Genomic DNA, 72089 nt, shown 5'->3' on the forward strand with positions numbered 1-72089 from the left:
CAGCACTTTGTAAAAACTGGCCAAACACTTAAGCAGAAAAAAAAAACAAAACACCTGTGTATAAATCAAACATTTTTTCTGGGCACAGTTTTAAATTCAGAACAGCAAGAAATCAAATTCAATGCTGTTGCTGAACAGTAATACTCTGAAATGTCACAGACTGAAGAGTATATTAGTCACAATGTGAATATCACACAATTGTTAGATATGCAAAATATTCCCTGGTCATGATGTATCATTGCAGCCATAATCAGAAAAATGTTCTAGAGTGCATCCAACTACTCTTGCAGTCCTCTTCACACAGGGTATATTTATCACCTCCATCTGAAAATGGGGGAAACCACAGATATTGTCAGTGAATAATAAAGAGGCAGGAATTTTTCCAGGTGATGGAGACACTGAGTATTGTGTGTTAAGTTTGGCTTAAGTCAGCTATAATAACCTAAAAGTCCTTATATTCAAAGACAGACAACGTCATAGTTTGATGTAACAATACTAACTCCGAGTTAAAGACAGCATCAGTGACGCTAAAAGTAAGCAACAAGCATATAATATCAACACTACATATACATGAAGATAAAAGCATAAAGTGACACAACAACAGTCACAACAGTTTTTTAACAACAGTTAAAAAAGCACTTGGGCTTAGCCGTTTATTGACTCTAACACTGAATGCTGAATGTGGCTGTAGATGTCATTGTTGCTTCTTGCTGCTCTAGAAGAGTCATTTGAAGCAGCAACATCGTGACATCATGTCCTTATGGAAATGTCTCCCGGTGAGGCCCCTCCCTGTCCGGGTGACATCAGCCGGAGCTCGGCTGCTTTCCTCCAGGAGTCCTCGGTGTAACCGCACATACACATCCAGCGCCGCCACCGGGAGAGCTCGACGGAAAGGGCGCCTGCTCGGCTTTTCTAACCGCTTTTCTTCATGGGACAAAACCATATTAATACTCCCCCGCCAGGTAAGCTTCCATCTTTCTTTCGTCTTCGTTTGCCTCCGCGTCAGTTAGAAATGATTTTTTAAGAGACAATTATACTCTACCTGAGGGCGGCAGTTTAAAAGCAGCAACTTTTTCTTCTTTTTTTATGAACCTCAGCGTGGAGAGTGGTGCTTACATTTAGGCTGTTAGGGGAGAAAACGGCACTTTCTAGCTGGGTTTTAATTCCAAAATGTTCTCACTTAAAACAGTTACACGGCTTTATTTGGCTTGTTCTCCCCGTCTCGCTGTTTCCTCTCTGTGGGTGCAACTCTATCATACCTGCCTAATAACTACAGTAACGGGTCTTTCCGCCTTTCATGTAGCGGTTCTTTTGCCTCGTTTGCGCTGCTAAAAGTCATGTGTGACTCTTCTTCAAGTGTAAAATCCGTCTGCAACACAGCTAAAGCCTCGGTAAGCTGTAATAACTGTCGGATAGTGAGCTGTAGCAGTGTTACAACCTGATAGTCTCACTGTATGCTAATGTTTAGTTCCTAGCTCAAATAGGGCTGTGGGTGCGTGTACTGTGGGTGGTGGTGGTGGGGGGGTCACACTGGTTTCCATGACAACACATTAACCACAACACTGATTGCGACTGAAGATTTGACACCAGCACCTCCACCACAATCATCATCCTCACAATAACTACAAGCTGCAGTTTTCTGGGTCAGAGCTTTCACACAATGCACACTGGGTCATCACCCTTGCTCCTGCATTGGCGTCCCTGACCTCCAGGACCCTAAACCGGTGCCCCACGTATCATTCCTCCACCTACTCACCACCTGGACCAGTAGATCAGAGCTTTACTGGCCCCCTTAATTTTCACTGGCCCAAGGGGAGAAAAATCCACCCCATCACTACAGAACACATTTGACTGTAATGCAGTCCTAGCACTAGCCCCACTCTAGAACTCCCATGGGTCATTAGAAACTCTTTTGTTTGTATAATTTTGTTGTATAAAATGTAAAAATGCTGCGTTTAAGAAAAGCTCATCACCAGTAGGATTCATTTGTACAGGTTTTAAAGCTGTGGCAGTTTCTAGATACTTGCTCGATGTTGTCACCCTTTTGTTATCTGCATCTAGTGAAGCTAGTAGGTTCTAGGACACATACAGGCAAAATATGTCCTGTGCAAATCTCAGTCTGATGTCCAATGGAACAAAAAGGAACAACCCACAAAAACATTAGTTGAAAAGCAGAGTTATGTTATCTGAATTCCAACAGAATTTAGATAACATAGCGCTGAATTCCCCACTTGTGTGTTTCATAAAGTACTTTATTTATACAGTAATGCAAGTCTATCCTGCAGTGGAACCTACACAAGTAAAAACAGTTTGACTGAAGTATTACAGCAGTAATAACAAAACAGAAAATAACTGGAGTTCATTCATATATGTACAGTATAAAGGATGGGTGTAGTTTCTGGGTATTAAAAGTAAAAACAATATGAAAATGCCTTTTTTAATTGCCGGCCGGGCCATGGGCTGTGGTTGTTTTAGTTCTCTATGCGTCTCTATGATGGTCCTCAGCCCTGACTAGCGTAAACTCATTTTTTGTGGTCATCATTATTTCCGATCATCTTAAATAAAAATGTGTCGACACTTGTTGAGCATCACTTCGAAGCTGTTTGGGAGTCATCTTGTTCTTTCAAAAATGCACTTCAAATAAAATGCTTCTCGGGGACTCCAGGGTTAGCTTAAGTTATTTAGCATCACAGGTGACTTTGTGATCATAACTGGTAGAATAATTGCTAACTTTACACATATTTTATGATCTCTTTGCTACATTGGGGCATTTGTTATCTGGAACCCAGCCCTTACCACCCCAGGTAAAAGTAGCCTAATCTTAATCTTGAGAAATATGTAAAGAATCTTGAGATAATTTAATATGCCAACAAAAACAGCATGCTAGCTTTTTCTGATCTCGAATCTGTATAGTATTAGTGAAAGTTGATAGGGACACATCAGGCACACAGCTTTGGCTGTAAGCACATAAGCCCCACCCAACCGCTGTTCAAACTTTCGATTCATGAAGGGCAGCCAATCAGAAGAGAGTTGGGTTTAAGGAAATTTGAAGAAAGCTATAACAAACTGTTTCAGACAGACATGAATCTTAACTGCAGATTTAAGAGTTGTTTACTCCCAATAATAATTAAAATAAATGACTGGCAAATGTCAGCTGACAGTGAACACGTATTTGCAAGCCAGACTGATCATCACTCACTCAAGACAGCTAAACAGACTTAATTGTCACAAAAATAAGAGATCTGTTTCTGACAGCTTAGACAATTACATGAAAAATTGATTCAGCGCTAAAAAATATGCAACTACAGTTTACTAGCTCATACTTTAATAGTTAATAAAATAATTAAACTTATTTATTTTTGTTTTTGTCATTTTCTCCGTGTATACACAGTATATGAGAGCATATAAGGTGGCATGGTGTGTGATGTGCACATATATAAATGCACTGAGTGTGTAAATATTGAGCTCTCTGAGCTGATTGTTTAAGCACATCTGCCGTGTAATGGGTTGATGTGACACAGTGTGCTATTTACTTCTCTGTGCTGAGAGTCCGATCAGCTATTTACATTTCCAGAGTCACTTTGTCTGTGTGGTGTACTGGTGGTGGCTCCTTGACGTTCTTAACAAATGCCACTTTGTAGAATCACTCTCTTTTTTTGCATCTTTAGTGCTTTTTCCTTTTTGTCAATAGGAAGGCTGTTTTTTTTTGTCAGTGAGTCATGTTTCAAATGAAATCAGATGATTCTTTTACTGGGCTGAAAAACCGTTACAAATGAATTAACGCCCACTTTGGATTTAAATAACACTTCAGAGCAGTCTTTCTAATGTTCTTTTGTAATCACTTGTACGTCACGTCTCAAAGCGCAAACGGTGTTTTACTCTGAGTGTGATTTCCTTGTCATCTGTTGACATCATGAAAATATAGTCAAATTTCATTCACAGCTCTGTTGCTTTGAGCGTCATACCTGCTGATAAGTTGATATAAAAATAGAGGATGAAAAGATCAACAGATTAAAAGAAGTCCACAGAATAGCTCTGTTACGAAAGCTTGTTTTCTTTCTTACATATTTGGTTAATCGGTGAGCTTTAGAGCTGCTGGTACATGGATTTTAAAGCCAGTTGCCTCCTGTCTCCTGCTGTAGTGTTCTCTGTGTAAGGAAGGGAAGAGGGTAAGTTTATTTACAAGTAGGGCTGCCACCATTAGTTGACTAGTCACGATTACGTCGACGACTAATTTAATAGTCAACGCGTTGTTTGAAGCTTTGTAAGATACCAAAAGACGCAGGAATAAGTAGTAGGATTTAAGAGTGTAATAACGGACTGAAACAGAAGATGGCAGCATTGCATGTACAAGGATGCCAGCTGCCGTTAAACCCCGAAGAAGAAGAAGCTGTGTCTGGTGTCGTAGCTGTGTCCAAATTCAGGAACCGCATCCTCCTGTGCCCGCATTTGTAGGCTGATTACGTTACAGCAACACGACGAAGACTGTCCAAATTCGAAGACTCCAACAAATGCGCCCTTCATTTCCTGTGTCCTTGGTGGCCCAACCTATCCCAGAATTCATAGCGTGGCCCAGCTCAGTTTCTAACAATGGCGGCAGATAGTTAGTTTTAATGTTACTCTTCTTATTCTTTCTGGGCCACAAAATAAACGTTTAACATATTTTCAGGCGAGAATGTAACTGTGTAAACTTCAAATATCTGCTCGGTTTATCAAGACACCACATATTTTCAAAAGCACTCCGATGTTTTCGGAGACGTCTGTTACCCACCAGCTTGATAGCTAGACGGGATTCAAGGTTCACTAGAGCTGGTGAGAACACTGGACTCCGGAATCGTTTTCAAACCCACCGCGGTCTGTCCCTACTCAGGTTAAACATGATATATAAGTAATACTAATAATAATGGATTGCATTTATATAGCGCTTTTCGGGGCCCTCAAAGCGCTTTACAATTCCACTATTCATTCACTCTCACATTCACACACTGCCCTGGGGCAGACTGACAGAAGCGAGGCTGCCATATCGTGCCATCGGCCCCTCTGGCCATCACCAGTAGGCGGTAGGTGAAGTGTCTTGCCCAAGGACACAAGACCGAGACTGTCTGAGCTGGGGCTCGAACCGGCAACCTTCCGATTACAAGATGACCTGCCAACTCTTGAACCACGATCGCCCCAAGTCACTTAGATAACTTAAAAATGTTATTGTTTGTCTTTTTTCAGTATTTTATTTGTTCCTGAGTAAATTGGTTTGGCTGAGATTAAAGTTATAGTTTTTACACAGCTGAATAAACGTCAAGAATATACACCGGTGTCCCATTATATTTTAGATAGCATGGAGCAGACGGCTGAGTTTATTAAACTCCACCGAAACAATCTGCAAATTTCATTAAAATTTAATAAACTATCATCTTGTCTTTATTTTTAGTTAGCACATACCTTAAACACTTAAAGCTGTAAGCTAATGATAGTTATATAAGAGCAGGCGCATGCTGGTGCAATAAGCTGTACGTTTTACGTCCAATGGATGATGATCTGATTAGTCGACTAATCGCAGAAGTAATCGGTGACTAGTCAACTATCAAAATAATCGTTTGTGGCAGCCCTATTTACAAGTGCATTACATATTGCATTAAAACAAAAATTGCCCAAAAAATATGGACTTTTTTTAGGACTGCTGTTAGTTTACAAGACAGTGTTCATTGGGGCAGATGGGTGCCCCTCCCTGAGCTGGGATCTGCTGGAGGTTTCTTCCTGCTAAAAGGTTTTTTTTCTTTCCCACGGTCGCCAAAGTGGTTGCTCACAGTGGATTGTTTCATTGTTATGGGTTTCTCTGTATTATTGTAGGCTCTTTATGTTACAAAATAAAGTGCTTTGAGGCAGCTGTTGTTGTGATTTGGTGCTATATAAATAAAATTGAATTGAATTGTTCAGACTGCTACAAGGTTTGAAGTTTTCTTTTTTTTTCTCCATAGTTAACAAGTACAATGAAAGCACAGAATCCAACAGCGTATCAGTCCATCTTTAAATAGTCACTGACTACACTGCCCTGTCTGTAACTTTCCACTCCAAGCTTACCACCTACCCCTTATACACATTTCTCAGAGCACAATATAAAGCCTTTATAAATATATAAAGCCAAATGATCTTTGTTGCTCTGATGAGAATATCTACCATTTTACTGGGGACTATTTTGAGTGAGGGATTAATGCATCTTTGTGACAACACGATGGGGTATGTGTGATTAAGTCAGAATAACTACTCTGTGTGTGTGTGTGTGTTTATCGTAATTAATGAACTTGTCACCCAGTGCAACATTATGGCTCACTAATGTATTTTTAATAGTTTTTGGATGATAGTGGAGGTCTGTTACACAGAGAAATAAGATATGCATGCACAATATTTAAGTATAAAAAGAGACATTTAGAATATTACCAGAAGTTTGAGAGATGGAAAACAAATCTATGAATTAAAAAGGACATTACTGAAAAACTCAAAATATTTCTGTAATGTATTTGAAGTGTGCGGCTTACACAAAACTAAGTAAACCGTATCCTCTACAGCAGCTTCTGAATCCGAAACGACCATACCACGTGTGTTATTATTTCATTCCAGGCTACCCTTCCTTGTCTCAGACATTTCTGTGAGCCACACACTGCAGATACACCAACAGTCATATGGCTGATTGCAGTGTAAATTTGATTTGTGGTGCGTGACTGAGGTTAACGTGGCTCAATGTCGTTTATAGGTCTGTATGTTTGTTCTGGACATTTCACCCGGAGCAAAACTTACTTCAGCTTTCTGTCACTTGGAGGCCCGGTCTTGTGTTTCAGCTGGACTTGAACGGACTTCATTGTGTGAATGAATACATGTGATTCCAGATAAGCGTCACCCCCACCCCTCCCCTCCTTCCCTCTCCCCTCCAGGGGTGAACGTGCGCGTCCTGGTGTCGCTCTAGCTCAGTTCCAGCTGATTACAGCATGAGTTATGACAGCATGGGCACTGCTGCTGCTGGCATCAGACAGGCAGCTGGTCCTCACCTCCATCCCCCACCCAGCAGCACAGGGCCACCATCATCAGCTTTACTTGTCAGGGACTGAAGCCAGCCTTTATATCAGGGGTGAGTCATGCTGGAGCTCGGTCTTTTCCTAACTACCTCCCCTCTTTTCACGCTCAGCATCAGCTGGCGCTTAGAGTGAGTGTTCCACAGCTGCACGCGAGTCATCGCCACCTGTTATCAAGAAGGAAACACAGTGTTTATCAGATTGATTTGCTTCAAGGTAAACTGTGCTGTATGACAGTCTGTGTGAACATCAGTGTCCCTGCAACATTGTTTGGTATTCAGAACTGCAGCACATTAGAGGTGACTCCAAGGATGGCAGTGTCTGATGGTCAGACATTTGTGTTAGTTCTGAGCGGAGTGTAACATTTCTGACAGGAATTCAACAACATGTGAGGTACATGGCGAGTGTACAGAGATCTAAAACACCCTGTAAATCTGTTTAGATTACACAGTACTTTGTCTGATGAGATGCTAATTGGGCCTCATTAGAGTGACAAATTCTGTGTGGCTTGTTGATTTTCTAGCCTTCCTGAGTGGTTATTAAGACTGTAAAAGTTTTGGAAACTGTTCTTTTTTGTAGGAGATAACATGAACAAATGTTTTTCACAATAAACATTTGCTGTTGGCTTAATGGGACTTCACACAAGAATTGACTAGCAGCGATTTAGTGACCAGAGACCTGTGGCCCCATGGCAGAGCTTCCCTAGTATGTCCCTCACCTGGTCCTCTTTTCTTCCCGATATACACTTGCAGACCAGCAGGGACACTTGTGAGGTGGGCTTGATGGTCAGAAACACCTCTTAATGAGGGCACGCCACTGTCCCTCATCATGACCACCTATTGTTTTCATTTATATGTGTATATATTGTATTTACACATATATATCTTTTAATATCAAATGACCATATATACATTTAGTATTTATACTGTTTGTATTTATAGTACAAATACTGTAAAAAATAGAAATTACCATACAGTATTTGCAATATTTTGGTTGAATTCCTTTTTAGTTAAAGGAAATTCTAATAGCCACCCATTTTGCAGAGTTTACAAGTTGACCCGCTGCTACAGCTAAGCAGCACTTTTTATTTAACATGCACTTTTACAACTATTTTTAAGCTACATCCATAACATTAGTTATTGTATTACCTTAGCCTGCTGTTTTACACAGTCTGGCCAGTTAACAGAGTTAGAAAATAGCAAGTTTCCTTGTCATTGTTTTCTAGCTGAAATTCTTAAAGTATCACCTCTCCAGGGACCATGGAATAAGTGGGAAATCTACACTTTAGCTCCATCATAACCACAACCCCCTATGAAACCCTACAACACAACCTACAGTGTAGAATGTAACTGTCGCAGCCTGCAAGTATTGTGATCGATCTGTTCAGTATCATCAATTAATACTGTGAGTGGGAAACACGACCAAACTACTAAACAATCAGGGTGGACTGGTGGACTGATGGACTGTTTGACGTGTCCATCAGTGTAATTTTTAGGATGTGTAATATAGATTCAAGCTTCACAGCTTACATATCATTGGCTTCAGTCTGTGGACTTGTTAAAGAAAGCAAAAGGGAATGAAGTGTGTGTGTGTGGGGGTGTGTGTTGGGGCTAGGGTATATGGGTTTGTGTCTGTGTGTGTGCTGCCATTGTATTCAGGATCGTGACAAGACTGGTAACACTGAAAACAGCCCAGTGAATTTGCTGGTAAAGGCAGAGAGTGACAGTTAAAGCGTGATCTCTAACCTCATCTTTGTCGTCAGAAGAATACGTTTTCCTCTTTTTCTCCCTCCTCCTTCACTAGAATAGTGCATGATTTCATTTGAAGCTTGGCATTCCTCGCATTCCTCCATACTTTTCTTTCCTGCAGCTCCATTCCACCTTGGTGTGTTTATATAGTGAAGTGAAAGACTGGATGATGGAGGCATCTGCTGCAGCAGTGACACATCACACAGAATACTTTTGTGGTGTCAGAAGAAAACTGAACTGGTATCTACAACTAATCTTTATCCGTAAATATGTACTTAAGAGAATGCACCCGGGACTGCCAGAGACAGAGGAGTTTGGAGTCAAAATATTCAAACATGCACGGTTTATTGCCCCTGGTCATCATCGCAGTACTCTAAGGAGAGTCTGTGAGCCAGCACAGTCTGTGTCTGAGTGTAAAAGAATAAGTGCACTGAAATTTTGTCCTCGGCTTTCATGTGGGTTTTTCTAAAATCAGACACGTGGACTTCAGGCCCTAAGGCAATCAGAACCTGATTGCCTTAGTGAGTTCTGGCTTGGAGAGTTCTGTTAGTCAAAAAACAGAAATAACTAATAGAGTTCATAAAACAAGAGTAATGACGGTATGAGACACCTAACTCAGTGCAGGCTGAGCAGATTCCTTCTTTGGTTTTTAGGTGATAGCTAAAACTGTTTCCAGACAAGCGCTTTACTGCAGTTTGTCTGTTAATCAGCAAGATTGAAAGAAAACTACCAGGCTGAATTTCTTTCAACCTGGTGGAGTGGTGGAGTGGTGGAGCATCGGCAAGATGAGAAGTCTGAACCAGGGTTGGTTCTAAAGTCTGAGTGCTGATTAGATCATTAAGCCGTTAGTTAACAGGAAATCCATTAACAGCTATTTATTTACTAGTAATTTGGTCATCTTCTTGGTTCCAGGAATTGCATATACAAATTTAAACTAAAACAAGTGAATGTCAGGTATTTCCATTTCTGTTTCCATTTCTGCTCCACCTGAAAATCCGTAGGCAAATTAGATACCAGCAATTTTCACATCAGGAGCCAGAATCATCATGGTTTTTCCTCTGTGGTGTCTGATGCCTTTGAATAATGAATAAAACAAAAGCAGACTGTTTACTGTTGGCTTGTGCAGTATCTGCTAATGAACATTACTGCAATGGAACATAACTTATTTCCTCTTTTCAATGCTTTAACTTCACCCCTTCTTTTTCCTTGTTGCTCATGCTTTCCTTTTTCTCCTTTTCAGCATACATTAATTTTTTTCTATAACTATTGCTATAGATAGCAGTACGGCTGTTCGATACAACAATATATATCAGATGACGATATGAAAAAAGTCTATTGCTTCATATTATGCTATCATTTGTTTCGTGGTGTTGTAAAATAAACTGTTTCTGGCAATATTTTTTCATCGTTTTGATGGTCACTGTAGAATTTCTTAAAGTTCTCTCTTTCTTTTATTTTATATAACCACACTACGGACTGACAAGCCACTGTTTTTATGCATTGTCGTTAGCAGCAGCGACGGTAAAACCATCGTGTGGCTCCACCGTCCGCTTGTTTATTTTCCACATAAACCTTTCACAATAAAGCTGAAGAGCCTGTTGAGATTTTTCAAAATAAACGGAATCACGTGAAATAGTATGCAGAGTGTTTACGGACGAGAAGCTAAAAAGAACCGTCAGGTGCTAAAAAATAAACCTTAGAACAGGCTTTTCCCCACTTCACGCCATGTAATAAATACTCACAAAGAAATTTGCGGCCATTTCAACTTATGTAACACTCGACTCTAGGTACACACGCCCAGCTTAAAACACTTCACGCAAGTTGAGTTGCCTGAGATTCACAGAATTTACCAAAAATGTAAAATTTTTGTGATATATATCGTTGTGGGGAAATGTCTTATATCGGGATATTAGATTTTGGTCATATCGCACAGCCCTATATATAGGGATGGCGTATCGTTTAGGCTTTATCCATTACCGGTGCGAAACTGGTACTTTTGAAACGGTGCTGGTGCTTAAACGGTGCTCGAACCGGTGCTTAAAGAATGGAAAACACAAACTTTGTCCAAAAACCTCTCATGTTTAGCTGTTTTTTTGCAAAAAGATAACAATGTTAGCCTTTTCTGCAGCTATAGGGCATATAAGGTATCACTCTTGGCTGGAAGCAGTGCTTAAACAATGGAATAAACACAAACTTTGTCCAAAAACCTCTCATGTTTAGCTGTTTTCCACTTTTTCTTTGGTCATTTTAGCCTTTTTGGCCAGGGTGAAGGGAGTATCTGCCATCAAACAAGAAGACAGCTGCATGTAACTACGACGGTGTTTGCTAGTTCACCTTACATGCATTAATTTAATAACGTGGTTAGCCTACCTACTCAACGTAAATTACACATGAACAACATTGAGCTACTCACGCAGAGAAGAACGGCTGCTGCTGCCATCATCATCCGTCATCATTTCTGCTACACTGGCAGGGCTAGGGGCCAGGACTCTATTCTTCGGGTTCTTGGGGGATGTTGCTAACTCCGGGTCGATAACAGGCACCACACCCGCAGTAGATGTGCTCGGTGTGAGGTCTTGCAGCAAGCTATCAAATACGGTGCATTTCTCGGCTTTTTTAAAAACGCTGTGCATTGCCAGGTGTTTCATCAGATTCGAGGTGTTACCTCCTTTGCACAGTATCACCTTGGTTGCCTGGACATTTTATCACCTTGTGGCTACTATCTATTGCCACTTGTGAACAATATATATATATATACATGGATATTCTGGAGAAAATCTCAGAGAAACAAACTCAGCGATTTCTTTGCCTCCTGTTTCGATGAGTCATGCATGCCTTCAAATGCCAGCATAAATGGGCTATAGTGATGTCATGAGTGTCTTGAGAAACAACCAATGCAATCGCCACAAATTAGGGTTGAGTTGTTGTTTAACTCTCTGCTTTTTATTGTTGTGTGTGTATGACGATCCATGGTGGCAAACACTGGCGTTAACTCCATACCAGAGCATCCCATGTCCTCCACTATATTTATCGCTTTTCAGCCCCCCCCCCCTTTTTTTTTGGCAATTGTTTTCCAGTACCTAGTTTGAATATTTTTAAGGTGTAGTTGTGACAGCGAAGCATAACTCTCCAAATGCACAGAAACAGGTCTCCCTGGCAGTTGTGTATACCCTGCGCCAGAGCTCTGCCTCGCTGCGGGACATGAAATACCGGAGCTTTGTTTCCGCACACTCAAGGCCTCGGCAGTGTTGACTCAGTATGAGAGTGTTTGTGTTCTTGCATCTCTCGCAGGGCTGCTGCCTGCAAACACAGCAGCTGGGTTTCTCTCATTATCTCATGAATTCACAAGTTAATTCAAGGTCTGAGAGCTTGTTTAACAGCCAGCGCTCGTCAGCCGCCTCATCCTCCCTTGCTGGAGACACACTCAGATGGCTGTGTGTGTTAGTGGGTTTAAATGTGACGCAATGGTGGAGTCACTGTTGTTTCTGTTCAGTCCGTCTTTAGTCAGAAAGTAACTTATACAAGAATGTTTTGTTAACATTTCGAAATAAGAAAAAGCTTTGTGTTAGGAAAACCATAATATGATGCCCTTTTTTCTGCCATCTTCTTTGTTGGTGTGTCCTGAGGATCTATGATTGCAAGTGAGCAGATGCTATCAATGTATTGAAGGCGGCTCTTTGAAGGAAATGCAACAGGCAGGGAGAGTAAGCAGAGATCTGGCCGCCTCTCATCACAAAGGCATTTCCTCCTCAGCCACTTCCTGCTAAGGAGCAGTCGCCCTTAAAATCACAGCAGAGGCCCAGGCTACGCTGACGGTCAATATGAGGCCTGTCATTTGGTCATCGGGCTCCTTTTATTGCTGTGAGGAAAACATCTTTAACCTTGTACAGTAGGTGGTTTTATAGCCCAAAGCATCATTAGTGGCTATCCACTGCAGTCCTGTTCTTTACAAATGGTGTACTCTCCTTTTTAAAGTAACAGCATAAAAGGGAAAAAAAATGATGAGCAAGCAGGAAGGCAGGGTCTGTTTCAAGCCACAATCTGTGATCCAAGTATATTCAAAATGCTAAATCCAATCTCACTGTTAGTAACAGCAAAACCGGATTTGATTTGTTTTATGAAGCTGGAATTAAAGAGTCACAGAGTAGTACACAATACAGACATTTCACCAGTCCAATGGGACATTTCATCTGTAATATGAATTGATTGGCAACTGTTCAAATCCACCCAAAAACTTGGGGCCAGAAAAATAATTTCCTACGGTTTTGTACTTGAAAAATAAAATAAATGTGTCATTAATGTAAAATCACAATCTGTCATATGTTTAATTTATTAGCAGGCTTTGTGCCCAAGGCGAAGTCGTGTTTAATTAGCTCACCGCGCACAGGCTGGTGTTGGGATTTTAAAACCCAACACAGAAGATCCTGTTACCGGTGGTACTTGTAAATATGTGCACCCAGACGTTCTGAAATATTCATGTTTTGTGACAGTAAACATCAAAGCAATAATCAGCCCTGTCTCTTTAGCCTTGGGTCTGCTTAACATTTAGTGCTAATTAACAAACATCAGCCTACTTAAGGCTGAGTCCACTCATAAAGTCACTCACGCACTCGTTGTCATGGTTTTGAAACAGATATTTTGTTGCTAGTGAACGTGAAGGTGCCTTTGGAACCAACTTATATGTTTCCAAGTAAAACAGGCAGTGTTGGAGTTGATATTAGTTAATGTACCTGTCCTCTTATCTAGTGGTTGATTCGACTGTTATCATTAACACTTGCTGCATTTCTTTGTCATTTCTGACAGCTCTACTAATCTAGGAAACTAATTTAAAATTACACATGCATAATTAGCATACTGGCATGGTCATTTATAAAGGCAAACTGTACCGGGATTGAAATTAGTTTATGTTGCAGTACAGATGCTTGCTTAACAGCATATGATAACTCCACCCCAACTGCTGTGCAGGAAATGGATGCTGACACTAAAAAAGTTGTTGTGTTGTTTTTTTTTATAGGTTTAATAACATTTCTGTAAGCTACAAACCTCATACAGACATTAAAGTTAGAGAGTCTGGGAAAAACAAAACATTTCATAACTAAGAGTCACAGGGAGAGCACATTATTTCTAAACTGTGGGCTTTTCTATAATGAAGATGCCCACTGTGCCTTATAAGCTGTTCAAAGGCTCTTTGTGATTTCCCTGTGAATCTGTAATAAAAACCAGTTGGCACCAGCATTTTCCTGAGGGACATCCACCCTACAGGAAGTGAACGGCTGAATAAAAGGAGTGGCACGGTTGACAGCTTTGCAGAGCACTTCCTCTGCAGGGACCGTGAAGGAAAGGCTGAGTGACTTGACTTTTTCTTCAAGCTGAGATGTTCTCCCACGGCCGCTGCAGTGAACTGAAGTGTGGAAATCGGCTTAAGGCGCCTCAGCAGGGTCAACTATCTGCCGTTCCCGCTGCATGCCTAAATTGACCACCTCACTGCCCTGACAGGAAATGAGAGCAGAGGTTGGAGAATGACGGATGTGATTATAATTCTATATTCATGGCCTCGGTTTGCATCGGAAGAAATCGTCTCACGCTGCAACGCAGTTAACACTTCCTCCTCCCACTCCCCCTTCTCCTCCTCTTATCCCTCCTTCTGCAGACAGTTTAAAAGACAGAGCAGCAGACAGCCTGAGGGCGGCTGGGCTTTAACTGGGCTGACAGTGGATCAGTACCATTAAACAAGTACGCAGAGAAAGACAGCAAAACAAAAGATATGACCAAATTATCTCTCCTCGCTGCCTGCAGTACAGTCCACTGCACCAGAGTTTATTGGACGATTTTGAACCTGTTAAATGGGATGTGTAAATAATTTAGAGTTTATTGCTTGTTGCTCTGTAAAGATGTATTTTAAGGATGTACATTTTAAAGCTAGAAGCCAAACAGTAGTTAAAGGCGACAAGAAGTCTCCTTTTGGACATTTACACTGGGGGAAATAATTAGTTGCTGAGTTTGTAAGTCTGCTCACTTTCAAAAAAACGAATAGTCTCTTATTTTTATGGTAGCTTCATTCTAATGGAGAGAGACAGAATAATATAATATTCAGAATATCAGTCAATTTAAAGCTTCAGTTCCCTCAACAGACTTTCTGTAAAACTGAAGTGTGTAGACTGGCTAGGCCACTCATAAAGTATTTTTTTGCGTTAGCCACTCTTTTGTTTCCTCGGAAATATATTTTGGGTCATTGTCATACTGGAAGATCCCCAATGACCTATCTTAAGTGTTCTAGCAGAATGAAGGAGGTTCTTCAACTCCAAACTGGAGTTGCTACTAAAGTTTCATTGTATTCCTGATAAACTTTTCTTTTGGTCATTTGGTCTGTGCAATCACAATTTCTTAAATTCCAAAAAGCTAAAGTTTTTTTTAAACCCTTGCAGGGCCCTTCTGTGTGTGGAGTATGGGTTTTTAGCATGTTTTTTCTCAGGGAGCGCCGGTTTCTTTCACCTTTAAAAACATGGTAAGTTAATGCTGTCTGTCTTGTCCCAGGACACAATCTGAAGTTCATGTCAGGAGTTTAAACTTTTCAGGTAAATGAAAGTTAAAAAAGGTTCCAGAAACTAGAAAATACATTGAGAGACTGAATGTTCGCACATGTATTTCATAGATGATGTAATGCTTACTGTAACTTTAGACAATAATAGAAAATGTATTTTTAAATGTCAATTAGATGAACAAAGCTGCCAAATTTGTTGAAAGTCAAGAACAGCCTGAGACTGTATACCCCCACCAAGGCTGGAAATAACCTCCACTCTAACACTAAGCATGAATTAGTCCCTGGATCCAGATACACTTGATATTTTCTTGGAAACTGTCTCCCACCTTTTCCTATTTCGGTTCTACTAACTCTATTACCTTGCACTCATGCAGCTTTCTGCTCATATACTGTACATCTTCATCAAGTCTTTATTTGCTCAAGTATTTCTGTCCACACACTTGGTTTGTGTGCATTACTCTTTTCAGAGAGCCTTATTTAGCTGAATTGCCTCCACAGTCAGGCTTTAGGTCTTTACATAAAATTATTCACAATCGATGAAAATAAAAGACTGTTACTGTGTGTTCTCTGGTCACTTGTTCTGCATGTATCTGTGTCTGTTCTACTGTGGCTTAGAGGAGAATACCAGCCACAGCTTTCCTTTTTGACACAATCCTCCCAATGAGAAACATGAAATTGTGTGAAACTGTTATGGAAGTCAGTTAAAGCAGTTACACTTTGCAGAAATGTTATTAGAAAAAGTCTGGAGGGAGAGTTTTTGACATGTTGTTAGCAAAGAAGCCAGCTGAGCCTCATTATGGCCTCTCCAAACGCCTTATTACCAGGCAGCATGTTGTGATTTGCATGAATAGAGTCTTCTTGTTGCGCTTTCTCAGATATACATGCCAGAAGGACCTCGCCCACCATTGTTTTACAGTGTTAAACAGTGCAGGGTGGTCAGGCTGAGGTTTGGATAGCTGCTGCAGCAGACCACCCAAAGTTTACATCTGACCTCACCTCACCCAGGTCTTCCCACTCGTTTCAGATGAGATCCAGACAATATGCCATTGAGCAGAGCATGCTAACATTGGTTTTGAGTTAATAGTGAGAAAACTGTCTTTAGGGCTGGACTAATGTGGATTATAGTGATATTTTTGGATTATAGCTAATTTTTTTCTTCATGAACCTGTTTGTGCAGCAGTTTATATTCAGAAAGGAGCTTTAAGGATGGCTGGAAATCCAATAAGACATCAGATAAAACAATAAATGGGGACACAAGTTAAAAAAAAATAAAATTAATGGTCAAAAACATGAAGCTGTACTAAAAGAGTGGATTTAAAATCTGTATAAAGCTGTCACTACACTCTGCTCCTCTCAGAGCCTCATCAGGCTGTTTCAGCAGCTCAGAGCTGCCAAGCAAAAATGTGCCCCACCAGAGGATTTTGGCCTGAACGTTGGAAAACCTAAAAACGGCTCGTGCAGATGACCCAAGGGACCCACTTGCTTCATCCAGCAAAAAACTCAGACATGGACTATATTTTGGCACATGAGCATGTAGTCTTATGTAAAGTCATAAGAGGCATTCTTATAACTGATACAATTACAACCAGTGCTACAGCTTTAATATTGGTGTAATGTACATGAGTAATCGTCTTAATTAAAATTGCCTCAGAGCTGTTGTTTTGGCCACTTGTGGGCAGCAGAAGTGAATTATGATACAATCATCATACAATGCAATATTATATCACCTTTACTGGTGGCAAAAATGCTCATGAATGGGAATCTGATACTCACTTCATTTCATTGCACTTGGTTACCTCCAACACCGGAGAAAATACTGAAGCGTTTAGCTGGTCTACTGGCAGTTCACCTGAAAAATGCCTTTTAAAAAATTCTGGCCAGCAGAGGCCAAAAATGAATGTGCTAGACCTGCGTAAGGCTCCATTCACACAAGTCTAGAGACTGGCTGGCGTGTACCTGGTAGGGTCGTAAGTATTCCTCAACTGCTTGCTGGCAGCTGCAGTGAAATCGGGTGTTAAGTTCCAGTCACACAGCATTAGAAACTAGTCAATCCCCCAGTAACCACCATTCATTAGTGAAAAATGTGTATTCCTCGGCAAATGTTTGTGGGATGTTGCTTGCTGTCATTTGGTGAAGTGGTGACCAGTAGGGCTGCAGCAGTTCGTTGCCATAATCGATGATGTCGACTATGAAAATTAGACGACGTGAAATTTTACTGTCGACACGTCATATACTATTACCGCGTAAATGTATTAGTATATATTAGTTAATATTTTTATTTATTTATTTTTCTCTGATGATCCTATTGAGTATTGTTAAAAACACATTTGATTATTTTCAAATTCATATGTTTCCTAAGTCATTACTTTAATTTGCTGTGAGACGAGACAACAGGGTGATATTCACAGGTGGGCAGACCTGAACATGTGAGGCACTGGAGCCTAGAACAGGAGGTTTGCCCACAGGATGAGAGTTATTGAAATGATCATTGACTAATTGACTAATTGAAGAAAAATTGGCAGATTAGTCGACTACCAAAATAATCTTTAGTTGGTGGCCATTTCTTTAGATGGAAGATATCTCCAAACACTCCATTTTGTGCTGTCCCTCTCTGAATCATGAAGTGAACATGCATGTATAAGCTGCAGTACCAGCAGGGGAGATCATATATTTAAAGCCAAGAAGCTCCTAGCGACCAAAGATAGTATGAAGTACAGTCCTTCTATGCTAGTAACGATTAAGCTAGGCAGCTAATGTGTATTTATATGTAAATGTGTTAATAATGTCTGTTTAAGCGCTTCCCCTTGATAATTTTCATTTTGGTTTGAAATGAAATATTTCCCTCTGCTGTTACTGAGCTTACTCAGCTTCTGCATGTGTGACTGTGTTATAAATAGGCACAGTGGACCAATGTGTCTATTATATGCTTGACCTTAATACTGGTTTGAACAGAGACCGTTCATTAAAAGTTGCACATTTAAAATGTATCTGCTGCACCAGTGAAGTGAGTCTCTGTTTCTAGTTTGTGTCACACTTTTTCGAGTTTCACTTAGGTTAGGTATGTAGCGAGTGTTTGCAAACAAGTCAATATCTTCCATGCAGTCTGCTAGTGACTTAAACAATCTCAGGGAGGGTTTTGGTGCAGCATTTTAATTCTGATTGTGACTCAGCGATGACCAACAGCTTCTAGCAACCACTCACCAACTGGTTGGAGAATGCACATTTTTTCCAGAGACTGCTAGGGAGTTTCCAACCATTGTAAATGAGGCCTAAGCTAACAAAGAATATAACATTTGTGGGCAAGACAACTAAAAGAGGTTAAAAAGTCTAGTTTTTTTTAAAAAAGTTAAAAAATCTATCCTAAATTAACTTACAGTCAGTAGATATGCTTACCTGTATTTGCAGCTCTATATGCACAGAATTTCCATGTACAACCTTCCCACAGCAAACTGGCCATATTCTTTGACAAGTAATTTATCTTGTTGAAAACACTAACTAAACAGTAGCCCCACAAGAACGTGTCAGTGTTTAAACTAAAGACAATAAAGTCATTTTTATGACAGTAGTGATAATGGCCTTTGTTGCTAATGTACCTTAAATTCCATTGCCCAGCCTGTGCTAATACTGAGAACATGGCACACAGATACAGTTTTAAGGGTTATTGCACAAAACAAAACCATATTTAATGTGCTAGAGAATAATGAAGGTTAATCACGCACACCTTTATGCATTGCTACAGCTATAAAGTGAATCTTTGTCTCCCAGCAGGATAGAGATTAATCATAAGCTGGTATTTGTTGTGCCTGTTAGGACTCAGAAACCCTGCATGTGGTTTTATGGGGATACTATAAAGTAGCTGATGCTGCAGCTTTTATATACCAAATTAATAATTTTGCTTCAATGAATGGGCTGTTAATAGTTTCCAAAGCATAAGACAGTAATTTCCCCTGATGTTCTAAATGTCAACAGCTGACAGTGGGAAGCTGTAAAGCTGTGACTTCTTGTTTTGGAGCTAAAATCAAACTTTAAAAGCAGAACCTAAAGCAGAACAGCTGTTTGTTTGAACCTCTTCCTATCCCCTTTGTGTCTGAAACAGTCTGTATATCTATGTTTTATGTGAAGCAACAGAATGAACTGAACTTGAATCTTTAAATGCTTCAATGAGTGTGATGTAAAGCAAAGAACATACATGTCCTGATTGAACAAATTTAAACTGGAACGCTCAAACTTTAGAGTTCCAGTTTAATTAAGCAGTAACACACGTGGTGCACATAAGATTCAAAGAAGCCTGTAAAACTTTGGCTGCAGTGTTTTTGATCTAATGTTTGGTGTATGTGTGTGAGCTAGAAGCACACCAGGGTTGCATGCAGCTGTCTAAGAGGATCTCCTGCTGTTATGTGATGAAATACCCTCAGTCACCTTTTTCATTGCACATTGTATAGGTTTCCATAAACTGTATTTGTTTTCCATTAAAAATTCTGATTTCATTCAGTAGATCAATGAAAATAGTTCAAACTAAGATAACTGTTAACAAAGCAGAGAACAGGAAATTGGCTTTACCAGATTTTATGAAGGTGGCATTCAAAGCCATGAATATTAACATCGTATTGATGTTAATGATAGACAAAGTGTGTCTGACATCTGCCAAAGTTAGCTGAAGCCAGAATACTGAAATGGTTCATGTATGGTGCTTTTGTACTTGAGCAATCGAAGCACTTTACACAAGCTACACCTAAGTGCTTTCTATTTAACATTCTCAGAGCAAGTTCAGTATCAGGATTCTTTGGCATACAGACTGGAGCAGCCATGGATTGAACCACTAACCTTCAGATTAGTAGATGACCTGCTATAACTCCTGAGCTACAGCCCAGTGAAAGACTGGATGTTTGCTTGTATAGTGCAGTACAGCTGCAAGTCTTCCTCGGCCTCTTCCTCCTTGCACTTTATGCCATCTTTGAGCTGACTGTGTTATAAATTATGGATTACAGTGAAATGCCTGGTGTCTCTCAAACTGCTATGTTCCACTGACCCATATCTGCTGTTTGCATTTCTTCACGCTCCTGTTCTTTAAGCCTTGTGTTTATATTGACTGCAGTGGGTTTAAAGTCTTGTCTGATGCCTGGCAAGGACTGCAAGAGCAGACAGAAAGTTATACTAAACTATTATTACAATGTGTGGAAATATGTGCCACGTGTAACTCAAAAAGAGAAAATAAAAGTCCAATTATTCTATCCTAAAACTATATCAAGAGACATTTCATTCAATATTTGGTATTGCACTAAAGGATGTTGAACACAAGCTATGTTGTATCGTTCACATTTTCCTGTGTGAAAATATAAACTGCTTCACAGACAGACACACAGTTACTACAGCAACTGAGCTCTTAAAACGTTTTTTTTTTTCGAAGCACCACAGACATGTTGGAGCATCAAAGGTGAATGAATCAGTTGCTGTTGTTTCCACCTGTATAGAAATGCTATTTACAGAATAGTTTCAGTTTTAAGATGAAACTATATTTGTAACAACTTTTTAAAGATTCGTGTGTTCAGCAGGAACCAGACAGCCTGGGGCTGAGAAACTAACATTTATTTGTTTTGGTATTTTTGGAGGATTTATTAATAGAAGGAAAAAATACAGACTACTAACCTTAACCTTTATCAGTGTGATAGTAATCACTTTGGAGGAAACACTGATCCTGTGTTATATTTATGTGTTTTAGTTAATTTGAATCCAACAGCTAAGAGTGAACAGCAGTGTGAGTTTGCCTTCTGTTGACCAAAGATGAGGGAATATTTTGTGTTTTAACTTGGTCATATCTGGCAGCTGACTTGTCCCCTGAATATAACCCTTCTGCGTTTTAGATTTTAGAAGCTCAAAAACAAGATAATCTCTTTTTTCTTTCGAGTATGTTAATTATTACAGAAATAGTCTTATCACTAAGGAGAAGATTAGTCTGAATAAATAAGCTAACATTTATGAAGATTAATTGCTATCATCGCCCAGGCAGCCAAAACTCATGTGTGTGCTTAATTTTGTATTCTACTGATGTTTCTTTTTTGGGCTGAATCTGTACATGAATATCCTGAACTCCTGAAGGAGCATCAAAGAGTTTTAGGAGACTTTAATCATCCAAATAATTTTGAACATCCACTATATCTATACACACTGGTGTTTAGTTTGTCTTAAAGAAGACAGAAAACCAAAAACATTCAGATTAAAAGATGGTTGAAAATCTTACTTTGAGAGGACGCGTTGGTATATTCTAAATAATAATTAATAACTGCTGACTCAATATATTCTCTGTCTTACAGTGATCATGGGAGGCTGTTGACATCTGATCTCCCCGTTAGCTCAGAGGACGCTAGAGTAGCTCGAAAACACCGCCGGGTGTGCAGTCACTGGTCCAAACATGGCTGCCCATCGAATCAGAGCCACGACGAACAACAACGCTTCCCTGCCTCGCTGCAAATCAGAGGGAACGCTCATCGATCTCACCGAAGGAGTGTCAGAAGCCAGTCTCACCGATGTCAAAGGTCAGCAGACCTGAAAAGCGTATTGAAATTAATGACACAAGAGTCATTTATTTCTTTTTTTCTCTGCTTTTCTCTCAGGTTTGAAGAACTTTACTTTAAATAAGCTGATTACAATTTTTCAGAGATAAACTTTGATAAATAATACTTTTAAGTGCTTTTTAGGGTAAATTTTTCAGTATTGTTAAAACTAGGAATAAAGTTTAAATAAACCCCAGACTCAGCAGTGAACTTCTTTAGATGCAGACTCTGTTTTGTAGTTGTGTTTATGGGGATTATAGATACTATCTTTGATAATTGTAGAGCTCTCTGTAAAATCTTGTGTAAACAACTCCACAAAGAACATTCTAACTCATTCCGCATTGAGCCATCATTCTGCCATACATATTGTTGTTAAGTGTAGGTAAGATACACAGAAACCAAATCCCCTCCCCCCCCCCCAAAAAAAACAAAAAACAACAAAAAAACAAAACAGGGGCATGAAATAGTGAGAGACCTTTCCTTCCATGTCTGCACATCTGGTAGTGACACTCCATAGCTGAATATAAATGGCCCAGGTTCTGCATATGTAGACAAAAAATATTTAGTTCTTGAAATAATTTGTAATAAATAAAAATTTGTTAAAGCCCTATTTCTAGGATTTTAGAAGTTAACCCTACTTCTCTATAGAAACACTGAAAAGTTGATGACTAGCACTTGCCTTATATACATAATGATGTATTTCACCACAAAAATATCACACTTTCATGTTTTTTTTTTTTTTTTTTTTTTCCAGTGCCTTCTCCCAGTGCCTTACGACTGGACACAACTGCCTCCTTTGGCACTGCCAGGGAGGTCGTTGCCATTAAGGACTACTGCCCGTCTAGCTTCACCACCCTGAAGTTCTCTAAAGGAGATCGCCTCTATGTTCTGGACTCGTCAGGAGGAGAGTGGTGGTATGCCCACAATAACAAAGAGATGGGTTACATTCCTGCAGCATATGTGGAGCCCATTAACTACAGAGACTCATCCTTCAGCGACAGTGGGATGATTGACACTGTGGGAGACTGTAATGAGGAGGCAGCCAAAGAAATGGACCTTCTAGGCGAGTGGGCAGGAGTGATTCTTAAACCAACCACCTTCCAAAATGGAAATCCTTTTGCAACTAACCATACCTCTACAAATCCCTTTCTAAACGGGGGTCCCCAGAGCTCACTTGATCAAAACAGTAATGAAAAATCAGTTGATCTTCTTCTGTTTGATACCGTCACTCCATCGTTGCCCAAGTCCACCAGCAGCACTGCTGACATTAATGGTTTTGGCAGCGGTGTTATCAGTTTGAACCCTGTAAGTCCTGTGGGGGTCGGTCAGGTTATGCGCAGAGACAACCCGTTTTTTAGAAGCAAACGTTCCTACAGTCTGTCTGAGTTATCCATCCTGCAGGCACAGTCCGATGCTCCTCAGGCCTCTGCTAGTTTCTTTGGAGGCCTTAAAGCACCAGCACCAGAGCAGTTCCAGAGCAGGGAGGATTTCCGGACTGCATGGCTCACACACCGCAAGTTGGCCAGGTCCTGCCATGATTTGGATTCCCTTGGCCAGAACCCAGGCTGGGGCCAAACACAGCCGGTGGAGACTAACATCGTATGTCGACTAGACAGCTCAGGCGGAGCTGTCCAGCTTCCGGACACCAGCATCAGCATCCATGTACCAGAGGGCCATGTCGCCCCTGGGGATACACAGCAGATCTCAATTAAAGCTCTGCTAGACCCACCGCTAGAGCTCAACAGTGACCGCTGTACCACTGTCAGCCCTGTGGTGGAGATTAAACTCAGCAACATGGAAACCAAAACCACTGTTACCCTGGAGATGAAAGTGTCTGTTGTGGTAAAAATGGAGAGCAGGCAGACTACTGAAGTCTTGTGTGTACGAAGTGATTGTAAAGAGGGACCTTACACTCCTGTTCCTCAGGCATACATGTATGGAGACACAGTCCAGGTGTGCCTGGATAACCTTGAGCCATGTATGTACGTGTGTGTCGTGGCTCAGGCTCAATCCTTATCTCCAAATTCCACAGTTTGGGAGCATGTGGTTAAGAAGATCACTTTAGGAGTGTATGGTCCCAAACACATCCATCCATCCTTCAAAACAGTGGTGGCTATGTTCGGCCATGATTGTGCACCAAAGACACTGTTGGTGAGTGAGGTTGGCAAGCAGGCCCAGTCTGCACCACCAGTTGCTCTCCAGCTCTGGGGCAAACACCAGTTTATCCTGTCCCGACCGCAGGACCTTCGTGTTGGAGTTTATTCCAACATGGCCAATTATGAGGTAAAGGCTAGTGAGCAGGCCAGGGTAGTTCGAGGATTCCAAGTTAAGCTAGGCAAAGTCAGCAGGCTTGTCTATGTCATTGCATCACGCGCAGACGATGTGTCGGATTTCACCCTAAGAATCCAGGTCAAAGATGACCAAGATTGTATACTGGCCCAGTTTTGTGTCCAGACACCAACACCGCCACCCAAAGCAGGCCCAAAGACATCAGCGCAACGGCGATTCCTGAAGAAGAAGGAAGTTGGTAAGATTGTCTTGTCTCCTCTTGCCATTGCCACTAAGTATCCTGTTTTTCAGGACAGGAGAATAAACAACCTGAAGTTTGGAAAGTTAATCAAAACTGTCATACGACAAACAAAAAATCAGTACTTGCTTGAATATAGGAAAGGAGATTTTGTAGCTCTGTTAAGTGAGGAGAAGATCAAGCTGAAGGGCCAGTTGTGGACAAAAGAATGGTACATTGGATATTATCAGGGCAGAATGGGACTTGTTCATTGTAAGAATGTGCTAGTGGTCGGCAAGGTTAAGCCAATTTACTTCACTGGGCCTGACCTCACAACCTCATTGTTACTTGAGCAGATACTGAAGCCCTGCAAGTTCCTCACATATATTTACGCCTCTGTAAGAACTATATTGATGGAGAACATTGGCAACTGGCGAGCATTCGCAGATGCCCTTGGATATGTCAACCTACCCTTAACGCATTTTTGCCGCGCTGAGCTGGACAGCGAACCAGAGAGGGTTGCATCAGTGTTGGAGAGGCTGAAGGAAGACTGCAACAATGCCGAGAGCAAAGAGAGGAAGTCCTTCCAGAAAGAACTCCTGACAGTAAGTTACTACCTTGGCATCCTCCTCTGTAGCAGTGACATAGCGTTTTCTTTGAGCAACCGATTTGAAGAAATGAAAATTGTTCTTTTCTGTTTTAACTTTTCAGTTTCATTTCGATACATTATGGCCTTCATTGGTCCAATTAGAGGCATTATTTGTTCTTTATCCCCTTGGTTGGACACTTGTTTCTTAAAGCAAAATTATCCCTCTGCTGTGTTATCTTCCCACAGCTGCCATAGGATTTAGGCTGTGGTCCAGTCTACTGATTCTGCTGGGAGTGCAGTCAATAACTGCTGTGTAGGCATCGCGGTCTAATCAAGACCGAGGAGCTATGCAGAGCAGCAGAATACTTTGTCCCCATGAGTATGCTGATCCTACAAATCCAATAGATAGCATAGACTGCACTTATAATTTTTTTTACTTTATGTGCAAATAAATCAAACACCAGGAAAGAAAAAAAAGTGTTGAGAGCTTAATGAAACTGGCTCTTACTCTGGTATGTACACTAAGACATTTCAGGAATGGAAACAATAATACTGAATTAATTAATTCTGTGAGGCTACCGTGTGATTGATGATGAGAAGTAACCCAAACTCTATTTTTTGGTGAAAAATGTATGTTTTTCATTTGTGTCAGTTCCAATTACTATGATTTTGACCAGTGGTTGTGACAACTTGGGAAACAAATCCCGTATTCTTAGGTTATCATTAGGGGTTAGGGTTAGCGATACAGCTCAGCCAGTTAGAAAGAAACACAGGTGCTTGTCAGCTCATAACAAAAACCCTTTTCTTTACGTCTCTTTTTTCAGTTGGGCTTTAAGTAGAATATCAAATGTGGAACGCTTTAGCAAAGTTTAACATTTTTAAGGATTTTACTGGGGCTTTTCTTCTAAAGTGAACAGATGTGTCTGAAGCCTGGTCATTATGCTTATGTATTGTGCTTTTTTCTTTTCAGTGCATTCAGCCTTTTTTTTTTTCTCGGAGGGGGAAAGGCCAAAATGCTGAGCTGTGTTCACTGTAAATGTGCAAACCAGCTCTGTCTGGCACTCGGTTATACATCTTCTGTCATGGAAATGTGGATTTTCGCCTCAGCGCCTCAGGCTGTCTGGATATCGAGCTTCATCCTTACATGCCTAAACACACTGTTTGTGGAACTGTGCTCCGTAAAATTTGGCATTTTTCATTTTACGACTTACATTTTACACGTCTATGTGCCCCTGAAATATTACCGCCTTTTTAGTGGGCTGTGTCCCCTTTTGACTTGAGGCACTGTTTCTACGTCTTGTTTCTGTATCAGTACATTATCCTCCTGAGAGTTTCTCGGAGGTCACAGACATCTTACAGCTGAAGTAACGCCGAGCAGAAACACTGTAATTTACACAGGGTTGTAAACACTAGTTAGAAACATTTATAGACAGAGAAACTGCAGTATGGAAAAGAACATAATAAAAGGTGGTGACTGAAAATATGCCCTGCTGGGTACTTTGAACATAGGCCTGTTTTTATGTTATTCCTGTCTGGATTACACGTAAACTACTGGTTACTCTCAGGACAATCAAAGCACGCAATGATCACTCAGATTCGGTATCACGAACGGTTGTTTTACCAGCGTACATATTCTTGTTTGACCGATGTGCAAACACTGCTCCCCCCCCCGAAAGCAGAATCATTCGCGTGATCAAATCTTCACTCCTCTGGAAATTGAGCTATTTTCTGTGTCGGGGGGACATTCTCCAACGATTCGCCTGTGTGCCATTTGACGTGCCATTTTGAAGTCTATTTTTAGACGAAAGAGAACCAAATCAAAAGCACTGTGGCTGCACCAAAGAGCAGCCTTTGTGTTAAAATGTATGATGCTTTTTTAGTGTGCTTTGATTATTAGTAGAGAAAAGGAACATTGTGTGTATATATGCACACATCCAGTCCTGCAATACATCTTCCTTCGCAACGATTATGAGCTTCAGTTTAAGCTACACCTGTATTGCAGAGGCACAAAAGGTATTATGTTATGAGATGATTATGTTATGTGCTTATATTGTAACTTGGCCACTGATGTATGCTGTGTTCCAGAGTTTGTGCTTAAGGTGACATCTTTATAAGCCATGTTTTGGTCCACCAACAGTCCAGAACTAATTTTCTGTAATTTAGAACAGAAACTGAGCAAATCTTCACACTGGAGAGGCAGAAACAAGACAACGACTTGAGACTTACTTTTGCCATGTGAGTAACTTGCAGATCTTTTATAAACCGTAACAGGAAGGCAGAACAGCAGGGAAGTCTGTCACTCAGACTAATTCCCCATACATCTGCATGATGTTTTATTCAGGAGTAAAATCAGTAGGGCTGTACTGCTGTGCTCATATTCATATAAATCCATCAATTCTTTTCTTACATTTTTTAATTTCCACAACATGTTGGATTATCTGAGTGTTTATTACACTTCAAACCAATTAGCTGGTTTCAATTTAAAATATTATTTTTAATATTACGACAACCGCGGGTATTTTCTGGCGCCACCATCAGGTCAGGGTGTTCTTACACTAACTAACTTAGTGTAGCTAAGTTTTTTGTTGTTGTTGTTTTTTTAACAGTAGTCAGAATACTAAACTAGGATTAAAGTGAATTTTTTTTGGTTTGCTGAGAGTGATTTTCAGAGAGCAATATAGTGCATTCTAGTGTTTTTTTCCATAAGGTTTGTTTATATCAACAGGCAGGGACAAGCTTGACGTCTCTGTCGATACCTTGGGAGTACAGCTGGAGATTTATTTCAGCTGTCTCTGTGTGACTAACTGGAGTCTGTGATTTTTTTCAGTCATTATGAAAAAAAAAAATCTGTGTTATAATGCTGTAAAAATGTCTCATCTAAACAAAATAAGCATTTTCTTTCTCATAATAACACAGCCATAGATGGTAGATGTTTTAAAGGAAGTAAAGGGGAGACATGCTGTGGACTACATGAACATTTAGCACCCTAAACAGTGTAATAAATGGGGAGTGATTTCAGATTTATGGACAGCTCAGTTGGCAACAGAAAAATAAAGTGGCATTATGTTAAAAAAAAAGAAAAGCATTTACACCATCAATGTACTTTCCCTTTACTTTGTCTACAAACCATTTATTTGTGGAGCAGTTTATACTCCACCAGTGGACGGTAAAAACACCATCATGAGGCAAACTCACAGGTTAACCCTTTAGAGCCGGTCGGAGCGGGCACGCTCTGTTTTGCGTAACTATTTTTAAATCCCGGTAGCTCTGCAACCACGTAAGCTAACGCAATAATTTTTTTTGCATATGAAACAGGAGGAGTTGTACTTACATCTTATGCCATCAGCTTGTCCTAGGTCACAGTTTCCTTCCACATATAGCTTTGCAAAAACTGCATAAAAAGCACTTGCAGCAACAAAAACATAATATTCCAGAAACACGCTTTGCCGATCCGATCAGCTGTTCATAACACTTCCTACGTTGGAATAGACGTCAGCGTGAACTTTTGCATGTCCGCCATTACCTGCCCGAAACCGGAAGTGACGTCATTTTTGCGGAAATGTAGTTTTTTTTTTATCATCAGGGCCTCAGGGCCTATACTGGTGTTTTTATAAGTTATCTTTGACTTTATGACTTTCTGTGTCGTTTCTGGGATGCTTAGGACTCATATTGCACTGCTGGAAATAGTTTATTTTGATGCATATGCTGCTTTTTTGCAAATTTGCAGTATAATATTTATTTTCGTTTTTCCTGCAGTGTATAAAAATTGGTGTATTTCAAAAATAAAACTATGAAGACACTCAAAATAAATTTCCTGTGGTAGGAAACTATTTTGTGCAACTTTTTTGTATTTACAGTTTTGAGGGATAAGCCTCTTAAATTTCTCTAACTAGAAATATATGTTAAAAAAGCAAAAACGATTTTCAATTTTTTTGTAGTTTATTGCACTTTTTTGCAATTTATGTAATTACTATGCACTTAATGAATACATATTATTAAAATCTGGGCTATAATGGTTGTATTGATGTATAGCAACTTGAAATGCTCCCAAAAATGGCACCACACCATGTAAACATATAATATAAGCTCTGGCGGACTTGGTTCTATGGTAGGTCTTAAAGGGTTAAATCTCACCACACTTAAACTTGATGTTAATGGGGTGTGTTTATTATTATGCTCAATTTCACCCTTTCAGATGCTGCTTTGAGCTTTAGGGAAGTTTTAAATTCTAAAAAGTGCTAGACTGTTATTTCATTTAATACATCTTTTGTGGAATTGTTTCAGTGCGTAAATACAAATAGTGGTGTGAATATAGCTTCCATCGCACACGTAATAGTTTGGCCCTGCAGGACAGTCAGATGTGAGTTTTGTTGGTATGTAAAGAGAGTTTTGTTGTTGTTGTGGATAATGGAAATGATCCAAGTTATGTCTGTTGGATCTCAAACCTGCAGATGTTTCCTGCCTCATTGTTCCCAAACTAAACAGAAGATGCAGTTGTGGACTAGTAGGCGCCTGCAATCCATACGACCCCATTGTCTTCCTTGACCCAGACCCAGCACATAGGACCAATTTGAACTTGTCTGAGGCAGGTGGATGATGTCTATGAACAGATTGATATTTTAACAGTAAAAATGAGCAACTATGAGAAATCACTCATCTTTGGAAAAGAGAGTTTATTACAGAGAAATGTCTCTTTCCAAAATAAAAGCTATACTATACTCTTCTTCTGGGGTATATTCTCAGCAGCATATTAAACATATCAGGTCCCCATAAGGAGAATCATGTGCTAACGGCTGTCTAAATGACTCGGGTAAAGTTTGTAGCACGTGTGCTTGTTGTTTTTGTCTGCTTCCACTTGTCTTTGCACTAGGATGATGTCGGCATAAATGTGCAGTCATATTCATTGTGTTCCCACTAGTGCTGTCAGCGTTAATCTGAATTGATGTTAACGCCACAACACGGCAAATCTACGTTAACGAGCTACCGCGGATCGCCCCGTGCGTGAGGCTGGACGGCCAACACGTTAACGAGCAAACTGCGCTAACGCAGTAGTTCCCACCATGTAATTGAGCATTGCGTGGCACATCCAACATACTGTTTTACTTTTGTCCATGACGCGCTTACCTTCAGGGTCATGCTTCACATGAAGACCAAAATAGTTCCAAAGGCCAGATCTGAATGAGGGTGGGGGAGGTTCAATTTGCCATGTTGCAACGAGCTTAACTTCTGTCTTGCTAGCTTGCGCTGCGCTCAGTGGATCTGCGCTCGACAGTGCAGCCTAGGCGGAGTAGTCGAACGCAGATCCACTGAGCTCTCAACACAGACAGCATCGTCAGAAGAAAAGTTGATAAAATAAATTAAAAATTTTGTATTGTTCGATACATATGCGTACCGAACCAAAAGCACTGTATCGAACGGTTCAATGTCGATACGAGTATCGTTGCACCCCTAATATATATATATATATATATATATGTATATATATATATATATATACACATATACACATATACACATATACATATATATATATATATATATATATATATATATATATATATATATATGGTTCTGTAATGTTGAGGTCCAGGCTCTGGGAAGGCCAATCAATTGTTGATAACGTTTGTGTGGTTGATTTGCGTATATTCAGGTGTGCTTTTTACTTCATATTTGGGAACATTGTAATCCAGGAAAAATGAAAGCATTACCAGTCAGATGCTTTCCAGCTGAAGCAAAATCTGACTGTACTTTCTTTTCTGTGCTCAGAATTACTTAAATTCTGACAAAACCCAGACATTACTGGCTGAAATGGGCTGGAGGTGACGGGTTTTAACAAACACATGGAAAGTAGGGAGAATTTCATGGACCTTGTGAGTTTAAGACTATTGGCATGATTTATTAGTCTTTCAATAACAAAATAAAACAGGGTCCGATAATATGGGAGCCATCTTCCTAGTCAGTTTTGAGTGGAATGTCTCTAGTAGAGAGCCAAACTTTGTGACCTGCCACATAGTTGGGAGAGGAGGGTCCTCCTGTGGTCTGCCAGTTGTTTGTTCTGCTCTGCTGTCTAAAGAAGCGCTGCCTTAATCTGATTCCAAATCCTATAGCAGTGATGTAGGTGGTGGTGGACTGATGGCCCTGCCAACTCTTGCTCCTTGGTTTGAAACGACGATGCTTCAAAGACTGTCATTCCTGTTGCTGATGACGTGAGTGTATTGTATGTGCACTCAATCCAAAGCAACTGTGAGCTGGTAGACCAACTGGTAGACTGGTTGGAGAAGGCTGTACAGTGCACAGAGCTACACCGCTTTGTCTGGCCATTTCTTTGGGGTGAAACCAAGAGGAAAGGCTAACCTAAGCACCCAGCATTTTACAAAAATCCTTGCACACCTTAAATGACTGACACTCGCAGTCTGAACCGGTGTCATTAGGAATGCTGGGAAGGTGAAAAACGTGGTGGATCAATAAATTAGCTATCTCTAAGATGGTGAGCAATTTAGATGGTGCTTTGAAGTGGAAATATTTAGAAAATCTTAGACTTCAAGGATTACTGCATTCCCTTCAGAAGGACAGTAACAAAACCTATGCCAATGCCAGGGTCTGTTGGTAGGGAGTAGGGCTGGGCCATAACATACTGTTCACGGTAATACTGGTATAATGTTGGGCAATGATAAGAAAATGAAATATTGCGATAGAATATGGGTAAAACGTGCATGCGCAGTGCCTTTGTTTTCATGCGCAAATGGCGGAAAAAGCATGGCGGAGACGGAGAATGAAAAGGGCGAAAGCGGATCGTTGAATGAAAAAGATGAACCAGAATTGGTTTGTAAAAATGCTGCAACTTCAGTGGTGTGGAAGTGGTTTAGCTTTCGTCTGTCAGATACAGAACAAAGCACTATTTTTGGTAGAGTATGCTAGCGGGCCGTTGTTATTACCGTGTTTTTTGGAAAATACGGCACACTTAAAATCAATCTTTAGATTTTTCTGAAAATTGACAGTGCCCCTTATAATCCCGTGTGCCTTATGTATGAATTCTGGTTGTGTTTACTGACCTCGAAACTATTTTATGTGGTACATGGTGCTCGAAAGTCTATCGTAGGCAGGAGCCTCGCGGAGTGATACGTACTGTGCTTCAACATAATATTACCGTATTTTTAAGTTTTGTGAATATTATACATAGTTATGCTGAGGATATGTCGGCCAATTTCCACTGGAAATGCCTTTTGGTTAAACTGTTAGCAAGGAATTTGCATTTGCACTGTTAAATTTTTATATAACTTTAATGCACATAAAAAAAAAAAAGCTGCTTGTTTAAGTGAAAATACAGTGATGTTTTTTTTGCACTGATAAAGTTGTGGAGTTGTAAAGTATTTTGTCTAGTGTCAATTATATCGTCAGTTATATCGTTATCGCAAATTTTCAAATGTATATCGTAATAAATATTTTTGGTCATATTGCCCTGCTCTAGTAGGGTCCAGAGGTTATAATAGATCTGATGGGGGTTGTAGGAAAGATTTATTTAAGGCATAGACCGAGCAGGCTGACACATAAGAATAAACCTCCCTTTCCAGAGCAGACCATCAGAATGTTTGTTTAATAAAGTTTCTGGTTCAACTCACTCGAGGATGGCATGCAAATCTCCCAGCATTGAGCCCATTGGATTACTTGAGAGTGTATGGAGGAGGGAACATAAAGGCAGTTGGAAGGGCCTCTTCCTATGTCTGGATCATGTTGTCTGGTCTTGGTTGACTGTGGCTTCATGTCAGTCTCTCCATGTTAGTTCACCCATATTTATGGGAGGAGCATCAGGACATTCTTTGGGAATCTGTGTCTGGTATTATATCCCTGGATTTTGAGCAATAGGTAAAAGGAAATTTAGAACACCCACAAACAGTCCCTACCCAACATGACAAGGACTCGACCTCTTAGAGCTGGGGTGTCAAGCGCCAGTCCTCGAAGGCCAGCATCCTGCTTGTTTTTGAGATATCCCTGCCCTACCTGCTGCTGGTTACCTGGATCAGGTGTGCTTTGCCAATAAGAAGGAACCAATGTTTCCACTCCCTCTGGGGCTAGCTTAATGGCAACATCGTCGTTCTTTTCAGATGAAGATAGACAGGATGTAGCTTACCATCTGAGCCAATGTTCTGGGAGATTGATTGAGTAAGGGAGGCATCTACATCAATAATCTAAAAACCTGGGGGAATAGTCAGGTTTGGAAGTCTGTATCGGCTTCTGGAGACCAGAGAAAGGAGAGAGTTGGTGTGGTGAGCATAGCTAGAGGAGCCAGAGTTCTGCTGTTCTGCTGCAGGAAAGCAGGGTAACTAACTGATAAGCAGGCAGGTAGGTTGATAATCAAAGTCCAATTCCAGTTTAGCTTGGAAGTCAGTTGTGAATTCTTCTTGGGGGCCACATGGGTATGAAGCACACACTAAGAGTTTCCTAAAGATGAAAACAGCGGGTATGTATTTGTGAAAAAACCAAAGCATGAAAAGAAGAGTCTAACGTTACAGCTACTGAAGCTGAACTTGCTGGGGAAGGTGGATGGGAGAAGCCTGCCTTTAAAAGCACAGAAGTGTGATAAAGAATGGCCATGAGGTGTGTGCATCCAGCTGCTTCACAATCTTATTAACTTCCATGCACCAGGGCGGCAACCTGCACACACATGAGAACACTCTCCAGAGCACGAGAGCGTGACACTAAGGGTTTTGTGACAAAGATATGTCGGGGGAAAAAATTGAAATGTAGAATGAAAAATGTCTGACACAGTGTAAAATCACAGATTTCTAACTTTTCTGATTTTGTTTCATGAAATCTGCAATTAGGTCCAAGTATAATCAAGTTTCTGTTAAAGGTTCTATAAGTGAGAATTAGAAGCCTAATATAATGTAGCAGCAGATAGTTTTTTCCTATGAAAATATATACAGGAGCAGAGAATGAAGTCACTCTCCCTCTGTGTGTGTGTTGTAATCTGAGATTTTTTTATTATATGTTTTGGTAGCTAATCTGTGTGTGCATGTCGGTGCATGTGAGACCCTCCCTGTGAAACTGTTATGGAAAAGCAAAGAGAGAAAATGATGTGACGTGGTTTCATTTTCAGCTCAGTGTTGATTCTGCTGGTGTTTTCCTGTGCTTCACCCACAGCAGCAGGAAAACCTCAGCAGACGCTTTCATAGTGTCGGGCTGGACACCAAATTCATTCAGTGTCATTTGGTTGCATTCTGTTCACCAAGAAATTAGATTAAAAAGGAATTTCAGCAGCTTGAGAGTTTCAAAGTCTTGTCATAAACTGTAGTTGTTTCTATTAATTTTTCATGCTTTGTTTCAAATTGTACAAAGCTATTATCAAGCAGCAAATGCTGTAGATGCCATGCAAGCATTCAGATTTAATGTTTTGGGAGATACTACTGCAGTGAGCCTAAGAAAAAGAGCAGAAAAGTTGAATTTTAACATATAACCTAAATCATTTTATTTTTTAAAGTTGCAATTCTACTTTTCTAGGGCGTCGCAATGGATTCACATACTTCAGACACATTAAGGTTTCCTGATAACAGTACACTTATATCAAAGAGCGAGACATCTCCCTCAGGGGTTAGTAGAGACCCACCCATATCAAAAAATTGAACAATATTTATTGATGTTATAAGAAAATTACATGATTTCAACACTATGTTGCCCTAAACTGAGTGCTGTGTGATTGAGAAATTCTGGACAAGTTTTAACAGGCTCTCTCGGTCCTGCACTCCCCCTTAAGTTTCTTTTTAACTCACTCCATTCCTCTCCCCTTATCTGCTCATGGCCTGTTGTAACCTCAACATGATGTTTGGGCACGTTCAGGTTTTTACACTAAACTGTAAACCTGCCTGCTAGATGCTTACTCAGACACCACTCGTTTGCCAACATTGATTTGCCTCTGCAGTAATAGTGTGCATTTTAATGGAAAATGGCTAAAGCAGTAGAAATGTTAGGAAAATCTCTCTGCAGCTAAATCATAAAAATCTGAGGGAATAAACTTGTAAATATTTAATGTTTTTCTGACAAGTCAGTGTCATAACCTTTCTGTCTTTCTCTTCCACACAGAGGTGGAAACTGATTAAATCCAATTTTTATGATAATTTGCCAGCATTTGTGTTAGAAATATGAATGACAATGACAAAACATGTATTATTACAACTATTAAAATTCTTTTGCAAATGCAGTCATTTTATGTTATGACAAAGATTGGATGGTTAAAGGGAAATGTATAGACACCTAAGTCTATTACTTAAACACATTAACCTTACGTCTGAAAGACCCCTGGCTCGATTCCGAGGGGTACAAACAAACCCAGCCTGACTGGGTCTCACATTGCTGTAGTCCTAGTGCCTCTCCCAAGCCTGAGTAAAATGTGAGGAAGAGCAAAAACATGTGGCAAGTCAACATGTGGATACATCCACTGTGGTGGCCTCTTGGGAAATAGGGGATCAGCTGAAAGTACCTTCTGTTGATGGTCATTTGCAGTAGTAATGCAACAGTAAATGTAACAGTGTGATCACTTTGAAGAAAGTAGTGGAGTGTGATGGACCGCCTGTGGTGCTCTTAAAATGGGTCTTTAAATGACTGAAAAGACCAACTCCACAGACCTTTTCAGTGTGGACACTGATGTGAGTGTGTTGTAGCTTTTCTGTGGCAGCTTGTTCATTTTCATTGCAAGAGTGAAAAAAAAAGAATCTCCTTGCAACTTTGTGAGGTATTCCCAGTATGATGTGTAACATTTTTTGAGGTTTCTCCAGATATCCTCTGAGCATCATTTAAGTCTGATTAGGCTTTTGTGTTTCGATCTGTGTGGTTCCATCTCGATGGTGGCAGGTCAGTGCTGGCTTCCTCAGTAACACTGATGTTAGTTTGCTTTTCTTGTCAGTGGATATGCAGGACTTTGAAATGCATCTCTGATATTAGGATTCAGGGTTGCTCTGTGCCTGCTCAAAGTAATTGAGGTCTCTGGACCATATCAGTCTGGTCAAGATAAATGCCTCATAGATGAGTAGGGTACTTCCATACAAACTCAGGCAAATCTAAAAATGGAAAGAGTACAAAACTATTCAGAATCAGTTATAGTGAAGTGGCTTCAGTATATTTAATGAAGCCATGCAAAATGTTATTCTTAATACTGTAAAATTATAATGGCTGAAAAACATATTAAAGCTGTACAACCAAATAAGTTTTGAATTCAAGTAAAAAATTGAAGTATTGAAAAAAATTCAAGTATCACAATATGGTGATATTATCGGTAATCTAGAGATTTTTTTCAGGTCTTTTTTTTTCTACATCCATTCACAGCAACATTGTCAAGAGATATATCATAGTTTCAATAACAAAAACATGACACTGGTTTCTATTACTGTTTGACATAGAGTAACAGAAACCAACGTCCGTACTGTGGTGTGAGAAATGATCAAAAAGTCGAAAATTTAAGTATTCTGATTCTGAATTTCATGGCTTATGAGAGCATGTGGGATAGGTGGCTGCTCAAAACAATTTATGGTATGCAAAAGGTCTTTGATGCCACACACATCTTCTAGCTTTCATTCCTTTCACACCGTACACAAAAATACTGAATTCCCACCACGATCAGTCCTTTATGATTTCATGTCACTCATAATATTAATATTCTAAACATCCATCAGTCTCTATTGTTAACTAGTCCAGTGGGGATGAAGCCTATCCCACCTGACTCTTGGTAAAAGGCCAGGTACAGCTTAGGTAAGTCCCCAAAAAGTCAAAGGACTAGATCAGGGGTCCCCAAGTCCAGGCCTCGAGGGCCGGTGTCCTGCAGGTTTTAGATCTCACCCTGGGTCTACACACCTGAATCAAATGATTAGTTCATTACTAGGCCTCTGGAGAACTGCAAGACATGTTGAGGAGGTAACGTAGCCATTTGAATCAGCTGTGTTAGATCACAGACACATCTAATAACTGCAGGACACCTGCCCTCAAGGCCTGGAGTTGGGAACCCCTGGACTAGACGAACCGTCTGCTGTGCAAGTAATCACTGATCAACCTGATCTCCGAAACTCTATGTAAAGCAACAAGGACTTTTGTAAAATTATTAAATTATGATGCATGTCAGTTTGAATGATTACTTTGCTTGCCCCCTGATTTCCAGACTTTGGAAGACCATGAGGGTTACGGTCACTTAGAGGTCATAGGATTAATCGTTTAAGCTCTAATTCTGACCCAACAACAGGAAAATCAAAAGAAAAATTTCCATTGTTTCAACATAAAGCATCAAATACAAAGAGAATTTTGTATTGGCTCACTAAGTTTAGTATGTAATAAACACATTTCCTTCTGTCACCCTTAAAAAAAGACTGTGAGCTTTGCTCTTTCAGCTGAATGTCTTCTGTTCAGCACCAAAGAAACCCCACGTCCTGTTCTTCCTTTCAGTCAGATGCCGGTGTAGAGATTCCACAAGATCTTGAGGCGTGGGACCACGAGGGGGGTGGGGGACCTCTGTTGTATCTCAGAGCTAAAAGGGGATTTTCATTTCAAAGCTCTCACTCAGCTCTGCAGTTGAACATCTGACCCCACTGAATTACTTGCAGTGAGATCAGTGGAGCAAATCGAGCTTGGGAATAATAATAACATCCTATTTCTGGAGGAAGGCTCTGAAAAATGGCAAGGCCCATTATATGCAATTTGCGCTCTGCTATGCCATTTTTGTACACAGATCAATCTAGGTTTTTTTTTCCCCATCCCTGGCCTCCTTCCTCTTTTTTTTCCTCCCTCCACTTCCTCTTCCTCCCCCTCCTTCAGTGGTTGGGTGTGGTGAGTTGCTGCTTCTGGAATAACTGTCTGAACAACAGCTCGCTTACTCTCAGGAGATTCTGCCTTTTTGGGGGGAGTTACTTAAGAATTAGGAGAGTTCAGATGCAGGGTAAAAACCAGCAGCTGGGCTCTCCAATCTCTCCAATGTTTTGGTTTTTGAGGCTGATGCCGCTGCTCGCAAAGTGGTAAAGAGATGAGAAAGAACAGACAAGAAAGAAAGAAGTGTGCCAAAGATAGAGCACAGAGGCTGCAAATGGGTGAGGTGGAGGAAGTCAGATGGAAAATGAAGATGGGATAGAAAAATAATAAAGAGGAGATTGAAGTGGAGAGATTGACTGTCAGTTTTCTAGGTGAGGGGAAAAGAACTGCAACAGGACAATGGAAGAAACAAATCATTTATCAAAATTGTCATTGCTTTAGTTTGGTTGTTTTCTACAAGTCTAAAGGCACCCTCTCTCTCTGTGTGTTTGTGTGTGTGTTTTGGTGTGTAACAACAGACACCGAAACCACCCGCTTCGTTCGTTTCCACATCGCCGTTATCTCTGAAAATATGTCTGGAGGAATTTTCTTCTCATTTTGACTAGCAGATGATTTATGCAGCAGGGAGAGCTGCAGGGCTTCAGAGCACTGATTGCTGAGCTAGTGAAACAAACTCGGTGGCATTTAACAAACACACACACATTCAGAGAGTCCTATAACACATAAAGCAGCTGACATTTTGGAAAAACGCAGCACAGTAGTTGATTCCTCTATAGAGGTAGAGTATTATCCCACTGCATAGAAGCTTTTTAAATGGCAATAATGACAGTGTGCCCAGCTCGGCCTTCTGCAGTGCAATTATTAGTTTAGAATCAGACTCGGTGACTCGTGAGGGAGCCACGCTCTGTGATAAATACTTTACAACACGCCATCAAAAATTTACAGCAAGGAGAATATTTCCAACCACCAAGACGCTCCAAAAAGAGACCAAAGTGCGGATCCACAGAACATCTTCTTTAAACTCAAACAGTGAAATAGACCTCATTACTGCAGGGAAAAAACATTCATAGAACCTGTACTGTGTCTGGAGCTGCACCAGCATTACAGATCACATGTAAGATAGGGTTTGTAGCATGTTTACTTAAAATGCTGGTTTTTGGCTTACCAACATAAAACTTTGAAGCAGCAAAATTCAAGTTTTACTTAAAATAACACTTAATGTTTAAAATGTAAAGCAGAAAATCCTAACAGACTGAAGGATTACTGACCTCTCAGTCCATTATAGGCATGATAATGCCTGTAATGGACCGGGTGGTCATTATAAGGACCATTGCTACAGCCGACAGTTATTACACCACTGTGCTAGTACTCTAGAAAAGTGTGATAAGGTCTACCAGGTGGCCAGTGACCTGTCTAGGGTTAGGTTAAGGGTTTTATTGGGTTTTGTTTTAGCAACATGCTAAATAGGCACATTTTCAGAAACTAGAAGATGTTGCATTTTCAATGAAGTTTCGGACTTTTAAAAAGGGGTGGTTGTTAAAGAAACCCTACCTCCAACCCTAACACATACTGGGTCGCCAATGGTAGGGAAGGTAGCACCAGCAGGTAAGCTGCTTCAGTCATTCACATTCAGTTCAGATGCCCCTGTGGAACAGCAAGTGATTAGCTCACTCAGCATTGCTTTGTAGCTGATATGTGGTCGCTAGGGGACAATCCAGACATAAGCAGCCTAGGCAACCCCCTAATCTATATACCAACCTTTCATATGTCAATCAGCAGTATCCTTTACTCTTGTTGGTAGTTGCTTCAATTACTTGACTTCAAGCTATGAAAACATTAATTCTGGAGCCGCCCACTTTGCGCTGACAGCAGTTATTTCATTCCCTGAAGTTGCGAAAGCCTCTTTTCCATTAGTACCTACTCGACTCGGATCGACTGGTTTTCCATTACAACCCAGGAGTACCTTGTTTGCATGCTTGTCTGTGCGTCCCGCGACACAATAAATGTGCAAGATGAACGCTACAACAAAGGTGGATATCAAAGCGAATATATACCTGCTGCTCAGTCTGTTGCTTTTCGTCAGACTCAGGGACCACAGCGTTGTTTTTTGTAGCCATTTCCCTTGTCGAGTTTCAAAATTGGCAGTTTTGATTTTCGTGAACGAGACGTTCTCATGACTCATCGAGTGACACTACTGACCAGCCAATCAGTGGCATGCAGTCTGACGACGTCAGAATTTAGTACCTGTTTGGATTGCTTGGAACCCTAGCCGAGCAGGTACTAAAAAAACGACCTCGTCCCAGGTACTGTGACCTAATGGAAAACCCTGAAAACCGTGGCGAGTTGATCTGAGTAGGTTCTAATTGAAAAGGGGCTTAAATGTCGCTGACTTGTATGGTGTGTGGTCACCACGTCACTGCGTCAAGTCATCCTTTAACCCTTTCTCCACAAGTAAAGTCATTTTCTTATTAGCCATTGCTGTGTAGCTTATATTTGGTAATAGTGGCTGTTGGTGACCCTGTTGTACTGGTAGTTGCTTCAAGCTTGCAACCTCAAAGCTGAGATTCGTCTAACTCGTGAGCCTTCATTGGAATTCCTCGGTCCCTGGTCACCGCATGGCTGTGTGCTCTGCGGCAGGACACAGGGTGGTGTGTTAGCTCATTGTTCTTGGTTTTTGTGCTGTTGCATTTTTATCTTTGTAGTGACCACTCACTTCTTTTTATATTTATTGTGTCATGTGTTTCTTTTCTGTTCTTGTGTGCTTTCATAAAGTTCCTTGTCCAGAGTGGGAATGCTTATTCTCTTTTTTTGGAAATACGTTAAAAAGTTAAATATTAAAATACCAGTATACAGCAAAATAATAACATCTCAGTTAAACTCGCCTTGTTAATAAAATCCAAAACTCTGAACCTACGAAATACAATAAATATGTGTTTATTTTCCTAATGTTTGCTGGACTTTGTCAGTCCAACAGTTTCTGCCGCAGTAAACAAATTCTAATATTGTTAGAGACTTAAAGTTGTGTTGAGACAGGAAGTGTTCTCCTTTATTTTGGCAGGAATTTCCTGTTGTTATCTAGCAAGGAAACAGGTGCTTGTATTGCTAAAATCCTCTTCCCCTTAACATTCACAAAGATATCCAGAAAAATACCAAACAAACATTGTGTGATTCTGTCTGTCACTCAAAGTCCAAATCAAACTTCAGCTGCAGATTTTGTCCAGAAGTGTCTGATCGACTCAGTTTGCTTCTCCGTCTTTGATGTAATGTGGCGACAGATCAGCATTCCAGCAGAACAGCAAAACGTCGTCTGATTGGCCCCCAGCTGCCGCTATCTCATCCTCTGGTCTTCTCTCAGAGCGAGAGAGGCTGCTGGAGCATGACATCTGCATTCCTTACCCCCTCCCCCAGTCTCCCGTCCATTCCCCCCCCCCCAATATCCTGTCGTTCCACACATTCCTGTACATCCAGCTGAGGTCCAAAGTGGAGCTTTAAACTCACCTACGCTCTGTTGAGCCTGCAAATCAAAGGCTGCATCCGAGTGTGTGCTGGCACTTCTGTCTTTGTGAGGATACTCGGAATAGAAAGTTTTCGTTCCTCATTTGGTGATACAGTCTGAAACAGTTTCCATGCATTTCTATCAAAAAGAGACCAGTGTTGTTGGCACAAACCTGGAACCAGCACGGCACCATCAAACTGTTGGGCCTAAAGTTAATATCAGTGCTGTTGGGCCTTCTAGCTTCTGTAAAGGGCAGGATTCAGACTTAGTTCAGACTTAGTTCTTAACTTACACTGCTTGAAGATTAGCACTCCAGGTGTACACCCCACCCCCACCCCCATGTGGCGACCACATGCCACACTGCTGAGAGCAGCCAGCCCGGGTTCGAGTCCAACCCTGTCTTCCCCTGCTTTCCTGACCCTTCTTCACTGTATCTATCAAAATAAAGCTCAAAAAACAATTTGCAACTCATTTTATGAAAATTTCTCCATAAATGGATATAAGCCTCTAGAATACACTGTCTTCACAAGTGTACTCATAAAGTCAGCACACATTAGTGGAAATGCACTTATTTGCATGAGATTCATTTGGATTTGCAAATCTGCTCTGACGTGCTGCAGGTCCTCTCCGCCGTAGGAACACAGCGAGTCTCCGCTGTATAAAAGGCCCCAAAGTTCATAGGATAGTTTTACTGGTGTTCATAAGTTCATGTAATAGCCAGTCTTCTGTCAGTTTGGGCCAGCCCACCTTCTAGTGACATCATCCGGTTAGTAAGGTGGGCAGTTTAATGTCGGATGAGCAGTGCTGGTCCGGAGGGGATGCACTGATTCCTGGGGAATGTTAGGTGTGCGTAAATGACTAGTAAGTAGTGACCTGTGTTGTATTTTGCCTTTGTTTGTGTCAGTACTGTAGTATGTTACCATTTAGGAGCTAATGTAGTCCGTAGTTGGAGCGGTAGGCCACGCATGCAACGCGTGAGTTCACCCTCATTTCATATGCTAATTTATGTTGTTAGCTTACCCCGGTTTAGCTTTGTTGACGCATGTACGGTCGCTCATATGTCCATAATGTCATTCCTGTGTTATCAGACCTTCTCTGTATGTTGTATGTGATGCTTGTGATTGTTTACTTTGAAGTAGCGGAGTTTGTAGCGAACAATTAGGTACGTGGATTAATAAAATAGTGAACGTAGTTTGACCGGAAGTATAGCGTCCCGCTTGCCCTTCACAATAAGAGCATTATAGCGGATTATAATGGGGGACGCTTTTATTTTGTACAACTACCGGAAGTAGTTCCTGTGTACTGACGGTTGCTTAACCTCGAACTAATGCTATTTAGTTGCATAGTGTGAGCAGTTTGAAGTGTATTATATTTTTCTGATCTTTATATGTGATTATGTTAACTATGTTGTATTATGTTTATATTTGAGTATTTGACTTGTCTATTCTCTTTAATTATCGTTATTTCCCTTGTTTATTTCCTTTGTAGGAAACCACACACACACACACTTATGTACACCCGCTGTGTTTACAGCCCCAGAAATTTAGTGGTGACAATAAAGTGCCTCAAACGGAACCTCAAGCTCCCTCCTTCTTTCATACTCTGGGACAATTTGGCCTTAAGTGGTGTTCTGGCCGACACACCGGGGTGACCGTAGTGCTCAAAGACTGAATCAGTGCCACAGCCGTGTCTATCTTTGATATCTCCACTACATCCGCAGTCTTCAGTTTTCCCACAATCACCAGTCATCTGGGCAGAATTGACAGAGACAGAGAGGTTGCAGGGGCTGATGGGAGGGGCCGGGCTCCTGTCCAAACCAGTTAAATTCAAACAAACAGGAGTCACTTTAGCATCATGCATTTTTCTTTCTTAGTTTTTATTCTCTCTGTCCTCAGTTGTCCTATTTTTGGTTAGAAGAAAGTCAGATAATTACTGTTTATTTAGACCCAACTACATCATGAACGTGGTAAAAGACCAAAGACATTTTTGACCAGACTGGGGAATTTTGTAAGAAAATATTGGGACACTTTGGACATCAGACATGTCATTGTTGTGTACTGGATCTCATATTGGATCCTGTGTGTATCAGTGTTGAGCTGCTGCATTCCTCATGTCATAAATATGCTACTGAAGCAACACAAGGTTCTTACTTCTACATCCAACACGAAGCTCGTAAAAATTGCACAAAGCTGAGATTTGCAGTGGGTTAGAGAGGCCAGCTGTGGAAAAAAAACATGGGATCATATTAGTGGACTGAAACCTGTAGATGTGCATTTATTTATTAATTGTATCTTTGTAAAGGGTGATTTCTGTCTGGCGTCTGGTCACTTTGCACCTTAAACAGACTTTTTGTGAACTCACTGTATGTATGTTCATGTTGTGTGTATTATTGTAGGGTCTACCTTACAATATAAAGCGCCTTAAGGCAACTGTTGTTGTAATTTGGCACTATATAAATAAAATTGAATTGAATTGAAATTAAACACTGATTCCAAACCAGAATTCTTCAGAATCAGGAATTGAATCTGAATCGACCTCCATCACTCAAAGGTGAATAATTTATTTAGAACCCACACCTGAAATCTTCTCCCTCTCCTTTCTCTGCAGGCCCTGTTGAAGATGGACTGTCAGGGTCTTGTAGCCCGACTGGTGATGGACTTTGTCCTCCTCACCACCGCCGTGGAGGTAGCCGGCCGCTGGAGGGAGATGGCCGAGAGGCTTGTCAAGATTTCGCGCCAACAAATGGATGCTTACGAGGCACCACACCGTGACAAGAACGGGGTGGTGGACAGCGAGGTACGCGTGTCCTAACATCCCAAAAAAAGATTTCACACAACAACAACTTCAGTTGCAACTGGCAAAAACAACAAATCCATTCTGTACAAGCCTGATCAGCTTTATTATGTTTTAGGACTGAACACTCAGTTATTTGCTTGTCTGTTTGAATCTGTAACATTAAGACATTCATGTTCCTCAGAGGATGAAATCAGCTGACCTAAGCAGCTGAAAGTGTAGGTGATTCCTGACCTGATTATTGTGTTTTAAAGGAACAGTGACACATCTTGAGAAATACAAATGTTTCACTTTTCCCTTTTGTCAAAATCACAAGTGGACCGAGTGCATCTGTATCATTCTGTCAGCCGGTGACAGTTTTCCGACATGTCAGCGTCCCAGGAGATCATGACACGTTTGTTTCTCTTCTTGTCTGCAGGCCATGTGGAAGCCGGCATACGACTTCCTGGTCACGTGGGCAGCTCAGATTGGCGATAGCTACAGGGATGTGATCCAAGAGCTTCACATGGGCCTGGACAAGATGAAGAACCCCATCACCAAACGCTGGAAGCACCTGACCGGCACGCTCATCCTGGTCAACTGCTTGGATGTCCTGCGGAGCTCCGCCTTCAGCCCCTCTGCTCAGGACGACTACGCCATCTGAACCCAAGCATTGCCCCACACCAGCACACCTTGCTCTTCAGGAGCAATTTTTTTTTTTGAAATTGCAACGTTTGAAATGCTGCATATCAGCTGTTTGCTCACTCTGAATGCCACTACTGCTGTCGTTCCTGCAGCGTTGCCTTCAGCTCTTCGTGCCCAGGGCAACACCACCAGACAGGCCCCACGTCCCCAGCAAACAACACAGTGCTGTATGGAGCTTGCAGTATTCACAGAGACTCTTTTAATAGCTTCAGTCTTGCACAGTTATGTATTTTTGTACTCTTATTATGGCACAGCAGTTTTTTAAGCAACCATTTGGTTAAGATCTGTGGATTGAATGCCAAGACAGACATTTTTATTAAGAAAAGACATTTTTAGATATTGTATCCTCGTATCCTCACGTGTCAGTTCTGTTCTATTTATTTATACATTAAGAAGAAGAAGCATCACCTTTGGTCTGTCTTCAGCTTCTCCCTCACTGCAGTCCTTCAAATTTCAGTGATCCAAATATTTTGGTGTCCTCTATTTTCGAAGATCTGGGACTGAAGATTATACACTCAGTTTTACACTGAAACGCGCAGTGTTTTTGTAGAACATGAATCAATAGATTTATTAGATTTAAACTGATTATTTAGTTTCAGCAAAATTTAAAACCCTTGTGTCAGTTTTAAATCATCTTTTGAGTTTTGGCCTCCTAAAAAATGTTATTGTTTTCTGATTAAATTTATTGTAACAAACTTGACCTTCTAAACATCAATTGATAAATCAGCCTCAACCTGAGCCATACTCACTTTGTTCTAGTTCACTCAACTTGTCCCAACCTTTCCAAAACTGAGAATGTCAGACATGGACATCCACAGTCCATGTTTGACTTGAATGCACGAATGCACTCCCGTTAGGCAATTTTGAGCATGCTTAACCCGCCACAGTCCAGTTTGTGTGAGGAGTGTGAATGCATCGTGCCCGCCTGTGGGAGAGAAAGGTCTCTCAAAGAGTCCTGAATTAAAATCTGTGCAAAAATTGTGCAGCAGACAAGATGGTAGTAGAAGTCAAACTGTGGCGGGCTGTTTAAAACGTTATTTTCGGACAGAATCAGACAGAATCATTTTTTAAATCAAGTGGGTCTTTACATGTAGTGTTTATTCCCTGCAGATCATTGAAATCTAAGTTAATTTAGATAATCCACTCAAATCTTATGGATCACTACAGCAGGTCTTTTGCCTCTATCTCACCCAAATAAGTGCCTGGAGGCATTTCAAATGAATTGTTAAGTTATGAGACTCTCTTTTAAAGAAACTTTGACAGGATGCATGTGACTTGCTTGCAAACGTTAGGTGGTCAAATGCTTCCTGCTGCTTTTCTTTGTACATCTGAAAATCTCTGTTTCAGAGTGGACCTAATTTAATTTCAAGTAGCATTTCGTGAGTTCATACATGGCCTTTCCGCAGCCCCTCAGTTCCTCCTCTGTCTGAAACAAGCTACTTTTGCTCTCTGTTCACCTCTTTAAGCCAACTTTCCTCTGATTGGCTGCCCCTCGTAAAGAAAGCATGAACAGCAGATAGGTGGAGCTTCTATCCTCATAGCCTGAGATGTGAGCGTGGAAACACTGCTTCATACTGACATTAAAAAAGCACCAAAAGTAAAAATAAAATGTCTGACAGAGTATTTAGAGTAGCATGACGCCTGAGCTTTTGACACACAGGGATTCCTTCTACATATGCTGACCTCATTATCTGAAACCTTGGCCGTGTTCATTGTTAGTAACGACCACTTTCAAAGAAAAAAAAGGGAATAGTATAATTGGTTCACCTTAAATAACTGCTAGGTTTGTGAGAGAAAACTTTGTAACTTTGCTCCAGAATGACTCAAAACAGAGTAAATTTAATGAGCTGCATTGCATTGTGCTTTGGGAGAGTGCTTTTGTTCTACTAAACGGTAGTATCATGATGAAGTGTGTGGTTCTGCAAGTGGGGTTTAGATGCTAATTTTATTTCAGGATAAAGTAAAGTTGAGGAGAAGAGCACTGGCGAAATTATGGGGAGAGTAGTGAAGCATGTTTAGCCCTAAAAGCACAAAGTAGAGAGATGGAAGGGGGACAGTGGAGATGGGGCATGATTCACTATGTCCTGCGTAATGGGGACCTTAAACTGAACTGGCTGAAATATGGGTCTCAGTAAACTAAACAATCAAGAACACCGACTGAGTGTTAGGATTGGTCCATCAAGGATTTATGTCTTGATTGAGCCTGTACCTCCATATAGTAACCAAACTCGCACCTCTTAGTTCTGAACTCTCTCATCTTTGTTATGCAAAATCAGTTTTTTTTTTTTCTTCCTGTGTTTTTTTATAAAGCTTGCCAAAAATAAGTAGAGCTCTACACAAATAACCATGTACAATGTTGAGACCACTGTTGTAATGACACTGTCTATCAAAGCTTCTCTAGCTTTCGTCCCAGTGCTGCATACTGTATAATGTGCTAGTGACACAGCCAGTGTTGAGTTGAAAACCTTTTTTGTGACTGCATACTTTTACGGAAGAGACTCTAAATAAAATGTAAATATTTGTACACGACATTCGTGAGAATTGACTTGCTGCTGGCTGCGCAAACAACCCCCTCACCCCCACCACCATCACCAACAAACGGGGCACCACAGTCAGGAAACTCCTTATCTGAAGCATGGGAGACAGGCCGTCATGTTTCAGGTGTTATCAGTGCTCTGTTTGTGGAAAAAAAAAACAATGGCTGAGAAAGTGTGCAGTTGAAGGTGGTAGGGAGCAGGAGAGATTCTGGGTAGTTTCTGGCTATACATTGCAAGACCAAGAGAAACCAGAAGGGTGGCTCAGGTAGCATAAAAAAGGGTTGATGATCTGTACCAGTCCCTGTTCTCATTGTTGAACTGCTCTCATTATACTGTCCATTTTCTTAAAGATGGGGGCTGGAGGTTCTTGCTCACGTGCATAGAGCAAATCACCAGTGTAGATGACCAGGAAGGCTTTTATAGTTTCCACAACTGCAAATTTACTGGGGTCCACTTGGGTCAGTATGAAAATAATTTTGTCATCAGTTGATGAGTGTGAGTTTTAGCAGCCATCTGTGAAAAGACCATAGTCTGCAGTGACAGCAGCTGTCCATGCCCGTCTTGGTAATCAAGTGTAGTCCCCACCAAATAAAAGACTATCTGGACTGAGGATTTTAACTAGAGACTTTAAAGGAGAGGCATATAGAACTCAAAAATTCCTCAACATAAATGTACTGGAGAATACTGGAATTTTGGAACGGCACAGACTTTATACGTATAATTTCCTGGAAAGTTACTTTGGTGGTAAAGGTAAAGTTTTTTGAGTTTTCTGCCTTTTGCAGTTTTACGTCTCTTTGACATCTGAAATTTAAGCTCATTTTGATAAACTGCTCAGTCTTCTAAGAATGGAAAGATTCTTGTCTTGAAGAAAACTGACAGGCCTGACAGCATGTGTGCAAAAAGTTGGGAGAAGATGGCTAATGCTAAAATGGTGCATGGCAAAGCTAAGGTCTCAGTCAGTCAGGCCTAGATCTTTGTGTTACCAATCTCATTCAGCGACAGCACACAACCTCCAAAACCACTTGCAAACCAGTTGGAGGAATGCAGTTTTTTCCCCCCTAGCAACTCGTGGTGAATATAGGGAGTGTCACTGATCGGTGCATGACTCAATTAGCAATTAATTTCATAGCAACCATCAGCAACCACTACATCTGTTCAGGCAATACTTATTTTTGCCTTGCAACTGGTGGTAGCGAGGCAGTTGCTAACCAGTCTCTAGGCCTGTGTGATTGGGCTTAAAGAGTCTCTTGGAAACTGGCATCTCCTTTGAGAGAAACTTTATGGACTTTAACCCAGAAACAGCAAGAGTGATTGTGCCAAGGTGTTTGATAAATTCTGTGAATTGGTGATAAACAAATTGCAGCTGCCTTGCTAGACCCAGATGCCATAAATGTGCTGTCAAAAATATAATGTTATGCAGAATATTAGACAGAAATAAAGCAGTGCCTTGACATTTTAGTTTCAAAGCACATCATGTGCCTTGGGCACTAACAAATACTTTTCTAGACAACCAGCTTCTGTGTCTCCAAAATTCACAGGTCATATGTTACTAATCACTTGTCATATATAGTAGTATACCAGCTTAGTGTTATGTTGAGTTAAGACAGCTAATTATAGAGCATATAAGCAAAGAGCCACCAGATCTTGACTGAGCAAAAATGAGTGTCTCTGCTTCTTTACTCAGATAATTGAGAGGATTTCCATATATAAAAAAAAAGGTCTGTAACTTTGTATCTCATTTTCTCTTTCCATTCCTTTCTCTACCCCTTTCTCTGTCTCTCACTCTCTGTGCCGTAAAAGCAAGCAGACATTAATTAAATACACAGATTAATGGAGGAGAAAAAAGAGCCAAAAGGAGTAGAATTAATTACAGTAGGGTATGGGCTGACAGGCTTCAAATCCCTGCCTGGAGTGCCAGTAATGAGCTCCCCAGGGTGACAGGGCTTACAGAACAGTACACAGGTCTGTACTTAGCTTCAAAATCCAGGGATAATCTGTACAAAGAGACGACTCACTCGACATGTTGACTTTTTTTATTGTCTTTTCCGACGTGTCCGAGATGTTCGTTCGCTGGGGTTTAACATTTTTAATCATTGCACTCAATAGGCATAAAGCTTTGGTTTCCAGAGAAACATTCTACTGCTGAATAAGTGGATTATAGTCTAAGCCTCATAAATGCCTACAGGTTCCACAGTATGCACAGGTACAAACCAGGAAAGACATGTTAAAAGCAATGATCTGCTCAATTTTTGCACACTTTGTACATTTTCACTGGGGTTTGAGTCTTTATGTCCTTGCCTCTCTTTCTGCTCATGCTTGCTGAATGATATTTCCATTTCGATAATGCTGCTTCTAAATTTGGACCCATTGTGGTGTGGTGCATGATGCAGGAAACAAGGTTATTATCGTTAACGAAAACTAACGAAATAACGAAAACTAGAAGTGAAAAAACATTTTCGTTAACGGAAATAAAAATAAAAACAAAAAAAGGAAAACTAACTAAAACTGTAATGAGTGTTCACAAAACTAACTAAAATTAACTGAATTTATAGCAAAAATGTGTTTAGTTTTCATTGATGTGTGCGTGTCCTACAATAGTCAAGGGTGAAAATGAAGTTTAGTTTCCAGATTTTTTCTTGCTGTGTCTCATTATGCCAGCAGGTGGCAGTACGTTAGTCGAGTCGTCTGTGTTGCTGCTCCGTCCACGCGCAGAATCATGTCAGGAAAAGTCAGGAGAAAGCGCCAGAGTCCAATTTGGGATTACTTTGAATATGACTGTGTTTTGGATAAAGCAAGTGTCTTGTAGTGGAAAGAGACAAATTATGAGGGACATTTCTAAAGGGAAAAAAATCCCACAAACCTTAAAGTGCACTTGAAAAGCTCACACAAGAAGGCTAACCTAGCTTACCTTGAGAAGGTAAGGGAGCACACTCAACCCTCATCCCCAGAAAACAGAAGCTAACCCCAGGCAAGGCAGCGTGATGTATCCCGAGACAACAGGACGGGGATATCTACATAACTGTGTGAGTCAATTGCCTTCAAAAAGTTTATCAATTCACTTGAACCAAAATTACGAACACCCGGTGCTGCAAGAGTTAATAGTCTCATTGGGGCCAAGATATACATTTTATAGTTGCCTGGTATCAATAGTTGTTCATCTGCCTTTATTTATTTATTTATTTAAAGAACCCATAGGTGGAAATGTGAGTTGTCTGTCTCTGCGTGTTAGCCCTGTGACAGACAGGCGACCTGTCCAGGGTGCAGGGTATAGTAGCTGGAATAGCAACATACCCAAGGATAAGCAGAAGAGCATGACTGATATGATGAAACTGGGATTTTGTTACACTTAATTATTGCAAACACAACTAAAACTATAACTGAAACTAATCAAAACTAAACTGAAACTAAGGATTTTCAAAAAAATAAAAACTAAACTAAACTAGCAAACAATTGGTAAAAACTAATTAAAACTGATATAAAATTGAAAATCTGAAGTCAAAACTAAATAAAAATAAAAACTAATGAAAACTGCAAAACTATTAAAACCCTGGCAGGAAATCAAAGTTCTCTAAAAATGTAGAGAAGCCATCCATTGCCTAAAATCAGAAATCTCTAACCCTTTTTTACCACCAAAAAGTTGGAACACTGTGAAAAATTGTATTAACTTTGATTAACGTATACACATTTGATGGCCAGCAACACATCTCATACAGGTTAGAAGGCAGGGAAAGAAACAGCTGGAAAAGTTAGTGGTGTTAAAAAAAAGCAATGTAAATATACAAAGACTGGTGAGGACTCCGGATAGTCGACTTCCGGTCTGGCGGGTCGTGTGATGGCTGTGTAGGATAGTTGCTCCCGACCTTATTACCTTCTACCCCAATTTATCTAACTCGAAACATAAAAAGCTTGGATTTATTTCTGTGGGGTTTTATGTTTGGAACAAAAATGCCCAGAAAATTTAAGAAAAAGGATGTAAGAGAACGTAGTGAAGTGGAAGAAGATGCTTCGTCGCAAGCTAGCAGTAATATGGAAGAAGACCAGCAATCCGATGCTAACGCTACTGCGAAGGATCACCCAGCTACGATAGACATGATACTAAAAGAATTGCGTGCTTTCAGAAAAGACACAAACGAACAGTTTAATGCCATAAGGGAGAATGTCGACGGCATTGGTATAAGACTCGATGAAGCAGAGGGACGCATAGACGTAGTGGAGACTCGAATTCAGGCTTCGGAGGAGCTGCTAATTGAAATAGCAAATCTTCAGTTGCGATGCGAAACTAAGCTACTGGATTTAGAGGGACGGTCACGTCGCAAGAATCTTAGAATATATGGCGTGAAGGAAGGGGAAGAGGACAAATTCCCATCCGTTGTCAACTTTGTAGAGGTTCTGTTTGAAAAGACAATGTGTCTCTCTCCTCCCACCGCGTTGGGAATCGAAAGAGCACACCGAGCCGGTGCTAAGAAACCCCCGGAAGGAGCCCCTCCACGCTCAATTGTTGTTAAACTCGCAAGCTATCGTATCAAAGAAGACATTATCAAGAAGGCCTGGCAGGCTAGGGGTTTTGACTTTAAGGATTCTAGGATATATGTGGACAATGATTATGCCCCGGAGATACAAAGAAGAAGAAAAGAATATGCGGCAGCGAAGAAGGTGCTTAAAGAGAATAACATTCGCTTCCAGACGCCTTTCCCGGCCAAGCTAAGGGTGTACTACAGAGAGGGAATTGCGACGTACAACACGGCGCATGAAGCGACTATCGACATGGTGAAGAGGGGATTATCGGTAGACGTTGTGAAAGACAGGGACACACTTTTGGATCAAATAAAACAGCAGACTTGGCAAACAAGTACTAAGAAGAAATGCGGAAACACGATCCTAAAGCAGGGTTTCAAGGAGCGCCTCCAGGTATTTAGGCACCAAGATGACAGTGGATAACCAGCATGTATCTGACGGAGCATCATATTAGAGGTAGTCAAAGGAGCTTGCAAAGAAAAGCGTCTGGACTTCTTTAAGTTACTTGAAGACGTTTCACCTCTCATCCGAGAAGCTTCTTCAGTTCTAAGGTCAAATGGTGGAGAGTCCCAGATTTAAACCTAGTGGGAGTTTCCCCCCCACAGAGGGACAAAAGGACTCCCTGATGATCCTCTAATCGCCTGAGCCAAGGTGTGAAACTGGGTGTGGGTCCCAATCAGCCAGAGTTTCGGGTGTGTTCATTGTGAAACCTGGCCCCACCTTATCATGCGAATTCCTGAGGTCAGATGGCCCAGGATGTGAGTGGGCGTTAAGGCGTCTGGGAAGGGATCTCAAAACTGGATTATAGATGGCAGAGAGTTGGTGTCGTAAACCCCCGCCTCTGTTTAAAGATGGTCGCTCACAGTGGACATAGATGGCTTCTTTCACTCCTCTTTCAAACCATCTGTCCTCTCTGTCCAAAATGTGAACATTGGCATCCTCGAAAGAGTGTCCTTTATCCTTAAGATGCAGATGGACTGCTGAGTCTTGTCCTGTGGAGGTGGCTCTTCTGTGTTGTGCCATGCGCTTGTGAAGTGGCTGTTTGGTCTCTCCAATGTAGAGGTCTGGGCATTCCTCGCTGCACTGTACAGCATACACCACGTTGTTAAGTCTGTGTTTTGGCGTTTTGTCTTTCGGGTGAACCAGTTTTTGTCTGAGCGTGTTGCTGGGTCTGAAATGCACCGGGATGTCATGCTTGGAGAAAACTCTCCTAAGTTTTTCTGATACACCGGCTACATAGGGGATGACAATGTTGTTGCGTCTGTCCTTCTTATCCTCCCTCGCTGGTGTCTGGTCTTCTTTTCTGTGCCTCTTTGCTGACTTTAAGAACGCCCATTTAGGATAGCCGCACGTTTTGAGTGCTTCCTTTACATGTGTGTGTTCCTTCTTTTTTCCTTCAGGCTTAGAGGGAACATGTTCTGCCCGGTGGTGTAGGGTCCTAATTACTCCAAGTTTGTGTTCCAAAGGGTGATGGGAGTCAAAGAGGAGGTACTGGTCCGTGTGTGGGGGCTTCCGGTAAACTTCGATGTTGAGTTTGCCGTTCTCTTCAATGTGCACAGCGCAGTCCAGGAAAGGCAAACAGTTGTCCTTTGTGTCTTCCCTGGTGAACTTGATGTTTTTATCCACAGCGTTAATGTGCGCAGTGAAGGATTCCACTTCTTGTGTCTTGATTTTGACCCAGGTGTCGTCCACATATCTGTACCAGTGGCTGGGTACTCTTCCTTTGAAAGAGCCAAGAGCCTTCCTTTCCACTTCCTCCATGTAAAGGTTGGCTACAATAGGTGACACGGGGGAGCCCATGGCACAGCCATGTTTTTGTCTGTAACAGACAAAAACATGGCTGTGTAATCCAGTTTTGAGATCCCTTCCCAGACGCCTTAACGCCCACTCACATCCTGGGCCATCTGACCTCAGGAATTCGCATGATAAGGTGGGGCCAGGTTTCACAATGAACACACCCGAAACTCTGGCTGATTGGGACCCACACCCAGTTTCACACCTTGGCTCAGGCGATTAGAGGATCATCAGGGGGTCCTTTTGTCCCTCTGTGGGGGGGAAACTCCCACTAGGTTTAAATCTGGGACTCTCCACCATTTGACCTTAGAACTGAAGAAGCTTCTCGGATGAGAGGTGAAACGTCTTCAAGTAACTTAAAGAAGTCCAGACGCTTTTCTTTGCAAGCTCCTTTGACTACGATGACCTGGATGACTGAGAACCTTCACAGACATATTAGAGGTAAACTCAAGAGTATAGAGACTTAAGATGAACTGAGAATATGAACTTTATTTTGAAAAAGATGTTTTTGTTATATAATTAGATAATTCTATAAAGAGGGCATATAAAAGTACATTAAAGCTGGGTCATTTATATGCATAGTAAGCTGGACCCTACAGACCACTGGGCTTCCGGCCTGTGTGCCGAAGAGGGCACTCTTCCACAAGTGGACAGAAGAGTTTCTCCCTCACCAATTACAGCTAATATAGCGTTTATGTTTTTGGAAGTCAACATGATTGTATGTTTTTGTTGTACAATATTTTTTTTTATAATAATTTTCTCTTTCTTTCTTTTTTTCCTTCTTTTTTTTTTTCCTCATCGGGGTGTACTTTTCGATTTTTGGCTATGTGCAGAGATTAAAATCATATAAGGTCATACAATAATGCCTTGTAAGGTAACTAAAGTAGTGTCATTTAATGTAAATGGTTTGGGGAGTCATATTAAAAGAAGTAAAATTATGTCAAAAATAAAAAGAGAAGGAATAGAAGTTGCCTTTCTACAGGAATCTCACCTACCGAAGTTTGAGCATGAAAAACTAAAGAAATGGAAATTTAACCAGTATTCTTCCTGTCCTCAGAGCTCAAAAAGGGGTGTGGTAATTTTAATTTCGAGTAGGTTAAATTTTGAATGCATTCAAGAAATCGGTGATAAGGAGGGGAGGTTTGTGTTAGTTAAGGGGTATCTGGAGGGTACACTGACTACTCTTATAAATGTATATGCTCCCCCAGGATCAGAGTTAAAACTTTTTTAAACAGGTTTTTGAAATGATTGTTGTAGAGGCACAAGGTACTCTAATTTTGGGAGGAGATTGGAATGTTCGACTCAATCCGTCTTTGGACTCATCAAACCCACACGCCCCGGGATTGAATAAAATAACCAAAAATATTAAATTAATTTTAAAGGATTTAGGGCTTATAGATGTATGGAGAGAATTAAACCCCATCAAGAAGGACTATACCTTTTTTTCTCACCCACATTCATTTTATTCTAGATTGGATTATTTCTTTATGTGTCAAAAAGACTTTAACAGTGTGATCAATTGCAGGATAGGAGTGATGGATTTATCGGATCATGCCCCACTGTATCTGGAAGTAGTGCTTGGACACGAAAGAAGAGTTACATCTTGGAGATTAAATACAAGTACTCTATGTTCGTTGAAAGAGCAAATTAGCCAAGATATAATAGATTATGTAGCGGAAAATGACAATGAAGAAGTCTCTCCGAGTATTTTATGGGATGCCCTAAAAGCGGTTATACGAGGAAAACTTATAGGTTACAGTACTAACTTAAAAAAGAAGAGAAATGAGCATTTAAGAAAACTCCAGGCGCAACTACAATATCTTGAAGATGCCCATAAAATAAGCGCAGATATAAATTTGAAATTAGAAATACAAAAGAAGAAAAATGAAATTGATGAAATTTTTTCAAGTGAAATACAAAAAAATATGGCTTTTTTACAACAAAGATACAATGAGGTAGGAGGCAAATCTGCAAAATTACTGGCCTATAAATTAAAAAACAACAATCAGAAAATATAATACATAAAATAAAGGATCCTCAAACAAATAACATTGTGTATAAATTTGAAGACATTCAGTTAGCTTTTCTAAAATTTTACAAAGAACTATACACACAACCTAGAGTGGATGTTAAAGGTATGATATCTTTCTTGGACTCACTTTGCTTACCAAAGCTGAATGAAAAACAGAATATAACCTTAATCGAGGACATATCTGAAATTGAAATTAAAAAAGCTATTTCAAAATTAAAACCTAATAAATCCCCAGGCCCGGATGGATTCCCATCAGATTGGTATAAGGAAATGAAAGAGTTATTGATCCCCTTGATGAGAACATCATTCAATTATATTTTAAAGACGGAAGTAATCCCCCCATCTTGGAATGAGGCTTCTATTTCCTTAATAGCTAAAGAAGGAAAGGACAGGCTTGATTGTGGAAATTACCGCCCTATTAGTGTTCTTAACCAGGACTATAAGATATTCACATACATCCTTGCCAAAAGAATTGAAAATATTCTTGTTCAGATAATTAGCTTGGATCAGACTAGTTTTATTAAGCAGAGACAAACGCAAGATAATGTTCGCCGAACATTACATGTTATTGATTATGTTGGAAAAAATAAAATTCAGATGGTCCTTATGAGCTTAGATGCTGAAAAGGCCTTCGATCGGGTTAATTGGGAATTTCTATATAAAGTCATGGGCAAGTTTGGATTTCATCAATCGTTTATCAGGATTATACAAGCACTATATAAATCACCAAGGGCAAGAATTAAAGTTAACGGGGCGCTTTCTAATGTTTTTAATTTACAGAGAGGGACACGTCAGGGTTGCCCTTTAAGTCCCTCACTCTTTGCTCTTTTCATAGAGGCCCTGAGTCAAAGTGTTATACAAAGCAATAATATTACTGGAGTCAAGATCATGGGTCGAGAGCATAAGATTTCCTTGTTTGCTGATGATATTTTGATTTACTTGACAAATCCAAACATTACTTTCCCCAAGCTGTTGTCACTTCTGGAGACATTTAGCTCAATATCAGGTTATAAACTAAATATATCGAAGACTCAGATATTAACTTTTAATTATAAGCCAAATCAGGAAATTAAGTCTAAAGTCAATTTGAACTGGGAGTCGGAGCAGATGAAGTATCTTGGAGTAAATATTACTAAAGATCTCTCTAAGATATATAATGCAAATTTTAATCCTTTGTGTTATAAAATAAATGAGGATATTAAAAGATGGAACTTATTACCATTTTTAAATTTTGAATCACGTATTGATACAGTTAAAATGAATATCTTGCCCAGGATGCTTTATCTGTTCCAAACACTCCCAGTTGAAATAACTGATAAACAATTTCAGGAATGGGACAAAATAATCTCTAGGTTCATATGGCAGGGGAAAAAAACCACGGATTAAGTATCAAACTATTCAGTTGGCTAAAGACAAAGGGGGGTTGGGGTTCCCATGTTTGAAAGATTATTATATTTCAGCTCAATTGAGGATATTAGTGTGTTGGTGTAATGTAGACTACCAAGCGAGATGGAAAGAAATAGAAATAGAAACAGTGGCCTTAAGAGATTTTCCAATTCAGGCAAGCTTAGGGGATGTGACACTCATTAAAAAACAAATTAATCAAGGAAACCAATGGATTAACCTGCCTTTAAAACTTTGGTTACAATTTCTTAATAAGAATGATTGGAATGAAGAGGTTAGGATTTTAAGATGGTGCGCTTTTGATTTAGATTTTTTACCCAATAAGTTAGATGTAAGATATAAAAAATGGGCAGGACAAGGCTTAATGGCATATTGTATGTTTTACGATAAGGGAATTCTTAGGGACTTCCAATCAGTAAAAGATCAATACCAGTTAAGCAAAACGGATTTTTTTAGGTTTCTTCAAATTAGGCATCACCTACATAACTTTATACCTAAGAGAACAGATCTTTTCTCTTTACCTGTTTTGAGTATATTTGTCAAGGCTTACCAGGCAGATCCCGGCCTCAAGGTGATTTCTAGACTGTATAAGGGTATACAAGAGGTTAAGAAGCGGAATACTACCTACATTAAAAAAAAATGGGAAAGGGAAACAAATACAGCAATTTCAAATGACATTTGGTATCAGCAGTGTGCTTTTCAGTGGAGAATTTCTAGTTCTAATATATGGAGATGTTTTGGTTGGAAGAGTCTCTGTAGGTTTTTTATTACTCCTGCACAAAGTAAACATTATTCTAATCACTCTAGCTGTTGGAGAAACTGTGGGGCCCAAGGAATAAAACACTTCCACCTGTTTTGGTCTTGCCCATTGATCAACATTTTTTGGGTATCGATTCATTCTGAGTTACAGATCATTTTTAGTATGCAACTTCCCTTTAATTGGGATGAACTTTTGTTTGGATATTTCTACTCAGTGAATGTAGATAAAACGTCCAAGCTGTTGTATGGTATTCTGAGTCTGGCTGCCCGTAAGACTATTACCAAGAAATGGCTTAGTGTGAAAATTCCATCACTAAATGACTGGTATGAGATTGTTTATGGGATGTTTAAAATGGAAAGAATTACCTTCATTAATAGACTCCAATATGACATATTTAGTGATATTTGGGTTAAATGGAAACATTACATTTTGTCAAGGAGACCCGATCTTGTTTGAATCTCTGTAATTATGTATGCCATATTTCTGAATTGTTATGTGTATATATGTATATGTCAGTATGTATGAGGGTATAGGCGAATACATATGTATGTAGGTATGTGTATGTATGTCTAAGGATATGGGTGTGTATGTGTATGTGTGTGTGTGTGTGTGTGTGTGTGTGTGTGTGTGTGTGTATATACACACTAGATGGTACACCCGTTTGTTTATTTTTGATTATTTGCTTATTTTGGTTTATTTGTGTTCATATAGGTTGCTTATTAAAAAAGAAAATATAAAAAAAAAAAGTAAATATACAAAGACTGAGTATCTCATCATCTACAGAACATAATGTCATCAAAAGATTCTGAGAAGCTGGAGAAATCTCTGTCTTCTGAAAATCAGTGGTGGATGTTTGAGATCTTTTAGGTCTTCAGGCAGCACTGCATTAAAAACAGACGTGATTCTGTATTGGAAATCACTGCATGGAATCAGGAAAAGTTCCAAAAATCTGAAGTAATTGGCCACAAACACAGACTTAAAGCTATGAAGATGAAGCCGTATTTGAACATGATCCAGGAACAATGCTGTGTTCTCTCGGATAAAGCTTAGTTAGTTAAAATAGACTGCAGCAAACTGGAAAATTGTTCTGTGGTCAGACAAATCGACACTTAGATGGATTCTGCGCTCTTCGGATTACAGAGCAAAGCTTTTAACAAACTTGCGGCTCGCTATCAGCTCTTATTTCAAAAGCCTGCATCTCTGATTATAAGCTGCCAGTTCAATACAGCTTTTCGAATGGGCGGCTTGCATTTGTCTAAAAGCGCCAAAGGTATGTAGAGGTTTCAGAGAAGCATATGCTCCTATCCACACTTTGTTTTGTCTTGTGTATTTCAACAAGACCATGTTAAACTGATTACTGCATCTATTTCAAAAGCATGGCTTCATAGTAGAAGAGTCTCATCATAATATTGGGAGCATCATGACACCAAACATATAACATAGGTGACCCAGAACTGTTAAGCAGTTAGAATCCCATATGAGAAAAGAATTGGACAATTCTTGGTCCTAACTTTATTCAGACATGTGGCTGCCACAAAATTCATAAAATGGGCTAATGATCTTTCAGTCAGATAATATTTTAGAATTCTTTCTAATATTCTTAAAATGGTACGTTTTCTCAGCTTAAACATGTGATATGTTTCCTGTGTACTACTATGAATGGAATGAGATTATGCCATTCTGTCTGTAAACATGACAGATCAAAAAGTTTTGAGATAATTCTGATAAAACTTTGTGTAGAGTGGGCTCATGTTAACAATCCATTGCAATTTGGCGTACGTCCACCAAGGTCTTAAAGGTCAACTTAATGATTTATTGGCAATTGAAAATAGACAAACAGCCTTATAACTATGTGAAAGAACAGTTGGTAGCATTCAGAGGCAGGTTCAGTTTCAGGCAATACATTCCTTCTATACGAAGTAAGACATAACTGTGATCTCTAAACCCCTTCTTATACAATAAGGACTGAAAACTATAGTTATAAGATTATGGAATTTGTCACAGATAAAGGAATGACACACTAATACACACTCATTTAAAAATCCAATGAATGAATCCAACAAGTTCAAGTCCATCCAAACCACACTCCTCAGACATTTTATTAGCTGTTCCTGGCCAACCGATTGTTAACCTAAATATCGAATCAGCAAATCATATGGTATCAACTTAGTTCGTTTAGCCATGCAGGTCAAAATGACCTGAAGTTCAAACTGAAGGAAGAAAGATGATTTAAGTGACTTTGAACATGGTATGTTTGTTGGTGCCAGACGGGCTGGTCCAAGTGTTTCAAGAACTGCTGATCTACTACACATCTTTTTTTTACAAAACCATCCTTAGGATTTAGAGAGAATTGTCTGAAAGGGAGAAAATATCCAGAGAGCAGCAGTTCTCCAGGCAAAAATGCCTTGTTGATGTCAGAAGTCAGAGGAGAATGGAAAGACTGCTTTGAGCTGATAGGAAGGCAACAGTAACTAAAATAGCCACTTGTTACAGGAGCTGAAGACCACACCATGTGCCATTCTCGTGAAGAACAGGAAACTAAGGCTATAATTCACAAAGGCTCACCAACACTGGACAATAGAAGATGGAAAACCGTTGCCTTGTCTTATGACTCTCTATTTCCACTGCAGCATTAGGGTGGTAGGGTTAGAATTAGGCACAAACAACATGGAAGCCTGGATCCATCCTGCCTTGTATCCATTGCTCAGACAGGTAGTGGTGCTGTAACTTTCTTGGTCATATTATCTTTGCACACTTTGGGCCACTTATTACCAACTGAGTATTGTTTAAATGCAACAGAGTACCTGGGTATTGTTGCAGCCTGTGTCCATCCCTTTGTGACCACAGTGTACCCATCTTTTGATGGCTTCTTCCAGCAGGATAACATGTCTGAAATCATCTCAAACTAGTTTTGTGAACATGACAAAATGGCAAAATGGCCTCAACACTCACCAGATCTCAATCAGCACTTTTAGGTTGTGATGGAACTGGAAGAATTGTTCATGGATGTGCAGCAACAATGTGATGCTATCAAGTTTATATGGACCAAAATTTCTGAGCAATGTTTCCAGCACCTTGTTGAAACTAAGCCAAGAACAAAGCAGTGTTGGAGGCAAAAGAGGGTCCAGCCCAGTACCAGCGAGGTATACCAAATACAGTGTTCGGTGGTATGTAACAGCCTATCTGTCACAAGGTATTGTTCTCTGCAAAGTATTTCTAAAGGGAACATATATAACATTAGAAAAGCCAGTTAATAACATGAACCTAATGCCAAAGGAGCCACAGCTTTACACTGCAGCCTTATTTAAGAAATGAGAATGTTCTTAAACTGCACATTGAAATTCAGACAGCATGAAACGCCTATTTACTAATGCAGCAAGACAGCTCAGTCGAGACTTACTAGTTCTTGATAGACTTGACAGTTGGTAGGTTTTCCTTTGAATCTTTAGAAACATTTTCATTAGATTCTCTAACCGGTCACAATTTTTTTTTCCTCAGCTGAATGTAAACAAAGAAGTCAAAGACTGAGACCAGCCATCTCTGACTACAGCGATTGTGCTTTTTTTTTTTTTTTTTGCCTTTCCATAAAGTGCGACGGCTCCTTCTGTCAACGGCAGCGGCCAAATGTCAGTTTAACTACAGCTGAGTCTGTGACAAAGGCTTTGACGTTCCTGCCAGTTGAAGAGGAGCTCAGTGTAATTCGAGTCATTTTTTATCATTGTGCTGTCACTTTGCTGTGGCAGCTATCAAGAGCACCAAGGAAAGGTCAAGGTCTGAATGAGCCACTCAAACAAGGCTCTCACAGAAGCTTGATGGATCTCTGTTCTTGTGTATCTAAATACTGAGTCATAAAAATGAGGAGTTAGCTTTTAGTTTTGTCCTGCTGTATGAACCACAGTTCTCTTCTCTTATTTTAGAGGTAAGTTTGTCTACGCTTCTTAAACTGACAAACCTTCACGCAATGCAAAGTAAAAGACTGTTTGTTTAGATTTTCCGCCTTCCTTTACCATCTTGCATGGATTAAAATAAATACCAAAGCAAATGACAGATGTATAACCTCTTGCATTTCATTGTGACAATCGTGTGAATATACTGGGAATAGAGATTAGATACGTTCTGCTGTCTCAGATCCATAAATACATAAGTAAATGAAAAAAAAGCTGTTCACTAGTATATTTACATAAGAAAGTGACTGTACAGAGCTGATACTTTCACCACTTTAGTTTCAGTGTTTAGATGTGTCACAGTCATTTTTGACACGCTTAACTAAAAAATTACTTACATGATTTATTAAAGTTGTACCATCGGGCCTAGGGTCCTGGATGGGTTATGGGGGACTCTGTTATAGCAAACATCAATCAAGATTTTAAATCATAATGGATTAAAAAATGGTACAAAAAAGGTAAAAATGGCAAAAAAAAGGTATGTTTACTGAAAATTTAGGTTGATTGCCTATGCAAGGTCCTAATAGATTCAATGAATTAGGCTTTAATTGTCAGCTTAGTTCAGAATAAGTTACATCTAACTATAATGATGGCCTCCTGTTTTTCCTCCTCACGTGCTGCCATCACTGAAAAAGATACATGCAAGAAGTACTAAAATCTGCACAACCAGTTCAGTACCCACGTTTTAGCCCTGAGGATGAATCCATTTTCTTTTCCTTCAAACAAAACAAAACAAAACAAAAAAATGGTTTCCATCTAAAAGCATTTGAAAACACATTTGATGCCACAGAAGCTTAGACATGCCATGTGGTTTGACTTCTGTAAACCAGGACCTATAATTTATGATGTTGTCAGGACATGAACACTGAATGCCACAGTCTACTCCATTTGGAGAAATGGCGTGCCTATTTTGGTTATCTGGACGTGAAAAACTGAGAAGAAAAAATAATTTAGTATACTGTGATTTTTACACATGTAGTCACCCTGACTTGTTCTTTACACACAAACACGTACACATAACGTAGATGTAATGTCACTGTTCGTTCTGACATCACTTACCAGACATAATATAAGAAATAATAATATAAGAAATAAGAAAGGATTTCAGTGTTATAAAAATATTTCCCAAAAGCTACACAGATGTTGTCCTGGTACCCAAAATAGTTTATATAATTAAGTTTCATCCAGATTAATGTGTCTAGGAGGATTTAGGGAAAAGCCATTCAAATATATTTTATGATCTTTATAGTTAGATTGTTATTATTATTATGATAACAAACTTGAAGTAGAGAAAATCATTTCTGACTTCAGAGACCTAATGTTCTGCCTTTATATCACTCAAATAGGGATGAAGGCTTTTTTAGGAAAATAAAAGTCGTTTTTCCTTTTTATTAGCACTGGCCTGTAAACCGTGGTGGTACAATCCAGTACAGCTGAAAAATAATTTACTAAATTGATTACATAACTTCCTTAGGGATTAATAAAGTATTCTGATTTCAAAATGTGACTTGAAGTTGTGCAATCATTGACTGCTTTTTCCTGCTCTACTTTTCCCCTTTTTTTGGTGGAGATTTCAGGGTTCATACGTAAATAAAAGGTTGGCCAGCATGTTCACAAGCGTCGGTACCGCAGCAGGAGTTTGTGTCTTTGCCAGCAGGAACAGAACAGAAGTCTGTTTGTTCTCATAGCAGCTCTCTGATGAGAAAGGTGAGTAGGATCGAAACCTGGAAGGGAGGCCGAGGCTCTGTTTGCTCGGCACCCGTCAGCCCCCTCCACAAACCAAAACCTCTTCTGTTCACTCCCAATCCTTTATGTGTGTGTGTGTGTGTGTGTGTGCTCGCTAAACACAATCAGGTTTTATAGTTTGAAGGGAGATTGGGAGCAGCAACAAACAGGGAAGAGAGCAAAGAGAAAGTTGCTGACAGATTAGACTGCATCAGAGTTTAGAATTAAAGGTAAGTCACTTCTTTTTACGTTTTTTTTAGACAAACACATATTTATTATGTGCCCCAAATATATTTTGGGTAAGTTTTTAAAAAATATATTCCTGTGTGATACATAAAACATACAGGGTATCATTTCTGTTACTCTACATTATAGACATTAAATTGGTGCAGCTATGATATAACTATCCTGCAATACTGGTACTGCTATAGAAAATTATTATGCTGGACAAAAGCAAGAAACATCTCAAATTGATTTGTTTGCAGTTTTAAAACAATTTAAATGGGCTCTTCAACCCTTAAATTTCATGTGACTATCTCTGCTACTTATCAGAAGTCAAAACCCAAGCAATGTCTTCCCTGAATATACTATTGTTATTGTGGGGTCCACCTATTGATTTTGAACAGATTGACCTCTTTGTTAAAAAGCCCAGCTTTACAGCAACATAAATATATTTACAGCCGCACTTGCAGGGTTTGGTTTCTATAAGAAAGTTTATTGGAACTACTCCAGTCTACAAATCTTTGAAAGTCTGTGTATTCAGAGGAACAGCCATTTAATATAGAAACAGTTTATCACTCTAAAAAATAAAAATAATAATAATAAGAATTAAGACTTCTAGGGTGGAAGTCTAGGGTAATTCAAAAGTTGATGTAGTGAGATCACTGATAGGGATCGGAAAGACAGAACATATTTCTCCCACATTGGCTCCCTGTTAAATCCAGAATCAAATTTCAAATCCGTCTCCTTTTGACTAAGACCGCCTTATCTTAAACACCTCATAGCACCGTATCACCCCAATACTATGGAAGCCCGTTTTCGCCACTAAATAAAAACAAAAAAGCTAGTATCCATAACTCGAAATTTCGAGTTATTTTCTCGAAATTTCGACTTATTAACTCGAAATTTCGAGAGAAGTAACTCGAAATTTCGAGTTGCTTTTCTCAAAATTTCGAGTTACTTTTCTCAAAATTTCGAGTTAGCTCTGCCAATCAAAAATATACGTGAATGAGGTCGCTTTCTTGTTACCTGGAAGCATATGGCGCAGAGGAACGCGCACTCAAAAACGGATCAAATTGGCGCTTTCGCGAGTACTTTTCCTGATAGTAACACCATGTGATTCAGCTAATAACACAGGGATTTCATCATTTGTGAAGCCAGGCTGAAAACACTCAGCAATCTGTGCATTCACGACTGGATGTAATACCGGTAGCTTAGCTGTAGCATTTGTAGCTGACGGCTTCAGCTTCTGGGTAACGAGGAAATGGCGTCATTCACGTAGATTACTGATTGGCAGCGCTAACTCGAAATTTCAAGCTACTTTTCTCAAAATTTTGAGTTAATAAATTGAAATTTCGAGTTAATATGTCGAAATTTCGAGAAAGTAACTCGAAATTTCAAGAAAATAACTCGGAATTTTGAGAAAATAACTCGAAATTTTGAGTTATGGATCCTTTTTTTTTTTTTTTAGTGGCGGAAACGGGCTTCCATACAATACAGCACTTCACTCAGACTGCTGGCTGAAAGTGAAGTGCAGCCTCCCATTCTACTTTTAAACATCCTGGGAACGTTTAACGGTAGAATGGGAGGCAGAGCCTTCAGCTTTCAGACACCTCTTCTGTGGAACCAGCTAGCCTCTCCTAGATACGATGCTGGAAGATTCCCACGATGCACTGAGTGTTTCTTCTTCATTCACCTCATTTCAGTCTATCTTGTCTCCCTCCCACATTAGATGGCTGCCTCTCGCTGAGCCTGGCTTTGTTGAATAAATTATTCTTGTTAAAAGGGAGTTTTTCTTTCCCTCTGTCACCAAATGCTTGCTTATAGGGCTTTGTCTGATTCTTTGGGTTTTCTCTCAATTACTGAAGGTTCTGTTGTTGTTATTTGCTGCTACAGTATATAGAAAAATTGACTTAAACTGAATACAAAATGAGTTAAGTTTGTATTTTTTTACATGCCTTGTCTTCCTATTATTCCTTCTCGCCTTTAGCACGTTAATTAAATTACACTGACATCACTTCTGATAATTATGTCCATGAATGAAATGCTTTGCAGAGCTGGAGGGTATTGACTGGATGGAGGTCTCACCCACAGGTTTGAACCCTTGTTGTTTTTGGGGGAGGATTTGCTGTTAAAACTTGTGAGGGTAAAATGTAAAAGAGGTCAAAGTTCTGACATAATGGTCAGAATATCACTCGTTACAGGCATCACCTCTGTGTCAGACAGTGTACTACAGCAGCTCAGTGGAGGCTGCCTTTTTCCCTCTCGCCATTTACTTTCTCTTTTCTCGTCTCCTAGGAAACCTCATCTGTGTAAAAACCTACTTGGTTTCAAGGAGGATACGTTTGCCAGAGATAAAGGCGTTTCATCACATTGCACCGGAGACCAGGTTCAAGAAACTGCCATTTATCAGCAGACAGCAACTGAGCTGAACATTTCACAGTCTTCATATATTAACCTTATTTTTCCCTCCAGTCTTTGAGTCGGGAGTGTGTTTCTAGTATCTGATTGTTTGTATTTAAACCAGGATGAAGAACAGTCAGGCTCTCGGCAAACAGAATAAACTATTCTTTGAACTTACACCAAAACAGGGAGGAAATCTTTTGGTGCTATTATCTAAAAATGTGAAGTCATGTTGAGTGTTAACATAGATTCGGATGACTAGCCTGTTCTCTGTGTCCCTTCTTCAGACTCTCCTTTAATGTGCACCACAGAGGGCAGGATTTTTAATATACAGCTTTGAAAAGGGAGACCAATGGTAAGATGCTATGATAAAACTGAAAAATCATATATTCCTTATTATGCACAGCTATAGCTCAGCACAATGCTGCTCTTTTCCTTTGAGTAGCCTCATTGGCGCTCATAGCCACTTCAATGATGCTTTCAACAGGCAGATCATATCCATAAACCCACGGCTTTTTCCCCTCACTATCAGTGTCACCCGCATCCTCCTCTCTTTCGATGTCAGTCATTACGATCCGTTTCAGGAGTCGGTAAACATCCAGCAGTGTTCAAACTTAAACTGTTTCATTCTGGTGGAGGCAGGAAGATCACCATGCCAACAAAACACCGGTAAACATTGGTGCCATGGCAACCTCCAGAGCGCAGGATGCAAATCTCCATGGCAACCTTTGTGTGTGTGCAAGGGGGAGATGGAGCCAATGATTGAAAGACGTCGAGACAAATGATTATATTGTCAGCAAACAGAAAATATATTTATCAATGTGCTAATGCTACAACTCTGACTGCAATATCCAGGAGATGAATAATGTGAGAACCGCAGGGCAACAAGGGGTAAACAACAACCGCAACACAATTCCCTGATGGAAAACATCTCTCACAGATCTAATCGCCGCATCACTTTTCATCCACTGCGAGGTTTACGAGGCAATAAAGGACTACAGCCAAAGCACAGAACTCAATTTCGTAAGGACTTTATGCTTCATAGGAAAATGACTGAAGAAATTAAACTTTACTTTTTACCCATCAGCCATGAAAGGCTGATAGGCTTTTGTCATCACCCTGCCAGGTGGGTGGTGTGGATACCCAACTTTTTGAACATGATACTCGAGACAAAGGTGATGTTGGATTTACAAATTATAGGTGCATCTACAAAAAGTCTCAGACGATTTAAATCATGGTTAAGGTCAGAGGTCTAGTATCTTGTGACTCTTGTGAAATCAAGAAGATTTATACCATTAGTGCATCTATTCAACTCATTTCAGTTTTTTTCACTGTTGTTGTAAGGTAGACCCTACAATAGCCTTGATGTGACTGTGGTTGTGATTTGGTGCTGTATAAAGTATAAATAAAATTGAATTGAATTGAATCATATGACCCCCTAAGAACAAGCACTCTGGGACAGTGTGAAGGAAAAACTCCCTTTTAACAGGAAGAAACCTTGGCAGAACCAGGCTCATGGAGGGGCGGCTATCTGCCGTGACCGGATGGGGTGAGAAGGATCTACTAGATGACTGTGTTGTAGCACTGATGGCTGCCAGTGTTTTTGGTATTGCCATCAGTTCCATAGTCTTTTCCTGTTGTTGTCTGTATCATGTGTCTGCATCTGTCCTTAGACCATCTTGTAGTTAACGTTAACTCCTCCTGCAGCCTTCTGTGTTTTTACTTACCACTTTTGTTCCTTTTCCACGTCCCCATTATTTTCCTGATTCACCTGGACCTTACTATCCATCGCCCTTGGTGTGTGTATTTAATTTGAGAGTTCTCCCACAGTCTTCATTCTGAAGACAGATTATTCTGTGTGGGTTCTTTTACTAGATTCTCTTCCTATGTCTGACTTCTAGCCCCCCTCATCTGCTCTGTGCAGCTTTTTGCGGTATTCTTAAAAATATAGCCCGACACTATTCTTAGCACCCTGCCTCTGAGATGCAGAATCTCAAGTATTGCCTTGAGTGGGCACAGCCAGGGTCGGATTCAGAACACTGGCGCCTCTGCAGAGCCAGTTCTTCCTTGGTGCTTTTTGAGAACCAGTCTATAATTAGACTGGTTTGGAAACTGAACATTGTCTGGGGGAAAGTTCGAGTAATTATTGTGGGAGGAAATCATGCTGGATAGAATCTGAAGGTTGCATCTGTAAATCACTGGTTTATTGCTTGCATTGGTCCATCACATGGTCACTGATGACAGTGATTGACACTTTCTTGTTAATGCCAAAAGAAATTCAAAATTTGCTGGGCCTATTTTCTTTCTTTTCAGTGGGAATGCCTGGAATTGGATCAAGATCAGGGAGCTGCTTCTGTACCATGTCGTTGTAATCTACAATCAACAACAACAATCTTTATTTATAGAGCACATTTAAAAACCAGCGGTATACCAAAGTGCTTAACATAAGAGACAGAGAAGTAACACGAGTATTATAAGGCCTTAGCAAAGTATCAAATATACTCACAGGTCAATGCCACTAATACACAGGGGTAATATAAAATGCATATTAAAATAAAAACATAATAAAAGCACAAGCCATGAAAAATATGTATAAGGAAAAATAGAGTAAGTCTAAGAGTCAGGTGCGAGCATTAAAAGCAGGAAAGTCGAGATTAAACAAATAGGTTTTTAACCATGATTTAAAAGATTGAATGGAATCGGATGCCCGGATCACAATAGGTAATCTAGTTGTAAGAAAATATTAAAGGTGTTTTTGGTTATGACCTGGGATGCTGCTTAATATTCTGAAAAATGTTGCAAATTAGAGCTAAATAACTTTGTGTAGTCAGTTATGCTTTGTCTTCTGGGATGCAGCAAGGTACTATATATATGTGCAAAGGTCTGTATGGGCTACTAGCCATAAATTCTCTGTGTTCTCCAATAGTCCATAAAACAGCTCCTTCTTCCTGTATTTACTTCTGCCTGGCTAATAAGCAGACTGAATATTCACACATCGTGGTTTGTAGCTACACATTTTGGTTCGCTTGGATATGATAAATATACTTCATTGTCCCCTTTGGAAAATTTGTTGTGGACTTAAGTATTGTCACAGAAGCTGCCTTCACAGAGTCAACGGATTAAAAAATGTTCACTTGGATTTTTCTAAGTGTGAAAAGAAACCAAATCATGGGAAAAAGCTGCAAGTTTACAAACTCATCAACTGATTTGGACCAGAGGAAACAAAGTACAGGTGTGAAATCGCTCTCACAATACCCCAGTCTCTCTGACTCCATCTCCACCTCTCCAGGCTCTCTTCTACCTGCTCTAAATACACATCACATTGTCTTCCATCTGTTATCTTGCTGTGCACCTCACCACTGTCTCCCTGTCCTCACCCTGACATACTTCTTTGCCACTGAACTTCATCATGCACTATCACAGTTCCTCTCTTGTTACTATACCTTGTATTATCTCTGTAACACAGTTCAACCTGTTCTCTATACTTCTCTATTAACAAACTGAAAGTAAATACTGCATCTGTAGTTCTCTTTCTCAGCATGAAACCATACTGCTGCTCGCTGATCACCACCTCTCTTCTTAGCTTGGCTTCAACAACTCTTTTTTTTATCTTCATGTCATGTAGTTACTACAGTTCTGCACATCATCTTTGTCCTTAAAAATTGGTATCAGTATACTAATTCTCAGGGATCCTCTGACTCTACAAGATTGTGTTAAACAGTCTGGCCAAAAAGTCCACTGCCCTCTCTCCTGGACATCTCAGGTATGTCATCTGAACCATCTGCCTTTCCACAATCCTCTGTATTTCATGATTCACTAACTTTCCTCCATCTGTCCTCCTTTCTCCCTCATTCACTCATGAACTCCTCAAAATACTCCTTCCATCTTCCCAGTACGCTCTCTTCACTTGTTTACATATTTCCAACTCCTAAATCACCCTAACCTGTTGCACATCCTTTCCAGCTTAATATCTCTATTTGACAAATTGATACAAGTACTTTTCTTTGTCTTAAGTATCTAGCCTCCCATGTAATTCATTATGTCTTTTTCTTTAGATTTGCCACCTCTATCTTTGTTGTATGCCCAGCCTCCAAGCCTAGCCTCCTTCTCCTTTGAATGCTTTCCTGCATTTTGTCATTCCACCACCAAGTCTCCTTGTCCTATTTCCTCTGTCCAGATGATACACAACACCTTCTTGGCAGTTTCTCCTCCCACTACACCACAGAAAGGGCAGTGAAATGTACAATATCATTTCTGTTTTAAAAGAAGAAACAAAGAAGAAACTAATTATTTTAACATATGAAAAGTAGTCTTGAATTAACTAGCTCACCAGTTCTCAGAGTTAGTTCCTCTAGATCAGCAGTCCCCTAACCTTTTTGGCGCCATATCTGACAATATTTTCACGGACCGGCCTTTTTTAAGGTGCTGCGGAAAAATACAACAAAATAAAACAAGTACAGCAACCGAAAAAGGAAGGATTTATTCATAACACATGGGAAAAGACCCAGGAAACCTTGAAGTCCCTGAAAACCATAAATTTCACACCCGAGCCTCAACTCTCGCGGTACCAAACAACTCACGGACCGGTACCAGTGATCTAAATTTCTTCTTTAATGAGATGGTGCAGACCTATTCATGTGGAACCACAACTTGGGTGCACTGACACTTGCTGTAGTTACAACCAGCCACCGTCTGCTGTGGCTGACACTTCTCCATGAGTAAGAGGAAATGCAAATGTTACTCTAAGCCAGGGGTGGGCAACTCCAGGCCTGGAGGGCCGGTGTCCCTGCAGGTTTTAGATGTGTCCTTGAACCAACACAGCTGATTTAAATGACTAAATTAGCTCCTCAACATGTCCTGCAGTTCTCCAGAGGCCTCTTAATGAACTAATCATGTGATTCAGGTGTGTTGACCCAAGGTGAGATCTAAAACCTGCAGGACACCGGCCCTTGAGGCCTGGAATTGCCCACCCCTGCTCTAAGCCAATGCAAATTGTTCATCCAAAGTTTTGGACAGCAATGCATAACTTTTTGCAAAGTAATATGAAAGGTAATACTAAATTCTTCCAATTTTTAAAATATACTTTTCTCATAATATTTTGAAATCTGTTATTCATTTATGTTTAACTTGTTTAAGTTGACAGCTGGGATAGTCCACCTCCACCCTGAACTGGATAAGTAAGAAAATGGATAGATGGATGTTTAAGCAGCCCTACTTTCTCTGGATAATTTGAGTGGATGTGGTGACTGTTCCTTTATTAGCCCAAACACCCAAATATACCAATCCCAAACACACCTTCGTTTTCCCCCAGATATTCACTACCAAATGATTCATTCACTGTGGAAAAAACCATCACCAACTTCCTGCTTTTTGTTAAAAGCTAAATCATCCTGCTGCAGGTAAACCGTGACAGCTGAGGGCTGCAGGCAGTGTAGGCAGTTTAATAAAGCCTCAACAGATGGTTCAACTCATTGTTGACTTTTGTCTATGAAAAACAGGGGAAAATATACAACATGCAACAACACACAGTTTTACTAGAGGGGAGGGATGTTCTTAATTGCCTGCAGGTTTCCAGAGGCTGTGACCTGCAGCTTGTAAATTCACTGTTACATCATTTGCATCAGTTAGTGTTACTGCAGGGACTTACAAGCCAGCAGATTGCCAGAAGAAAAAGTGCACCTACAAACAACTGAGTAAGCCAAAGTTCATGTAGAGAACCCCTGCAAGCACAGGGAGAACATAAAAACTCCACACAGGCCAGCAGGTGGTTTTGAACCCAGGACCTTTTTAGCGAAGGGAACAATGCTAACTGTGTCACCAGGTTTTCTCCCCAACAGATATGGATACAAATGACACAATAACTGCTAGTTTGGCTTAAATGGAAAATCATTTAGGTAAAGCAACTTAAAACAATATAGTGCAATAACAATGTCATAAATTATTGAACCTACAGGCAATTTTTAGCTAAATCTGGAGCTCCTCTGAAATGCCCTCCTTCTGCAGT

At 40.2% G+C, this 72089-nt stretch overlaps 1 protein-coding gene across 1 annotated transcript; it reads left to right on the plus strand.

The window, feature by feature from the left end:
* Positions 1-741: 741 nt before the first annotated feature.
* LOC146371046 (SH3 domain-binding protein 4) lies at positions 742-47281 on the plus strand. Its single transcript, XM_084954682.1, has 5 exons — positions 742-962; positions 21662-21883; positions 22656-25012; positions 43883-44071; positions 44487-47281. The coding sequence occupies exons 2-5, from the start codon at positions 21760-21762 to the stop codon at positions 44709-44711; spliced, it is 2895 nt and encodes a 964-aa protein (XP_084810808.1). The 5' UTR covers positions 742-962; positions 21662-21759; the 3' UTR covers positions 44712-47281.
* Positions 47282-72089: the final 24808 nt, after the last annotated feature.

This window comes from Perissodus microlepis, chromosome 16 (genome assembly GCF_051167445.1).
Source record: "Perissodus microlepis isolate ML-2025 ecotype Zambia chromosome 16, ASM5116744v1, whole genome shotgun sequence".
Classification (NCBI taxonomy): domain Eukaryota; kingdom Metazoa; phylum Chordata; class Actinopteri; order Cichliformes; family Cichlidae; genus Perissodus; species Perissodus microlepis.

Excerpts from the sequence above, each read along its gene's own strand:
- LOC146371046 (XM_084954682.1), top strand. The coding sequence starts at position 21,760 with ATGGCTGCCCATCGAATCAGAGCCACGACGAACAACAACGCTTCCCTG. Across the intron at positions 25,013-43,882 it reads TCCAGAAAGAACTCCTGACA|GCCCTGTTGAAGATGGACTG; the intron begins GTAAGTTACTAC and ends CTTTCTCTGCAG. Across the intron at positions 44,072-44,486 it reads ACGGGGTGGTGGACAGCGAG|GCCATGTGGAAGCCGGCATA; the intron begins GTACGCGTGTCC and ends TCTTGTCTGCAG.